Source organism: Falco punctatus (assembly GCF_963210335.1).
Source record: "Falco punctatus genome assembly, chromosome: Z".
Taxonomy (NCBI): Eukaryota; Metazoa; Chordata; class Aves; order Falconiformes; family Falconidae; genus Falco; species Falco punctatus.
In genome coordinates this window covers 17,980,165-18,052,253 of record NC_137586.1, presented here as the reverse complement: position 1 = coordinate 18,052,253, position 72,089 = coordinate 17,980,165, and the positions used below count along the sequence as shown (strand labels likewise).

General features: G+C 42.6%; 1 protein-coding gene across 2 annotated transcripts; it reads right to left on the bottom strand.

Annotated features, from left to right (window-relative positions):
* Positions 1–20,793: 20,793 nt before the first annotated feature.
* On the bottom strand, positions 20,794–52,475 carry ISL1 (ISL LIM homeobox 1). Of its 2 annotated transcripts, none has more exons than XM_080373088.1 (6): positions 42,746–52,475; positions 41,689–41,878; positions 38,236–38,495; positions 35,957–36,243; positions 34,350–34,517; positions 20,794–32,134 (listed from the first exon to the last, which is right to left on the bottom strand). In XM_080373088.1, exons 1-6 carry the CDS (start codon positions 42,771–42,773, stop codon positions 32,018–32,020), a joined length of 1,050 nt encoding a protein of 349 aa, XP_080229214.1. In that variant the 5' UTR covers positions 42,774–52,475; the 3' UTR covers positions 20,794–32,017. The 2 variants fall into 2 exon arrangements, with proteins under 2 accessions (XP_080229214.1, XP_080229215.1); XM_080373089.1 differs by having other exon boundaries at positions 35,957–36,240.
* Positions 52,476–72,089: the final 19,614 nt, after the last annotated feature.

Genomic DNA, 72,089 nt, shown 5'->3' with positions numbered 1-72,089 from the left:
TCCAAGTTGTGGCCCCTACATCAGTTCGGACCTTCTCTACAACATCTCAGCTCTGCATACTCCATCTAACCAACATGCACAAGGACTCAGTGCCAACTGCCAGTTTGTTATTTATATACCTTCATTTAAAATTCACCTGTGCCTTTGCCCCACTGGGTCTAGAAAAGTAAAGGAGAGTCTGAGCAAGCTCAAGAAAACTTAGCTTACATGGATGTACACATCACTTGCACGTTTGGCACCATCTCCTCACAAGCTGTCAGAAAATGAGCCAAAAAATTCATGTCACTCTTCTGATGTTACAGGACATTTACAGGTGTTACTTTTAATATTGTATCTAAAACAATCAGAAGGCATGGAGAATCCAGGATATTCTCCTGCCAACAGGTCTTTAAAAATTCTTAAAGTGCTGTTCAGTTCTGAAAAGGGGTGACATAAAAATGGCACCTTCTTATTCTGTACATCTGTTCTTTGTGCACACTCAGAGGTGGAGTCATACCTGCAATTTTAGGCCTTACTGTGTTTTCCTTCTTTTAGTCTTGCAGAGCATGCAGTGCTGAGGACAAGCTGGATCACCCTTTTCCAATTTCTAACTATAAGCAAATTTGCTATGAGTCTGCATACATGTCACCAAATATAGAATCCAAGGAGTAAAAGACTGATGTGATTGAGACCATAATTTTACCACCAAAAGTGGGAGTATTTCTAATGAAATGTAAGGCAAAACGTATAGCTTAGCTTAAGAACTACACATACTGTTCTACATAACAGTGGAAAACACTGTACAGAAAATATAGATTTTGGGGGATAATTCATAATCACCCATTCAAAAATTAGTCTTAATCCTGACTGATATGAGAGGAACAGAGTTATAGTTCAGGACAGCTGCGTGCATCTGAAAGTGTTCTGCCCATAAAAGAAATCAATGCTAGGTGTAGATTCAAAAATGCAAACAACTAATTGGTCTTGTTAACTTTTTGGTTTTCTCTTTCTTTCTGTGTTCCATTAAGGAGCTTATTAACAGAAACAAGTACCTTTTCTACATGCCAGGCAAGTCACTGAAAAGTGTTTTCATTAATTACACAAACATACACACAAAATCTGCAGTTAAGTCTAATTAGTTCATGTTCTGTTACAGGCTTAGTAATTATTAGCTCCTTTCCTGATTGATATTTTCAAGATCATTGCAATAATCATTATACAAAGCTTTTAAGGTAGTATTTTAGCATACAAATCCAACACAATGTATTCCCACTGGTATTTAGGCTTGTTGCCAATTTGCATCCCTTCTACAATGCTGGCTTTGCACCAACAGAAAAGAAAAAAAAAGGAAAAAAAAAGTTTATGTTTCAAAACCAAAACTATAAGTAATATCCAGTATTTTATGCAAAAGTCATTGAAATAAAATTAGTAGTAACTAGTGGGTTTTGAAATTCAAGGTTTTCAAGTCCCCACAGGTGATATTTGATATTAAATATCTTTCATCTTTTTAATAATACATTTTAAATATACAGTTCAGAGTCAGATAAAATTCTCTTAACATAATATTGGTACTCTGAACTGTGATTAAGACAAGAAAAATCCTGAGCAAGGACTTAGTGTGAAAAATTCTTAAAAACTAGTTTTAACAATGTCAAGACTATGTGGACTTTGGAAAGTCTTTTGGTCTGCTATCCTTGCTTCCTTACCTGCAACCCACCATTACCACAGGGAGATTCATACAAGGTAAGCTTTTATTGAAGAGCAAGTGTTTTAAATAAAATCAATGCAACTTGGACTAAAGCCTACAGCCATGAACTTGAGCCGCAGCCCTGCCTCCTTTGTTCCCCAGAGGGAAGAGCCTGCGCTGCCCAGCACGGCGCGGAGACACCTGGTGGCTGAGGGACACACTGCAGAGGGGGCTTCCCGCCGGGAAAGCCGGAGAAGTCCCGCTGTGGCTCCCCTGGAAGCACACCTTCCAGACTCTCCCGTAAGGTGTTTACCTGCCTGCACGTGGAGGCTACCAGCTTCGTGTCACTGCCCGGGAGTCGGTGGTTTTCCTTGGGTCCCCTTTGCCTGACCACCATCAGTAAAATTGGCTGTGGTCGCTCCTCGTTTCCTGTAAAGCTCATTAACTAGAAAGAGAGTCAAGCCTCACCCTAAACCAGCACCCAGCAGGACCAATTTGAAGGCATGACAGTTTACTCCACACCCACATGTCTTCCAGTAGTAAAAGTCCTTTTCTTAAAACACCTTGGGATAGCAGGTCCTTCATGGCTGATCTCCACAGGCTCCTTCATCTCCAGAGTCGGTGGCTATGAATTAGGCCAAAGGCATCAAGCATCAAATGTTCACAGAGGCAGGAAAGAAGCCAGACTTCAAGTTAAAATATGCATCTTCCCTCTCTCTCTGAATACGCTCCTAGACCAACTCTGGTCCATCACACTTTAATACGTTGGTTCAGCCAATACATTCATACTTGCCAGAAAGGTAAGCATGCTAAAAGAGGTAACACCAGAATCTTCAGGGAGGCAAAATAGCTTTTTTTTAATTTACGCAATGTTAAATTTATTTTGGTTTAAAGCAAAATAATTTAAGAATATGTTTACACCAAATGAAATATAAACAGTGCTGTTCTTACTGTAGATATGTAAGGTAGAGATTCTTAATGCAATCCCATACTTCACTAAACATAAAATCCATAGAGGTCTGTGTTCTGGCAGGCAGACCTTTTCTTTTGAAAATCTGTATAAATGAACCATCAGTGCCAGCAGCCACAGCAGTGCAGCACAAGGAGCTGCATTCTAACCTGTTTTTAGTAAAGTATAGGGTCATCCTTCTTTGAAACTTAACAAAACAAGACAAAACCCAAATGACCAGATTCCCCCATCAAACTAATTGTGGCCTCTCATGGGTTGTAAAGCTCTTTGGGGTTTTTTTAGTTCTCTGTGTAGAGTAAATGGGTTGTAAAAACATCATTATCTTCTGTGAAACTAAGTAAGAGACCTTTACTATGAAGGACTGCTTATCTCCATCCATTTTCTCAACAGCCATAATATTCATGGTTCCTCTTTTTCTGAATTCAGACTTGTATGACTGCTTTACACAGCATCAGGGTGAGGATAGTAAAGCTGAAACTCACTTAGTGAGGGGCCGCTAAAACAATACTGAGCAACCCTTCCCAAGATCCCCATGGAAATGTTAGCAATGGTTTCCCCACCAGCTTCTCATAGGGCCTGGGCAGACTTCACCCAGCACTGTGGGAAACGCTGTATTTCATAGTATTGTCCTGCAGAAGATGAATAGTGAAACTCCAATGCTTTCAGACAGCGATGCCTGGATCCCAAGCAATGCCTGGGAGGGCAGGTGTTCCATGGGGAGCTGCCAGAGTGCAGCGCTCACCTCACCTCTAACCACAAACACAGAGAGGTGTTCTCATACTGTGTTGAACAGAAATGGAACCACTCAAACTCTTCGTTACTATTTTTCAAGTCTGAAACATTGATTTGATGAACCAAGGTTTCATCAGAAGGTACTCATCAATTTGATGAGTGCTGAATGTGGAATCTTCCAGGCTCCAGGAAGGAAACATGCCTGACAAAACCACATTCAGCCTAGCACTGGAATAATCTTAGTAAAAGCATAAAAATACAGTAATGGTGCTAAGAACCTTGTTTTTCATACAAAATTTATTATTTCTTCCCTTTTTTATTAAGTCCTGGTTTTAAGCCTTTAAGCTGTCTCCTGCGTATTAGCCAATTCTCATTACTTTATATTTCTGGCATGGCCTCTGTAGGTTATTCAAAGTGATGAAACAAGGTCTGCTTCTTCCTCTTCATCACTCTATTCCCCAGCCAGTTCTCACCAGTGCAGGCAGATGTCAGGACAAGGTAATAGGTGCAGTATGCACGCAGCCTTTCGCAATGGCTATCAGCTTCATACCCTGACTGTGTGAAAATAAAAGGCTGCAAACACAGACATTTCATAGGTGACAGTAATTTAGTTGTAAGAAACAGAGCCTACGGGTAGGAACTTTAAGATTATTTATGCTCAGGACAGGCTGTTCATTTCTAATCTACATATTAATATTTTATAATAACTTTCTGCTGTTTCCTGGATATTTCTTAATTTATCAATATAATTGCCAATGATTCGCTTGTGCTGTGGATCTGGTAAACGTCTTCATTTCTTCATTGAGCTCAAGCATCTGGGACTCCGTAGAAGAAAGCTTAACAGACAACACAGAAAGTTTGTGCCTGAAGATCTGCATTTACACTTCATTTGGAAGCTAGTTTGGCCTTGTAAGTATAGCGTTATAGTATAGTAGTGCAGGACTTGATTTTCACTCTCCAAAATTTTGCATATCAATGCCTCTTCAATATCTGAGTTTGTCTTATCTTTAGAGGACTGCCTAGATATAAAAGGCAGCTTTACAGGTAGAAGAGTTTGTAGGAACAGGAAAGTTTGGTTCTTTCTATATGACCATCTGTAACAGAATAAGGTAGAGACAGTCTGGAGTCATTAGTCTTATGCTACTGCAGGTCCTTCTTATGCGGGCAGCTCTTAGAGATCTGGGCCAGATTGCTTTTGATTTTTTTCTTTGCTTTTTCCTGTGATCAAGAAGACCTGATCACAAGTCTTACTTGTACATGTTCCTTCCTGTGGTTACAAGTATGTTTCTTTCACTATGAAAGAAAAATTCAAGCTAAATTGCTCCTGAAGCAGATGTTCTCCAGTGTAACTGTTATTCAGCAGAGAGGATCTTAGCAGGAGCAACTTGTTCAGAAAAAATTTTCTCATGCAGGAGTAAAACCAGGTGCAGAGTCACAAGTCAGAGTCAGAGTGTAAGATACTGGAACAGGTTACCCAGAAAAATTGGGGATGCACTACCACTGCACATGTTCACAGTCAGGTTGAACGGGGCTTTCAGCAACCCAGTCTAAGCGGAAGATGTTCCTCCCAGGGCAGGGGGGTCGGACATGATGACCTTTGAAGATCCCTTCCAACACAAACCATTCTGTGGTCTTATGATTCTATGGCTCCTGAGTTTTTCAGTATCAATAGCTTTTCATGGTTTTCCTTTTATTTTCTCTTAAACAGAGTAATCCAGACCAGTTCACTAAGAACTAGTTCGACTGTTATAATTTACTATATGTTTATTACATACAGGCAAGCTGGCATGGTGTTTAATAAAATATGAACCAAGGTGTGTCTTCATCCTGCCACAGGACTGATGGATACAAGGGGTCTTTCCTCTGAGCCTCTAAACCTACACATATCTCCAAAAGACAAAAACAGCATACCAACCTCTTCTAGTAACTAGGATCATTATTATCAACCAGCAGTCATTGCACATTTCTACCTCCCCTCGATCTTCTAATTTTGTTCTGAAACTGTGGCCATATCCAGCTGTGAACCTTGTTTTGAGAATTGCTTAATTTATATTTCGACGAGATCAGCTTGATGAAAATTGCTTCAGGTTTAGAAACGTTTTTGTTAATCGCAGAAGTTGTAAGTTCCTACTGTAGCTATATCAACATCATTAATTGTGGGTTTGCATTCTTTTAAAGTCGACCTAATTACTTCCTACTTTCACTGCAAATTTTTGAAGTATCATAACAAAAAAAAAGGTGCTACTGTGGGCTCCAGGAGCCTTTGGTATGAATGGAAATTTCAAACACCTGAATTCACTATCTTCCACATCAGTTTTGATACCCTGAAGTATTACAGTCTTCTAGGCTTTTTGTATTTGTGTGTGAACCACAGACCTCTGTAAGCTCTTAAACAATAAACTCTGTCTAATGTGAATACGCTGCAGCTGACCCACATCATGTATTTCTGTGGTTTTTTCCAACTTTCTGACTCACTAAAATCTAAAGACCTCTAGATTTCTTGAGTGCAGAAGCAAGCCACTCTTTGTTGGAAGTGATGCCCACCTGAGTGTGAAGATAGCCCAGTATGCTCCTTTATGAGCTTTGAGGCACAACTACACTTTGGTGTCCCCAGAATTGTTGAATCACTGTTCATTTTGTGCCTAGACTGGCCTGGGAGTAGATTCTGGGTTGGAGAATTAAAAATGTTTACATGGAGGGATTTTTTTTTTAAAAGGAGATTCACAAAATCATGGAAGGAAAAGAAGGAGAGGATTGCAAACAAAAAAGAAGCTGCTTCTTTCTTTTTTTGGAAATTTCTTGAATTTTCTGATTTAATAAAATAAAACTGCATATTGAATTAAAGTATCAAGGTGGTGAAACTTCTGACTTGTGGATTGAATCCAACCAATTTATCTAGGCTGTGGTTCTTCCCTTGGTGCCTTCTTCCACAGCATGTCCTGGATGCCCACCCTCTGTTGGTTTGCTCCCAATGGTTTACTACTCTTCTTCTGTCAAATGACTGAAATTACATCCATCACATAACCAAATGCAGGTATCCCTCACTATTATCACAAAATAGGCATGCCTCTAGTCACAGGCTAGGGGCAATATGTCCATATAAGAGGGCAGAGCCAAACCAAAATATTGCCTTTGTACTATAAAAAGAGGATAGTTATTTCCCCACGTGGGTATTACCCTAAGCACCATGGCAGCTATAGAGCCCTGCATTTCTGCCATAACCAAAGAATAAGCATTAGGTGTAGAATCTGACAGTTTCTTCTAAATTAATCTAGCCTTCCTCTGTTTTAAAATTCAGACATCATGAGACAGTAATAGGCAGTTCATTTCACTTGCTATGCTGATAATTTATACATAATATAGCTGTTAATTTGGCCAGCCAAAGCATCAGCCATGCTGATATTGTGCACACACCTTTTCATCTTCTTTGGTTATTTTGTGTTCCATCATCACTGAAGATTTATTTCCATCTCCGTGTTTCATAATAGGAAGGAAGGGAGCTGAAGAGCTACAATGATTTCCATCTAAACTGTTCTTTTTGTCTGCACTACAGAAACTTACATCCCTTTGCCAACATTTGCTTAGACATTTTTCAAATCATAAGAAAGGAAATTATGGGAGTGAGAATACAAAAATGGAGCAAAATCCTCTTTTTACCATAAAGTGTGCATTGGAAATGAGTGAGTTTCCTACTGTTAAGAACATACATGTGAACAGTGGGTGACAATGAATGCTCTAAGGACTGTCTCCTGCCTGCTGACACAGTAGAGCAATCAGAAGGGAGAAGGCTGTTTTCCTTCTCAAAAAAAAAAAAAAGAAAATAATCAGTCTTTTTTGAGAGCCAGTGGCAGAATTCTTATTTTCATCTCTCCTGTGATGTTTCATAGCTTCATTGAACTTCTAAAGTTACATACAGGTACCTTTCCTCTGTGCTTTCTGATCCTGGGATTTTCACTGGAATACATAAGATTCCCAAAGCTGAAGTCTTTAATGATGTCATTACTTGCACAAAGAAACATGCAAATACTTCTGTTTAAAACTTAGTTTAAGATTTTTTGCAGATTTGCTTTTTTTAACTACACACAGTATTTGCCAATAACAGTTTTGTGAAGAACAAAATAAAGAGGAAGAGAGGTAGGCATACAGGAGAGAACACTCATACAACCTGCTCACAACAGAACAAGTAGGGTATTCTATATAAGTTAACATTACTTAAGAACTCATATATGCAAAATAACGAGTTCTGGAGTGCATTTATCTGAGGTTTAATCAAGGCTACAATTAATGTTTAACTTAATTCAACTCCAAACTTTCAGAAAGCATGAGTCTAAGCATCTCAAGTCTTGACTTACCATGAAAAATCACCAGCTATTTTTTAATACAGTTTTTCTGTGTTCACGTTCTGGTTTCTAAATCATTAGGCAATGTCCATATGATATGTTGTTTTGGTTTGTTTTGTCTAGAGCCATAAGTACTAGAAACTGAAAGCTTCTATGACTATTTGCTCAACTGATTGACTGGCTGAATGACAAATACTCTAGGGAAACTGTACAAAGCAGCTGGAGGTTTAAGAAAAAACTGAATCTTGCAAGGCATGATATCACTGTTGTAAGATATCAAGCCTAAAGTTCCTAAAACTTCCATTCAGTTAAGTGCTGCATTTTATTGTCTTCACAGCATTTCAAACTAACAAGATACTAAAAGTGGGCTGATAGTCCTTTGATAATCAAGTAATAGTAAACACGCCAGTCTTAAAATTAGCACATTCTGCAGAGAGAATGAAAAGAGCCTCAGTGGCATAGCTGGGTCAGAGCTAATCTAATACAAAAAGTGGATTCTCCAGCCCAGGGCTCAGGTCATTTTGCAGACTCTGTCTATGCCACCACTGAGGTACTCTCCTGTCGCGACGGAGGGAAGACACAGTCACTCAATATGAGTGATCAGCAGACTTCGTTTATTGTCCCTTACAGTCACCTTTTATGCCTTGTTATAATTAGCTCATACATATTACAAAAGTTAAGCTCATTATTGGTTAGTTGCCTAAATACCAAGCCTGCTCCTAGTTTCTCTTCTGTAGTTATCTGTTCCCACCTGCAACATTCTTTTCCCACCAGATCTTCCTGTTATTGTGTAACAAGAACAGCCAAGGACAGTGTATTTTGCTTTACTTCAGATAAGCTGAGAGCGATGTGCATTTTTGTCCAGCCAGCTGGACTATGTCTATGAGACCTTTTTCAGCTAGCCAGTTATCCACACTCTCCTTCATACATAGTTCCTGAAGCCTTGAGTGAAATTGCATTCCAAGCCAAGGGATGTCACAAGGCTTACCTGGATTTGGCCTAGTGCAAGGGTTAAACGTAACACCTTGAGCAAATCCCCCAGAGAGATACATTCCTCCTTGAAAAAATCAGTCAGGTAAGATAGACAAGGAGTCCTTTAAAACAAAACAAAACAAAACACAAAAAAAAACAGAGGAACCAAAGAAACCAAAGCAAGAAACACCTCCAAGTTTATTCAAATATGGAAGGTCCTTTTCTTTCACAGCTTGATTCTTTACTAAGATAACTTGTCATAACCTCATCTTTACACAAGCCCTTTATGGTGATTTCTGTAATGAAGTAAATGCTTTCTTCAAAAAAAAAAGGGGGGTGGAGAAAGACAATAATTATTTAATCCAATAAAATTAAAATCTTAAAAAGCTACCTTCTACAGTACAAAAGTGAAACCAGGAAATAATATTGGCATACTTTTTCTAAAAGGGATGGTTGGTTCGTTAACTTTTCTCACATTCATTAGTTCTTCTTTAATTCACCTTAGACTCAGGAAGAAAAAAGCATGACTAAAGTATAGCCAGGGTTCCACGATTCTCCACTCTCTCCTTGTTCAGAAATGGATTCAGCAGGATTTAGTAAAAGAAAAAAAAGAAGAAAAAGGGGTCAAAAGTTCTCCCCTGAGCCTAAACAGCTTGGTGGGCCACAGCAGGTAAGGTCAATTTCTGAAGCAAATGGAAGAGAAATAAATGAAATAACTGGTATCATGCCAAATTACCTTTGATTCACCAACACAACTGTTCTTTATAAGGGGGTCAAATGAGAAAAGCAAGAGGAAAGAAGGTACGGTCAGATCTGAATTCCTGCCTCTGAACTACACAGGTCCTGTTCTCCATCATGCCCTCTCACCACAAGGGAATATTTAAAATTTTTTGCAATCTTACGCATATTCATAATTTTATGTTGATACCTATTTGATTCATTGGTGCATTCAACCCTAATTATGGGGTTAGTGCCACTTTAAAAAGATTTTCCAGTCTTTTGCTCAGGTGTAGTTTGCCTTCAGTATTCCATCAAATTATTTGCTTGTAAACAATCTGTATAGAAAAATAAATGCAGAAATTGAATGTTCAGTTGCAAAAAAGCAGGTGCATAAGAAAACCAACTCATCATAATGCTATTTTCATTATGCTTTCATAGCCAGAAGCAGCCAGTATGAACTCATATTCACTCATCTTGTTGTAATTCTGGTTGTCCTTCAGTACTGAAATGACTAAGATACGTAAATCACATGAAAACTAAATCCCTTACAAGTTATTTAAACAGTCTTTTTATCTATCTTTTTCAATAATGTTCATTCAAGCAAGGTTGAACAAAAGAAATTCATTTTCTCTATCAGACTCGAACACCAATTAGGCATAAATCTCAACTGAATTAAAGTCTGGTGTCATGGTTAGTATGGACCACACAGCTTATATGTTTCATATTTTTGCAAAAAAAGTAGAAAAAAGGACTTGAAAACTAGTACATCTAATAGCTGGGTGACAGCAATTTGCTCTGGAGCCAACTGTGGGCTTGGCAGCAGTGAAGACCAACAGCATCCTGTGGTGCACCAGCAAGGGAATCACCAAATCAAGGGATATGATTATTCCATTCCACTTCACACTTGTTAAGCCACACCTGGAAGAGTGTTCAGCTTGCACTCCCAAATTCAGGAGGGGCACTGAAAAAATTGAGAGGACCCACTGGAGGGCCACCAAGATAGTTACAGAACTGGAGAACTTGACGAAGAAATATTAGGAATTTAATTTGCCCAACCTAGGGGAAGAAGGTTCAGGGGAAACTTATTACATTCCATCAATACCTTAAGTATGTTAATAGAGAAGATGGAGGTACTCTCTTTACAAGGGGGCATGGTGACAAGACAATGGGAACAAGTTGCTTCACCAGAAATTCTCTCTGTATATAAGAAAAATATTCCTCTTTGTGAGAACAATTAAACATTGAAGTATGCTGCCCAAAGAAGTGGTGGAAACTCCCTTGCCAGAAGTATTGAAGACATGGCTTAGCAGGGCCCTGGAAAACCTACCTAAAGCTCTGCTTTCAACAGAAGGTTGGACCAGATGATCTCCAGAGGTCCCTTACAAGCTTTTAATGACTTCTGAGTTATTCAGTTTTTCTTTCTTTCCTTTGGTACTCTTGCTCCACTTCTGAAGATCTAACCTTTTTCCTAAAATTACATTTACTGTCTAAAATCCAAAAAAGTATTTACAGTACATGAGAAATAAAATTTACATGGTGTATTAATGGTTGGTCTCTCTGCTGGATTTGCAAGAGCATGAATGGGATATGTGAAAGCAAAATGAGAATCTGCTCTTTATCTGACTCAACCATTCATGTAATTTCCACAGGAGATAATGAGGATCTGAATTTAAGATACACTGCCTCTGGGCTCCCCCCTCCAGTTATCAGGCTGCAACTCAAGTCATATTACAGTTATACAAGAGTGGGATTACATTCCCCTAATGGGGCAGAATTAAACCAAAGGAGGTGGAACAGCTTTCATAGGAGCAACTTCAACACAGGGACCAAATTCTACTCTCAATTACACACATGTGACTGTCACAGTGATTTCAATGGGGATACTCAGGTGTAACCAGGGTTAGACTGCCTTTGTAACATGGAGCAGATGTGAAAATCCAAACGTACACTAACCATGAGCATCTAATTTTTAAACAGCTACTTTATTGTTGATGGCAAGCAATGGAACTTTAAATAGGACCATGACCTACTGCACCGCATTGAGAAGTAAATCTGCCTTCCGCAGTGGATACACTTTTACCTTCTTGCAACTGCTACAAAATACAGCAGATCTACAGTAAGAGACACTGACAAGTGACGGTGAGATTCTGGAAGGTGAGATTCTCTTCTCAAAGAGCTTACAATTTCTCTGCTTCTAGAAGCTTGTTGTCTTGCTTCCATCACTACAGCACCTGCAGTGTCAGGCAGTGTTCAGAGCTACTTTATATCCTTCTATTTTAATTCCTGCAGCTTTAAAAGTCAGTGTCTCTCATTTTTCTCTTAGAGGATTTTTTTACTTATCTATGCATTTCTGTTACATATAAGTTAGCAAGTGTAATAAAACTATAATGAAGTTTTGTGTAAGTAAAAGGAGACTTTAAAGCTTTAAAGTTTTTGAAGTTTTATGTAAGAAAAGGAGATTTTCACAGGACTTACAATATGGATCCCTCATTTGGCATAGACCAGACAGACTTTGCAGTAGATTTCATCAATGTTTGTACAAGAATGTAAGTTCAACAATATTAAGTCACACCAGCAATTTGCCAGTGCTAATAAACTGTACCATGAGTGGCTGAGGTACAGTCACATACAAAGGAGGGGAAAAATATCAGTAGAAAATCAAACAGCTGACTGGAACACTTCTGTCCAAGCAAGCTTCTGTCCAGGATGAGCTCATCTAAAAGACACCATCACATGCAGAGGTTCTTAGTGTATTTTTCATGTTACTTGACTATACGAGCAATGCTGACAGAATGAATCAAGCAATGGGCAGTGCAGCTGTTTGTCACCCAAGAGTGGGGAGCTTTGCCTGTGCCTCCAGGAGCCCGCCAGCCCCCAGAGACAGCACACACTGCAGCCTCACTCATGGCCATGCTGCAGATCACTGTGTCATGGAAATAAAAGAGATAATTGGAAAAGGAAGGGGGTGAGGCATTAATCTGGCAATGAAGTAGGGGGTTTGCTCTAAATGAAAAATGTAAAAGCAAGTAACCCATGTAAACTTGGATTAAAGCTATTAGACACTACAGAAATTATTCCCATTACATGTTTTTTCCTAAGTAACATTCCTGTAGCTGTTTAATCAAGTGATTTCACTATCACCTTTTGAGTGATAACTGCCTCTACATCCTCGGCCTAGTGCTACAACTTGGGAAGGTGAGAATGGAATCCAAAGCCAGGAATAAAACATATATCAGTGACACATCGAAAAGTTATTAGGGTAAGCTATGATCAAGCAATACTTGGACCATATTCTTAAATAGCTAGAAGCCAGACAGTTGCCTTTGGTAATATTGGGGCTCCATAATTTTCATGAGCCTGCAAAGGCAAGCTTCATCTCTCACTGTTCATTAGCCACCCAAAAGTTGCATATCTTATCAAAACTATCAAGGAGAGGAGTCAGTTAAAACTGGAACGTTAGGAGACGACAAAAGAAGAGTCCTAGGTTTATGCTAAAGTGAGGTAGTATCTTTTGAGAGGGGCCAGTCTAGGACCTATTAGCTGTCCAGTGCAGGTCAACTTATACCATAAAGTGTAGGATAAATTATTTATTAAAAAAAAAAAAAAAAGACAGCCTCTTCACTGTATTTTGCAGAACACAAGAGGAACCATGCAGCTACTTAAGGAAAACCAGGACTAAGCTGTATCCCTCCCAGGCACAGTTGGTGTCAGCGCTCCTGAATCTCACTAGCATTTGGTGAAGCCATCTGAAACTGCTTCTCCAGTAGCATATGGAGGAAGCATCACATCCTTTCTCTGTAGCATATGATGAATTCATATTTGGATTTTCATACAAAAAAAGACAGAACACACTAAGTAACAGCAGAAAATTAATACTGAATAATCAATCTATTTGATACGAAAACCAGCACAAGTAGGAAAGAGGAATATTAACTAATCATCTCTCTAGGGGAACCAGACAATGCATTTACAAATAATGTATTCATTACAAGGCAGAGAAAAAGCATTGAAAAAATAATGTTTGAATAGCACTCAACCCAGCTTCACACGGCTGTCACTAAAATTTACCATACCTGACTGCCCTTTACCATTGTGATTAACAGTAATAAAAAAAATCTAGTGGTGTTTTATAACCTTGTCAAAAAAAAAACCAACTGCACAGGGCAAGTGGGTGAATAAAAATTTGCAGCACTGACTTAAGAGTCATAAATATTACTGATTAATAAAGTGTGGTTCCTGTGATATACCTTTAATTACTCTTCCCACTGTTTTATTCACTTGGGGCCTAATTGTGTGTGACTGGAGTTAGTGGTATTGTACCATAGGCAGACAGATGCATTCAGGTCTTTTTGGGAAATACTGAGTAAACAAATCTCAGTGACATTCTTAACGTATAAGAACCACCAATGCCGGAACAGATTTAAAAACAAGACATAGAAGTTTTCCTTGTACTTTTCTCTGAAAATTATTTTATTCATTCCATGTCCTGGCATTCTCTACAAATTTTCTAAGAAATGTGTCATTTCATCCACAGTATTATTAGGAAAACTGCCTAAGACATGTTTTCATTAGAATAGTACAATACTATTCTCAGCAGAGGACAAGAAAAAGCATATATTCCAGGTTCATGAAGGAGTCCAGTAACGAGAGCACTTGAAAAGTAAAATATTGAGCAATGAAGAAGAAAGAAAACAATTCACGGAGATAGCATTTCTAACCACCTGTTCATTTTACATCTTTGAGACAGATTCATAGTTTGGAGTAGTTGTGTTCTTCAGAATGTGTTTGGATGGCTTCTGTTACTCACTAGGACTCCACAGTAAGGGGCAGATATTAGCCTATAGTGCTTTTTTTCACATTATAATTATATTTGAAGGTAGCAAGCCTATAATAATTCATCAAGAATATATGTCAATTAGGTCACCAGGTTATTTGTTCTGTGATCATACTGGCTTACGAGTTCTTATTAAACTAAAGATTTACAGAACAGTAAAGGAAGCAGTTTCATCAGATGAGCTATTATATGAAACAAATTTAAGGACAGTTAAAAGGCAACATCTAAACTACTAGTTTGGGATATTTTACATTTTCTCCAGATACCTACAAAATAATTCCAGAGGTGTCAAAGCCCAGAAGAGCAAAAAAGGAGAATCTCTTTTTTGAGGCAATAAGTAATAGCTTGAAAAAATCATAATGAGACATAACATGGCTTGGGGTCATTTGAGGAAATTGTCTGCTATAGAGATATTTTATTAGGTAAAATGTCATATTTAAAGAGTGTTGTGTATACCATAATCCCTTTCCTGTACTGCTTTCATCCTGCTGCAGAAGAAATGCTTGAGAGGGCTGACCAGTGGTTGCAAAGGCATGGAGAGAATAATGTAAGTCCTGAGCCAGGTTACTTAGAGAAATTTTGATCAACAGCTGATATAGAAATGGGACACCTAAGGAATTTCATCCCTGCTCCTAGGTCAGTTGCCCTCTCTCATTATCACAACATCAGAAAGGACATCTGTGTTGATACTGCACCTTTGCCAAGCTTCCTCATGTGAACTGAGACCACATCCAACTCCAGCAGAGGAGCAAGCCAAAATGAGGAGAAAATGCCATTATCCTGGTAACTGTGAGAGCTATTAAAATCTGATCTAGTCAAAAGCCTGAGTTCTGTAACAAACAAGAACTCACATAAATGCCACAGAATTGTTCTTGGTATATCTGTAAAGAGACAAGGCAGTTTGGAGTGATAGTGGCCTCCTGTCAAGATTTTACTAGTTGAGTTGCAAATGCCATAATTCAATATATTTTCTTTTTTCTTAGGTGGAAAAAGAAGGGAAAAGGCAGTTTTCATCTGAAACTCTCTTGTCCTAGTTTTTTATTGCTGCTGTGTATGACAGCATATTGTTGTAGTTAGTGCAGAAAAATTCCAGGCTAGAGGTAGCATTATATGTACCATGATGGTGAAGAGATCAGATCCCACATCCTAGGTTTCATTCTTCTCTGAATTACTTTTGATCCAGTCATTTGCTTGACTTGGAGGAATCCAGTTAATTTGTTTTGGTGACAAAACCCATCCAAACTCTTCTATTTGCAGAATCCTATCAGCTTATGCCAATTCAGCTCACACTGAAGTACATACATTTGGACAAAATCCTGAATGATAAGAAGGAGGCGTTGCCCTTATCACAGTTTTTGAAATATGGTTTCCTTAGGAATGACCTTCACTGAGGGTACAGTCTGTGCATACAAAGAACAGAGTCATTAATAAATTATATACAATGTAGGACTTGAAAAATATGTAGAAGTTAGACAAAGCTTTGTAGTTTGAAAGAGCTGCATGGAACTGTTAATATATGATGTGACATGAATGAAAAGTAACTGACCATAAAGAAGTATTTTTAGAAAATCCAGTACCATTTGATTGGAAATAAAAATCAAAGAGAGAAGTCAACAAAATAATGTTACCTGCTGTTTTTATGGACTGCTAGAAATAAGAGTAGCAAAGTTGTTCGAAGTTTGCAAAAGAGGGTTTTATATCAAATTTTGACCCCTACATCCTTTTTGATTTGGAAAGTTCAAACAAAAAATTCAGGGATAATTAAATGAGAATGATACTTCATTCATATATATATATATATATATATGGAAATATTAAAATAATGATTAAGATTATCTTTTATAATGTTACAATACTATCCTCATTTGAAATGATTTAGACATATTTGACTACACAGAAATATTACATTTAATTTCAAACAGAATGTTTAATCTCTGTTAACAGTTGCATAGCTTACTAGGAACAAATAAACTGGAATTTGGGCTGAAAAAAATGTAGGTCCCAGTACTTCAAGGAGGACAACTTTGAGAAAATGTCAAGAGCTGTCACCTCCAGTGATTCATTCCATAGGAATGAATGTCTGAATTTATTTTAATAAAGATGTTGAAGCCTACAAATAGCAAGAACTCAATGATCCTCACAGTGAACTCATTGAAATTCTATGCCTTTAAGTGAGACAAGACTGAGTCCTGACCATGTTAAGTACTACAGCACCCTATCAGACAAGGTCCTTCTATCCTGTCTCTGGCAAAACCATAAGAAAACAAGATACACACAGAGTGACCCATCCCTGACAGAGCCTTCTAGAGGCCAAAATTTGTCTGCATTAATTGATTTTGTGCCTTTTTGAATCTATTTACTACTCAACACCTGTAAAATCATGTGACAGTAAGCAGAGCGTAGTTATTACATGTTTCCTGAAAAAATGTTACATCTTGTTTGCTTTGATACTTGCTGCCTGATAAACTGGAGTAGCTCAAGTGGTAAACAGGCTTTTTATTCTTTATCTTTGACTTATCATATATCACAATATAAGCCCATCAGTTTATGCTGGAAGAGCTTGCATTACTTCCCTATGAATATTTTAGGAAGTATTGCTTTTATTAAGGTAAATGTAGTTTCCCTCTAAAAATATTCTGATGCTTTACAACAGACCTTTCACACTTTACTATTTATTTTACACAGAGTAGTGTAGCACAGTATTATTTTCTTTCAAAGAAAAAAGATTATTAAGGCAAAGTGGGTTTGTCACTAAAACTTCAGCATACTGAGACATAGGCACAGACCTGTATATCTGCTTAGAATGCAAATGTATTCTACTTTTACAGGTATTTCCAACAAGAAACAAAGTAAATGCTATGTTCAGTTTTGTGACAGACCTCAGTGTAGCACACGTGTCTGCGCTCAGTTACCTCTTCCTCAGGAGCATCCATTGGGTCACATTTCCAGTGAGGCATTGGATCACCGTTGGATCCACATTTATAACTGATCATCTAATGCAGAACAGGAATGGTGGAGTCAGTGCTCTGTGAACCTGGCTTAGAGCAACAGCGTATGCTGGGCCTCACTGCCCATGCAGAAGGCAGCGGTTTACTGAGGATGCATGCAGGGCAACGGTGACTTGTCATGCCAGTGTGTGGCTGCTCTCTTTCAGTGACTTTCTTACTGTTTCTCTGGGACTCACCAAATATAGGATTTATTGTGCTGCTGTACAGAGCCTGTATGATTGTTGACTGCTCCAAGCCAAAGCAGAGGCAGAGAAATGCTGCTTTTAAGGGAAACCGTGTTCTGGTTTGCTTAATGAAATAAAAGTCTCCTTGGATATTTGTTTTACATTATATATTCTTACAAACACGACTGCATCAGACAACATACTTCAGGGTCAAATTCTGATTCACACTCATCAAACTGTATTCAAGCAAGTGAAATTGAGCAGTATGAATGTGAGAATAGTTAAGTCACCATCTGCGTCTGGTAGATCCCCACTGAAACTAGAATATATTTGATTGTGTGGTTTTATTTAGAATACATCATGTTTGTCTACACATTTGAGTAAACTTGCAGTCTAAGGTATCACAACAAAGAATTATAGTGTCATAACACTGACAAATGATAGAAACACTGTAAATATTTTTTTAAAGCAAACATTGTGTTCAAATGAGAGCACACAAGCTATCTGAAAGAAGAAATGGCTATGAATTTATTTAATATTAAAGAGCAGGGAAAACACAGTCAAGCCCACAACAGCCTTGCAGCTTGGGTGGGTTTCACTTGATGCTTAAAAAAGTATACAAAGCCTCATGCTCTGCTATTCTGCTGTATAATGCTATACTGGGTAGAATCTCTAAACCTCAGACAGTCTTCCTGTGGAAGAATCCCTAACTTTTTCTTTATGACCTTGGATCTTGCTAGGGGCAAGCAGAAAGAATGTTTTGGTGATTAAGTGTAGGATAAATTATTTCAAAATGTCTTTGGAGAGGGTTAGCTTAGTCATTAGACATACAGTATTTTTAAACATCCTGGATCGGATCTCCAAACCGTGCCCCAACCTCTTTGTGTTGTGGGTGTGGTACAAAAGACATAGAGCTGCCCTTTAGGGCTCAGTGGCACTTCCATGAGCCTGTGCTGTGTATGTTGTGAATCAGGACAGAGCAGTGTACCTAATCAAGGTAGAATGAGAAGAAGGAAAACTGCTATGGTTGCCTCATTTGTATTTAAAACTCTGGTTTAGATGGCACTGAACTATTTTGTAGCACATCTAGTACATGCTGATAAAAAACATTATCCGAATGAACTCACAATCCTTAAAACCTCATTATTCTGGAAAAGGACATGAAGTTGCTCTTCTGTTCTGTCCACCGCAATCTTCATTTTTGTTGCTTTAGTTCTGAATGAATAACCATAAAAATAAAGCATTTCTTTCCACATGCAGCTGAATCTTTGTATTGACCATGCAGCCACACACGCACTACTGTCCATCAAATTTTAGATTATAATTTTAAACGATCCAAGCAACAGTTTCCATTAAAAATCCTGGTGAGATTCTTTTGCACTCTCTGATACAGCCTTCCACTGCCAAGAGATCTCTCCTAATATTAATGGAGTCGGTTGCATTACAAATTGCAATTATTATCCAAATTATACTTACAATGTGCTTTTAGACAAGTCTGCTTGTCTAAAGCTGCTGGTATTTGACTCACTCTGTAGAACTGAATAAAGCAAGGATTACCAAACTTAATTTGAAGAGGTAAGAGTACCTTAGAGCTCTGTGCAAGGGCAAGTTCTTGCACAGGAACTGCTCAGTTGTTCACAAATTGCACTGAATAGTTGCACAGCAAGTACAACAACTTGGGAACTTCTCAATAGAAAAGTTCTATCCCTGATATAAATATGACAGGGAGTTTCTGATGAGCTGAGAAAGAGGAGACTGTGTCTACTAGTACTCTAGGAAGAAACACAATGGTTACAGTCTTCTGGGATTACAGCTATTACACATACAAATACAGATCTTTAAAAACCATATAAAGACCCACCCCTAACTTAGAAAGTAACTTCCTAAAGATGGGCTCAAAACCTTATCCATGCCCATCTTTCTCAAATATATGCCTTTTCCTCTGCAATCTCCTTTTCCTCACCCTCTTAAAAAACTTGGTCATGTCCTGCAGGTCAGTGTTACTCTGGCTGCATTGACAACAGGCAGGACCAAGGAACAAGCTCAGAAGCAGAAACCTGGAGAAACTCACTAGGAGGTAGCTCTTTTCTATTTGCATACTGTGGCTGCTCCAACTTCGCACCAGCTGGCACGGGCTGCGGCTGTGGACAGATGCCCATGTTCTCATATATGCAGGCTATATATGCTCCACAGGTCAAAATTATACTTGAAAACCACCCGGAGACCAACTAGTGGCTAGCAGAGCTCTGGGAACACTTGTCTCATGTTCCCAGCAAGACATGTTCCTTAGTGAGCGGAGGTAGCACTGCGAGTTGTAGCACAGGCTGATGTATTTGCTGAAACAGAGACCATTGCAAGAACCTAGGTGCCCGGGCACGGATCACGAGAGCAAGGTCTTCATCCAAAAATGTTAGTAACAAATGACTCACCAGAAAATGATGGGGGAGTGCTGTGGGAAAGCTTGCCTTCCACCTGCTGGGGTGGGAACACCTAGCAGCAGCCAAAGCCTCAGTAATGCTTCCAGCTTGACAGCTGTGACAGAAGACACACACACAGAGACACAAACACACGCAGACACACCGGTAAGCACAGCAGGTATGAGCTCTACCCTACCTGCTGGCAGCTTCCTCCAGTCTGTGGCATTGCCTTAAGCCCTACGCAGACCAAGCCACGGCCAGCATGCTGTCAGCTGTCTCTCTGTCTCACCCACATACTGGGCAAGGCATTCGACAGCAGTGAGCAAGTTAAATGAGGCAGAGATTGAGGATCTCCATTTTCCCTCGCATAACCCCTGGCGCTCTGCTCTGACGCTGCTAGGAAGATGGAAGCTGTCCAGATCTTTCCTCCTGCGGAGGCTCTGGGCTCCTTGTGGGTGTTTGTCAGTGTGCTGCAAGCGCCCCCCACAGTGGCAGCCTTCCAAGGAGGGGCTGAGGTGCCTAGCGTGAGGCTTGAAGGGTGTGATTTAAGCACTTAAGCCCAAGACTGGGATCCTGAAAACTTCGCTCAGCTGATGATGATCCCCAGAGACATCTGACCCCTGAGAAGCCTCCGTTTTCTGCACTGGAGTTTCTTACACACTCACACCTCTGCCTGCATGTATTCCCAGGCCTGCCGGTACCTCACAGGCCACACAGCAGACAAAATCCATCCTCCAAATGGACTCAGACTTGCTTCCCATGACACAGGTTTCAACCGTCATACTCTCATTTCTTCTCTCCAGTCTTCCCTGCCCTGTAGAACAGCTTCAGTGGACAAGATGGAAACACCTACACACACCCTAACACACACACACTCACCCACCCGCGCACTCAGGCACACACATACACACACACACAATCACAGACACCCCCCCCCCACACACACACACACACACACACACACCCCACACACACACCCCGCAGCCTTATACATACACAGGGCTACCTTGGCTGGGGGAGGGATGCGTGGCTGCATGCCCTCAGGCATGGAGGAATCTAAAACCCAGCCTGTCATGTCCTAAGTAAACCCTGAAACCACCCATCACTTAGAGTAGGGGGAGCTACCGCCCCAGGCACTTCTGAAAGCTAAAAACTATACCCGGTATCCCTCCATAAAATACAACAAAATAAAATACAACAAAATAAAATAAGAAAGAGCATAACTGCCTGCTATTAACAAAGAGCCTGGACTGTAAATTTTGAGGGAAGAAAGTAATGACCTCTAGCACCACAGGGGAGTGCACCCTGAAGAGGGGTAGCATTTGCGGTATACCCCTCTGCTCAGTAAGAAGCAGCTGTTTTCCTGTGAACCCCACTCAGCTCTCCCCATCCACCTGCCACAGCACAAGATACCACTCCACAGCCTGTACTCCACTACAGAGCCAGGTGTCCAAAAGTAGCTGTTGCAGCACATGCTCTGCCACACTGAAGCTCACCCCCACAGGGATGGGCAGCCCTTGCTATATCCCAAGCTCTGACTGTGGTGCAGGCTCTCAGGTACACCAAGCATGGCTCTGGTGCAGAGCTGCAGCTCCTCGCCAAGCAGCGCCCAGCCGAGGCACATTACAGCCCCTGCCTGCACTTCCTCACAAGCCCCATGCTCAGGCAGGTGCCATGTGCTAAGTCTCATCTCATAGCTTTTTGGACAAAAGCCTGCATCCCATCACAAAGCATGTGTATGGATCCTGTGCCAGCTGAGGAGATGGAGGAGGCCCAGGTGAAACCTCTGCCAAGCCAGCTGCAGCATCCTGCATGTAGCTGGGGCCCCACCGCTGGAGCAAGAACAGCGCATGCTGGAGGCAGGACCGAGGAGTGTGGGAACTTGGGGTGAGAAGCCAGCCAGGGACAGGCTCTCCCACATTTGTAAACTTCCAGGCCTCTGCCTGAGTGGTGCAGTGGGAGGAAGAGCAATGATGCTTTAAGGTGAGGGCAGGCAGCCACACTCCTGAGAGCAGGCAAGTTTCAGCTCCCTGTCCCAACCTCCCTGCAACAGTTCTGGAGGGGCTTTCATAGAAAGGGAGAAAGCCTTGACTGAAACACAAGCTCAGGTCTCCCCCATAAGTGCTGCAGACTGACTACCAATACTTCATTTCAGCTGTAACAAAGGCACGAGGAAGTTCATCAGGGACGCCTGATCTCTATCCATCATCAAGAGATCAGCTCTCATTGTGGTCAGTGCCTCTTCCTGTGCAGATGTGAATTTCAGGCAGCTCTATGCTTTGGGAACTATTCTGCCACAACCTTTTTCAGCATCCCTCCTAGGAAGAGAGTACCTGTCTAACCATCCCTGCCAAGGACAACTCAGCCTCTGTCAAGGAGGCAGGAAACAGTCCTCCCCCAGAGGAGCCCTGCTGCCTCCCACCAGCAGAGCCCCTCCACAAGCCCACAAGAGGCTGGGCTGTGCCATGAAACAAAGGCTTCAATACCAGAAAGTGTTATCAGTGTGTCGCAGGCTCTGTGTCATGTCGCAGGTAGACATGAACAACCTCCATCCTCCCTTTTCTCTTTCACATTGCCCTCACAATTGCATTTACCACTCTACTGCCCTTGGGAGTTTCACTGACCTAACTGGAAGCACTAATTATTTGTTCCTTTTGGACTCCATATTCACAAAAGTCTGTACCTCCTCCAACTCTGTTCACCTTTATCCCCAAATCATAAATATCTTATGATATTTAAAAAAAAAGTATAAAACAATCATCAACTAAAGGGCAAGTCAGATTAACACCACCTGACTAAAAGACATAGTTAAGAACTGGAGCAGATAACTCACCATATTTAATTGATTAACTGGTTTAATTTTTACATTCCTTGCTTGATCAACAGCTGTTTTAATCTGCTTTTAGTGCAGGAGTATATTCAAATGTATATCAAAACTAAAAATACTTTCTGAAATATAAGGTTTAGCGTTATCTTGCTAAATAGTTGAAGGCAGATAAAACTGTAAAGAATGACATATTCTTTTAGCAACTATAACAGCCACACATTTGATCCTGCAGTAGAAAACTTTCAGTTTTCAGGGTTTTTTTCCATGCAGCATAACATTTGTAGTGCTAATTGCCATGACACTACTTGTCATGCTAGTTCATTCTTAATTCTTATTTTTTCTTTGAGGCACTTACTGAATGAAGAGACCAAATTCTCCTGTGGAAGTTAGCAACAATTTTACCATAGAAACAGGAGTAAGTGCAGTGTTGAAAATTATTTTGCAGGAATTTAGCATCTATAAGACACAAGGCTTTATGCCTATATTAGCCAGTTGTTACTGTTGAGTTCTATTAACATCATCATGCTCTTTTGTTTACTATTATTGACCATACTGGTTACAGCATTGCTCTAAGAACCTGTGAGGAACATGGCCCATTGTATCAGGCACTGCGCAACCACGGAACAGCCCTAAGCACCCTCAAATGAATCCCTGTTTGAATGACCTAATGACTTCAGAAATAAATGACTTTTTATTAACAAAATATTCACCAGGAAATATGGCAAACTGACAAAGAATAATTTTAATTTGATAGTTGTAAGAAGTGATATCTGCCTTTCTTAATCTTCTGGGGGGTTTTATTTATATTTTTTTTCCCTGTGATAATGATGTAGTAAGTTAAACTAAAACTACAAAGACATTTCCCTAATGTATTCAATTTTGAAGACCCAATACACTGCAGAACCAAGATCCCAAATGGTGAAATTTCACTTCCAGTACTACTTTAATGACCAATTCTTCTGCTCTGAAGTACCTCATAATAGTATTGTTAATACAAAGAAATATGGTAAGTGGCAGTCATTGCAAAAATCGAAATTTCTTCCCTTTGCCACTATATAATTGGCAGAGATTGCTGGCTTTGAGATGGGATGGTCTCAACTGAATTGAGAAAACATGACTCTCTTGAAGTCCATTGGGGCTTTACTCAGAAAAAAAATTAAGATAGGGAATAAAACTGTGCCTACTGGAATAACAGGCAAAGATGCCTTGAAAACTAAGTAACTGGAAGAAAAACAGTGAACCACGAGAGCAAGGATTTTATAACCTAGCATTTCAAAAGTGTGACTAAGAAGATCAATTTAATGTCTTGAATATACTGCTCCCATATGAACACTGGGAGTTATTTTTTTCCCTAGTTTACACTATAGTAAGGTCTGAAATGAATGCTGGGTGACACCACTTTCATTTAAAGTGATAGAACAATTTGAAGTCTCTGACCACAAAGCCTCCGTCCTGCTCATCCTGATTTTCAGAGAGAAAGGACCCAGCCCTGAATAAGGTTACTTGACTAACTAAAAAAGCTCTAGCCTTTCAAATGCTAAAATCATTAAATTCTTGCTGCAGAAAAAGGATCTGAGTAAAGTAAAAAAAAATAAATCTACTATCAATTCATTTTCACTAAATGGATCCCTGCATCTTTAGCACACCTCAAATCCCACTGACTGTGCTGTCTGTGAATTCTGGGATCTTTCTGCAACAGCCAACCGGGCAGCTGCCAGCGCAGAACCAGCCTGAATTTGAGTAACACTGGTGGAGTCAAATCCTGCAAAACCTTCCTATCATGAAGGTGAAATACACGTAAATTAGAACTTCTGAGCTGCTGTGGGCCTATTTTTGTAAAGTTTTGCTAAGAGTTCTCACCTGTAAAATACAATTTAAGTAATCAGTAGGTAGTCTCCTACCCCAGAATTCACAGGGTATGGTATTTCCCTTAGGTGGCAGTAATTGAGACAGGGAGTGGCTGTTTTATTTTGCAATGTTCTGTATGTTTAGATGAGTTTTTGGCTCCTGTTTCTGACTAGCAAGGTACTTTTACTGATGCACAGATAGCTTAAGAGGGTTTTTGTCATATAATACATAATTACGCAGTCATTGAAAGTAAAACATGGAGAAACATGAGGGTGGTGGAAAGAAAATCACTTTTTTTCCCTGCAGAATCACAGCACTGATATTAAACCCACAGGTCTAGAGGATTTTTGCCACTAGCATCTGTGAGAGCTGGACTTGAACCTTCTGAGGTATGCATTCCTGCTTCACTAGAGGTTAGCTGAAATCTTTCACTACCTTCACAGAAGGCCCTATGTAAACTAGAAAGTTCGCTCCTGCAATTTCTGGTTTACTAGAGTGGTCTAACATTAATTACTTCAGATTACTTACAGTAAGCTCTTTGAGGACTAAGACCTCAGTTTGTGTCTTCAAGTTGGGGAAAAAAATGTTTAGGCTCCAAATATTGGAGTGTATTTGTAAGCATTATATATATTGTAAGATCTTCTACATATCATCGTATCTTTGTAAAAAACGTTAATTTATGGGCTGTAGTTAAAATCTTCATAAACTTTTCAAGTTAATTCCCACCATATTTTACTTTATCATGCACAGTGACACGTCAGTATTATCTCTATATACCTGCTAAGTTTAACACTTTTCAAACAACACCTTGTATTCATGACAGTTAAAAATAAACACAAAGTTTTACCCATGAGAAAAAAAAAAAAAAAAAAGAAAAAAAAAAGGAGTACCAGGATCATGGTTAAGATTCCCTTTCTAGAAAATGTTGCTCTCTTGATCCTGAAATCCCTGAGTTATTGGGAGTTTAAAATGGTTTAAATGTGTTTGATGGAAAATTATTACAAAAGCCTTGCAATATAATTTGCTCTGTACATGGGGAAATTTGCAGCTACTAAATCTAGAAAACGCCACTTACCCACAGCCCTTCTAAACTGTACAAAGAGTCCTACCCACTGGCAAATTTCATAATTCCACATTAGCAGACTCAATTACTATACCTGCTGCAAATGGCATATCAGTGCATCATCGTTACAGCAATCAGCTTGCCTACTTGCAAAATGGAATATCATGGCCCTGAACTCAACTGCACTGAGAAACATCACAATCGTAGATTCACAGAAAACCGTTTTGCATTACAGTAGAGAAACCGGTATCAGAGACAGCAGATGGGCTCATGTACCGTTCAGAAACCTGGAAACCCATCCACCCACCAATATGACAGACGTTTGAAAGCTCAGGAAAACAAATGACTAAACAGAAAGACTGACATCCAACCAAAAGATGCCTCTTCCTCCCTACTTTCCAAAATGCTGCTTGCTATTGAGTTAAATGCTTTTATTGATCCCAACCGTCTCAAACAAGCTTTACAGCTTGCAATATCCACAAACCCTCCAAGAAGGGACTAATACAGAAGGCAATTTTCTACTCTCAAAGAAGGTCTTGTATCTAAACTGACTTCCTCTCTCTTAATTGATTTGCTTCGATCACTCCTTAATGTTGGTTGAACCAGACTCATTTTGGGCGTATTTTTTACGTTCTCTGCAAAACTTCGGAAGGAAAAAAAAAAATTCCAGTAACGACCAACACACACACGGGGGTTGGGGAGGTGGGGGTAAGAAAAAACAGCAGATCTGTACCCCAGCCGGGCCCGAGTGCCCACTGCCTCGTCCTGCCGCGGAGGTGGTCCTTCGGTGCCCGGGGCGCAACAGGGGCAGCGGCAGCGGCAAGCGGCGGGGGGTGCGAGCAGCGCTCCGGTCACCCTGCCCGGTGGCCGGGGGCGGGGGGAGGCAGGGCCGCAGCCGCGGCGGCCCCGGGAACAACAAAGCGGGCTGTAAAGCCTCCAGGTGGTGGGTGTATTTGTTGTCCTGTCTGCGAGGTGCGGTGGCTCCCCGGCCCCAGCAGATCCCACTGCTGCTGTGGACATTAAGAAAAGTCTCTTTCGGCTGATTCCAAAACCAGATAAGAAGCCGCCGAGCCACCAGCTCTGTCTAGACTCCGGACCTCACAAGTCAAACGGGTTGTTTGGATTAGCCTTGGAGATCTACCGACCTGAACAGCCCTTCTGAAGAAAAGCCACAGTAACACCCTACTTTCCTCTTTCCATTGCTGCCCGAGGTCTACCCCGAGATAGGAGCCGAGCTCTGCTTTGGCCCGTGTCACTTATTTCTGTAAAACTTACACACACACACCGCTCTGTCTCCCCACAAACACACCTTGCCCTGTTTTGTCTACCAGGAGAAAACACAACAAAAAAAAAAAGCTAAGAGACACTCCAGCAAAAATCCTGTTTTGCAACCTTCCTCCTTCCTTCTCTCCCCCCGCCACACACCCCAGGAGAAAGCCAGAGCTGCAGGGAATGAATCCAGCTGCAACGGCGGCGGAGAGCACCCGGGCCGGGCTGCTGCCGTCCCCGGGGTCTCGGCCCGGCGGGGGGTGAGCGCCGGTCGCGCCCAGGCTGCGCCCCCCCCTGCCCCCGCGCCTTCCCGCCCCGGCCCCGGACAAGCCCAGAGCGCTTCTTCAGTGGCGCTTCGCCGCCGCATGAAAATGCAACGAAATTCAAAGGGAACAGCAGAATGATGGAAAAGCCACAGCACTCGGCTGCAGAGCTGCGAAGAGCGGCGCCCAGGACCTGCACGACCCCCGCACGGGCAGGAGGCTCCGGGAAAGGCACCGATTAATTTTACGCCCTCTCCCCCTGGCTAACGAGGGCAGATACCGTGCAATACGGAAAGTTCAGTCACACAGGCGAGCCTCACCCGCCGCCGCCACCCCACCCCACCCCCAGCGCCTGCCTCCTTGGGAGCTGCCTTCTCCGCCTGCACTTCACAAGTCCCGGGAGGTGAGGAGTGATCCTCCAGCAGGGCTGGCACACAGGGAGCTGTTAAGTTTATGTTTGTGGCGCCTGAGCTCAAACAGTCTTTCAGTGGCTTGCTCTGTTATCAAGAAAACAACAATCAGGAACAATCAGTAAACAGGATCTCTTTCCAGCCCCTCTATTAACTACTCATAGTTCCGCTGAAGCACGCAAAGCGCCCAGCTGCGGCACCTCGCACCGTAAAACGTTGTCGGTGTTCCGGGCGTGCAGAGGGGGCGAGGGCGGTTCGGTACCCGTGAAACCCGCCCGGCGCCGGGGCCCAGAACCCGCTCCGGCTCCGCCCCGGGTGCTGCGCTGCGGAGGCCTTCGTTCCTTCCCCGCTACCCGCTTCTGGGTGACTTAACGTGGATCTGTTGAGATATGTATCTATGCATAGATATATATATAAAGGCAGACACTTACTGTTGAGATGTTCGACTGATCTCAACGCTGGAATTCACGTTCCCGGCTTCTGCGTCTCACTGCTATGTTGGCTGGAGATGCTGAGGGCTAGTTAACCTGGTACAAATATTGAAATGAGAAGAGTTTGAATGTTGGTCTCTGTGTGTGTGCAAACAAAATTCTCAGAGAAATTACAGTAGTCTTTAACAGACCTTATCTGACGGAATTAAGAGAGGCTGCAGCAAGAAGAAAGCCGGCAGACCTGGAAAATTGCTGCCCTCGCCAGTATCGGAAAGAGGAACCAGGGCAGGAACCTGCACAAAGCACCATGAGGCTGTGCATTTCATGAAGAGGATGTTTTCTCTCGCTTGCACAAATACTGCTGCTCGAGCTCAGGAAGGGTGTTCTCCTGAAGGCGCTAGGAGGGACTGCTCAAAAGTTTGTCTCTATGTGCTCCATGGAGGATAACACTCAAAGGTTTGGGGGAGGGAAGAAATATGTCACAAATATATGAAATGGAAAAGGGAACTCAAGGCCATGGAAGAACCCCCTCCATCCAGCAACAGAAGTAATGTTGAAATAAGACGAGTTTTGTTCAAATGAAGTTTCGAAGGGAGAGGCTCCGGGGTGGCCCCGTGGCTGCAGGTCTGCGCAGCGGGACGGGCCGCAGCGGGGTGGCGGTGGCCAGGGGTCGCGGAGACCCCCCGATTGGCCACCGCAGAAGCGACCACAGTCGTGCCCCCCCACACCACCACCACCCGAAAGCTCAGAGGGGCTTAGACCCTCCGCTGGGGTGCTGGCAGGACCCGGCGGTAGGTGTGGGTGCGGGCACATCCCGGGTGGAGCTCCCTCCCGCAGCCCGCCGCTGAGCCGAGCAGTCGGAGCCGGCTGACGCCCTCCGAGGACACGCTGCCCTGTGCCTTTTGCGGAGCCTGGCCCTTGGCAGCCCCAACGCAAACCCCTGCCCCCGGCGGGCCACCTATCTCGGCAGCAGCCCTGGCCGCCGGGCGGGCGCGCCGGGACCGCGGGGCGCAGCGCGGCGCGGGGGGGGGGGACACTTTCCCCGCGCAAGGGGCGACAGGAGGGACAGCCAAAATTCGCCTTTCCCTCCTGCGTGGCCCTCGGAGACGGCAGACCTTCACTGGCCCAAAGGCCCTGCCCTGGGTGGAGGGAACTCTCAGCAACCCCCTGGCGCGCAAGTTACTCCTCTCCTGCGGGGTCACCCCCGCCCCGGCGTAACCCTGCGTCGCTGACCGCGGGGCGGCCGCGCTTCCCACCTACGCGTCAGCCTCCGGGCGGTCAAAGCCGAACGCAAGGCCCCCGTGTTGCCCTGACCTTACAGCTTTTCAGCGCCAGTTAAAGACAACACCCACCCACCCCGGAGTCGGAGGCTTGGTCTCCAAACTTCTTCCCCCTTCCCTACCCCCCCCCCCCCCCCGCCCCCACTCCCGCTCCCGTCGGTAAGCGCGACCCAACAACTTACACGTCAGACCACCGGGCAGTAATGACACCCCTTCTCCCTCCCGCCCCCCGAAGCGTCGTACTAAGTCTCTGATCCTGCATGAAAACACAAGGGTTACTAATCACACAGTTTAAGGTAGATTTCATATTTATTTAAATATTTATCAAGTACTCAAAAATGTATTACACTTGAGCATACAAAATGAATCCAGTTTCTAATCAGAATGATTTAAATCCTTGTATTAGACTTTTAACTTTTTTTTTTTTTTTAATGTTCTCTGTACTGTCGAAATGGTTTGTCTCTATAGCTGAGCTTGCTCAGGGTGGGCTGAGATGGTGAGGAGGGAGGAAAAAGAAGGTTATGTTAAGAAAACATTAGGGTTTGGAGTGACTGTCATGCAAACCAACTTGTCTTTGTCAGACTAAAAATCTCTGTATATTCCAGTTAAGGGTTTCTTAAAGCAAGCCCTTGTCTTGTGCTGGCCAGGAGCACTAGGGAGCACTTGGATGGGAGCAAAAACAACCCTTTCCTATGTTTGTGGGGGTTTGTGGTTTTTTGTGGGTTTTGGTTTTTTTTTTGCTTCTCCTCCTCCTCCTTCTTCTTTCTACTTATCCCCAAAAAATCGCCCACATTTCTAGCTTTCACCACCCTCTCCCCCACGAATTAAAAAAGGAAGAAAAGAGGGAGTGAAGAGAGGGAAGTCGACAGAAAATAAGGAACACCATTCGTGCAATTTCATAGCAATATCCCCTCAATATATTCCTCCTGCAGCATTTTTCAATCGTTTTGACAGCAGACACTGATAAATAATGGTCATACTTGACTTGTTAAGCAAAAAGCGTCCCTTTTATCAGGAGCTTATACTTAAAGTACAGGTCACTTCAACAATCTCAACAACGAGGCTTTGGTATACAGCACTTTCTTTCTTTTTATTATTATTTTAAAAATAATGGAACTCAGCAAAAAGCCTGAGCTCACAGTTCTTTAGATGTCTTAACGTTAAGTCAGATCATGCCTAGAGTAATATCATTTTTAAGGGCAAGGGATGGGGTGGGGGAAACACTAACAAGAGAGTTTCTAACGTTATCGATTGAAAGCTAAGGCATCCAACTAGCCCTGATATAGTTGTTGAAACGGAATTTACAAGCTGGTCGTGAATACTTGCAATAAAATATCACACTCCTTTTATTCACTAACGACCTGCTTTGCATGCAATATTTTATTTCAGGTATTTTAGCTGCTAACTTGTAAATATTTAGAAGAGGGAACTTTGTTCATTATTTAATATTAATATTATTATTATTTTCTCTATTCCAAACGCTTATTTAGTGAAATAGTCCTGAAGATATAATAATTCTACATATGGCGCTTTTATTTCACATAATATTTAAGAAAAAAAAGGACAAAAACCACATAGAATTAGACATATAATTCAAAGACCACGGTACAACCTTTTCTTTTTTTTTTCTTTTTTTCTTTTTCTTTTTTTTTTCTTCAGCAAACAAAAAAATAGTCAAATGACATGAAAAGTGGCAAGTCTTCCGATAATAAATAATAAATTACTTTATAATTTTGCAATGCAAGAGCAAACAAAAAGGATGGGTTTTTTTCTTTTTCTTTTCTCTTTTTCTTTTTTTTCTTTTTTTTTTTTTTTTTTTTTTTTACTTTTTCCTCTTTATTTCTAGAGAGTGAGAGAGAAAGAGTAAGAGAGAAAAACAGTCGTTTTAACCAATGACTATACACATCTTTGGGGGAGGGGAAGGTTCTTGGACGGACACATTTCAAACACAATCCCGAGACGCTTTGTGGCAAAATAGAGGTATACCTTGTTGCAATGCTTTTACAAATTGGTTTTTAAAGAATAATTCAAAAACCTATTTTTAATCGCTTTAACTTGATAGAGAGTGGATCTCAACTAAACAAAATCAAATCCCCACTACAGTACATGCTAGAAGAGACCCAGGAAACAACCCCTTGTTAAGAGTCAACTAAAAACAACATTGCAAACCAATGCAGCTCCACCTTCCTGCAATGAATCTTTCAACAATGCAAGGCTAAATAGTCTCTTTCCTGATGATGAAAAACCTACTGGAGCTCCTTTTGGCAAGGCAATCACCAATATAGAAACAGCACCATTCGGATTGGGAGGGACTGGATAGGAAGTCCCTCTACCTTGCTCTCTAAGATGTGCAGTCAAATGAAATTTTTTTTTCTTTTTTTTTTTTTTTTTGAGATCCACGAGTACAAATGCTTTACGTTTTGAAAACGTCTTTTCGATCCCCTTAAGATAATTGAATAGCACAGTTTGTTTTACTTTGTTGTTTTTTGTTGTTGTTGGTTTTTGTGTGTTTTTTTGTTTTTTCTTTTTTTTTGTTTTTTTTTTTGGTTTTTTGGGTTTTTTTTAGTATTTATTCTAGTAAGATCCCATGATTGTCTTCACAGTGTTGCTACCATATTACCTTGTCTTTTCAAACATGACTCCGTTCATTTCATGAAGCAGTTCCTTGCTAGGTTCATTACAGGGTTGTTAAATACTTTCCCCCCTAAATTTCGGAGTCTCAACACGATCACTTTCCCATTCTTTCCAACAGGGGTGAGGGTAAGGGCAGAAACAACACAACAGAAAACTGAATGCATGTTCCTCATGCCTCAATAGGACTGGCTACCATACTGTTGGGCGTATCTGGCAGCTGAGAGGACATTGATGCTACTTCACTTCCAGTAGAATTGGAACCGGGTCCTCCTTCTGAAAAATTAACCTGCCAAAAAAAAAAAAAAAAAAAAAAAAAGAAAAAAAAAAAGAAAAATAAGAAAAATAGGTGTTGTTACAACTGTAACAAGCAAAGAAAACTAGCAGGCAAAGGCGAAGAACACAAAAGCAAATACACAGGCACGCAGCCGAACAGCCTGCTATATCTCCGTGGGAGGCTGTGTCACTTTGTTGCTTTGTTTAGCTTCCCCATTGACTTCACTGAAACCTTCTTCAGGCCTTCGGCGAAATCGCCGAAAAAAAACAGGTTAAAAAACCCAAAACCAAAAACAACCAACAACCACTTAACAAAAAAAGCCTGAAAAACCAAGCAAATAAACAAACTTATTAATGAGGCCTTCTTCCCTGTGTTGCAAGAGCGGCAATCCCAACAGGATGTTCTAGTCAATTATTTAAGAGTGCATATGTTTTTTTGACACGAAACTGCAAGATTACTTTTTCCCTGCTTTGTGCACGTACTAAAATAAACCTGGAAGGAGCATCCAGGAGCAGAAGGCATTTGAAACAAACCATTCTCTTTCATTTGTGATTTGAAGTGGGTGCTATCTCTTTTTAACGAGAGTCAGTTTGATAAAAAAGGTCACACTTCTCCATCCTAATGTGCCCCGCAGCTCCCGTTAGTTTAGGAGCAGCGTTGGGAAAAGGCATGATTTGAAGGGTGGAGCTTTGCTAATCCAAAAGCATTTCTTTGGCACCTATTTAGTTGGCCGATCCTGTGATAAAGTCCCTTTCCAGATTAGAGACGTGCCTCGAACCGTGGATGAACTGTCTGTTCCATGCGCTATTCTTTAACTCTTTTCAGCGTCAGACATGTCCAATATATAAATAGTCACCTATTTATCTAATGTTCTATCTACCTATATGTGTAGGTAGGGCTATCCATCTTTCATCCTGCGCGCCCCCACCCCCCTCCCCGCCCACGAACTACTCCATACAAAAACTCACTGTATCAAAGGTTTTTAAAGTCTCCTATCCTGCTAAGGCACAATAAGTAAGGCAGCCGAAGGAGATCAATTTTTCTTGTGTCTGCTTGACAGCTTGATTAAAGCAGGAAAACCGGTGGTTGCTCTAGAGGTACGATGATGCAAACAGCCCTGCTGCTGTTCTACAGCTTCCTGAGCAAGCACAGTGTGCACGCTGCAGCCTGCCACCGGGCAAAAGAAAATCGATTCTGCAAGAGAGTGATACTGATCTGAAAAAGTCTAGAAACAATTCTAGACATAGCTACAAACCTTCGTCTTCCATTGCTTCATGTAAAAAAAGAATGCCTACGAGCTCAAAAAAGGGTCTATATGTTAATTTTTCATCATTAAGTATTATTTTGAATCACTGAAAAACCACACGCCATGTACCTGATTATTTATAAAGATCTGGTTTTAACACACTTAGGTCAGAAAATTCAGTTAAGGCTGAACTTCTGTCCTTAATTCACCTTGTAGAGCCTAAGTATTGCAGATTATATGGTCCCGTATGAGCTGCCAAATGACGTAGGCATAAGGAAGTGAGTTAAAAACTGTATTTATTCTAAAAGGTCTGTTTTCTTTTGGCTTAAGGCAGTTTACTATTTTGTTTGAATTTTTCACGTGAATAAATACTAACAATTCCCTTTCCAAAACACAACATTTAATGTAATCTATATGTATGTGTATATAGATATATAAAGTGATATCTAGAGGTACAGGTTTAAAACAAGGACTTCAAAAATGTAATCGAGCTATTCGTGTGTTTGTGACAAATCAAGGGCACAGGCTGACATTGCAATCATATATTTAAAATCCACCCTACTGCATTAAGGCAAAATTGGTCCGAAGGGGGGAGGGGCAGATTTTAGAAACTGCTTTCACAAATGTACATGAAATTAAGTGACACATGAAGAATGTTTTTAATTTTCTGGATAAGGGTGCTTTCAGTTTTCAAGAGTGTGCGAGCTCAGTTAGTCTCAGACCCCGGTCGGGCCTTATCTAGTCCCCACTCCACCCGGAAAGAGCTCTGCTGTGCACTAAGGTAGATGTTGCACCAAGTCCTATTAAATCATATAGTTCGCTGCATTTACAGGGTGCCATCATGCCCACCTCTCAATTTCAGGAAAACCTGTCTAGTCCGGGTTGCTCATCTCACTGAGGGCATCCGGCACGTTTAGGGAATCCCCCATTGCCCTGCCTCGAGTACAGGCTGGTCTGCTTTGGCTGGGAACCGACACTTACTAGTTGCTGAAAAGCAGGTTGGTCTATGTCACTCTGCAATGCGAAGTCACTCAGTACTTTCCAGGGCGGCTGGTAACTCTGCACCTCCACTGGGTTCGCCTGTAAACCGCCGTCATGTCTCTCCGGACTAGCAGCCACCATCGGAGTTCCTGTCATCCCCTGGATATTCTGTAAATAGCCGGGGAAAGATGTTAATGATCTTGGTTAACTATATTGTATATAAGCGCAGAGTCAATAAACTGCTTTCTATCTTATCTATACAGTCGCTTGTATTTGCTTTGTTAATCTGCTGTGAATGTCTTACTCTATTCTACTCCAGGTCAGCCTATTTCTACCCGCTGCATTTATCACGGTGGAAGTTTACTTTCTTTCCCTTTAATCCTCCTATTTCTCTCAAGGCATACCCCCTCCGCCCCAAGCTTTCTCAAACACGAGCAGCCTGTACCTTGGCTGCCGATCGGCACAAGAAACGGTTAATCATGCTGCTTTTCCATTTCGCATCCAGGCTGGTTTTTTTTCTGAGCGACTTTAACTGGATCGTATATCCACTGTACGGCAAACCTGGGGTACGCCAATACCGCGATCTTCCCCCCGCATCCCCTCACCCCCACCTCAAAAAAAAAAAAAAAAAAAAAAAAAAAAAAAAAAAAAAAAAAGGAACCCTCAGCCCTCCCAGTGGAGCAGGCACTGCGTACAAAATAACTCCGAGCCTCGACGAATAGATTGTTCAGGCGAGTTAATAACATCGTGTTTTATTGCATTCCAACAGGGTAAAATGAAACTCCTTAAATTCCACTTAACTAGGCAGCCTTATGAATTAATAGTCATTCTTAGGTCAGTCAATATACACAGGGAGAATAACAGACTCTTCTTCAAGTGGATTAATAACAGCAGGGGAAAAAAGGGGGATAAAAAAAAGGAAAAAAGTTAACTTGAAATGGAGACAGCCAGTCTGCTCTGCTGAACCCAGTGCTTTCCACTTGTTTGCATCACACGTGCATATATCTGCCTGCAGACAAGTACTTAATATTATATCTGAGTGGAAACTATATATATTTTGAGTAACTTGTAAACAGGAAGGTAATTAAAAAAAATTGCACCGCATTTGTCTTATTCTACAGTAAGAGCACTTAGACACACACACACATTGTAGTGCATGAAGTGCTAAGAAAATACATCAAATTTCCCTTTGGTTTTACTTGTGGGTTTACTCCTGTGTAAAACCATTGAAGAGGGCAAAAGCGTCATTTTCCCCTTCAGAAGTTCTTTGCATTTGCAATACAAATATTTCACAAGGCTGGGCTTTTTATGTCCCATAAGCTCTGCAGGTCGCTATTCATGCTGCAGAGAAGTGTGTCCTCAACCCCACCAAAAGACATACTCGCTTGAGCAGCCTATATCGGCTCCTCGCTGTGGTCTGTTTTAATTGCACTTACAGCAGAAACAAGCGGCTAATAGTGAAATGGTACCCTTTTCTTTGTTTTAAGGGAGCTCCCACAAAACCAAAAGCGTCAAACCGACCCCAGAAACTGGCCGGGCTGGCCATAGCCCAGGCGTTTCTCCTTGGAAAGGAAGGCAGCACACAGTCAGAGGCAGAAACCACTTACAGTTTTGTCATTGGGTTGCTGCTGCTGAAGCTGCTTCATCATAATGCTCCTTTTTTTGTCCTTGCACCTCTTGTTTTGAAACCAAACCCTGATGACCCTCGGGCTGAGGCCAGTCATTTCTACCAGTTGCTCTTTCATGAGGGCGTCAGGTCTGGGGTTGGCAGCATAGCAGGTCCTCAAGGTGTGAAGCTGTTTTTCATTAAGGACAGTCCGGACTCGGGTGGTCTTCTCGGGCTGCTTGTGGACATGGGGTCGCAAAGCTGGCTGTCTGGCAGAGATAGGTTCTGCTGTAAGGAAAGGGGAAGAAAGGAACAGGATCCCCATAAGTAGGAAGCAGGGAGTCTGCAGAGGCTATGAATCTAAGCTGGTGGGACAAGGGGAGGCGGGGGTGGGGGGCGGGTGGGTGATGAACCCTCTTTCAGAGGCCATTCAAGCAGTCAGATCTATTGGTGCTCCTGCAGCCTCCTCTGCTTTATGCGCTGGTGGAGTGACAGGACTGACATTTCTGACTCCACAGATAATTAATTTGCAAAAACAAACCACCCCCCTAAAACCTTTAATGACAGAAGCTTGAACCTGCGTGAGACTTGACAGGGGAGGGCGAGTTCTCTAAGGTGTGCGTGCTCTAGGAAAGGAGGGGGAGGGTTTTACGTATTTATTTCCTGACAGATCACCAAAACAGATTTTTGGCCCGAAAATTACTGAAGAAATCCTTCTTAAATTAATCACAATTCGGGACTGCTACTTGTATACTGAATCTAGCTCAGTTTAGCCAGAGGCTGTGATAAAGTGCAACAGCTCCCTGCATTTTGATGCTTCCAAATCCAAGTAAACCAAGCCATATCCGCTGCACCGTGACAGTGGAGGAAAGTCCTCTGAGAGCCCCGTATCCCAGAGCTCGGAAGACGGGTGTCTATCTTAGAAAGCAGAGGTGCTAGGCGAATTTATGTCGGCTTTTGTTGAATACTTAGAAAGAATGAATGTTTCGTCAATTCTTTACAAGGGGAACAAGCCTAGCAACTCGTTTGCCAAGAAATGCAAACCTACGGGTAGCGTCACATCAAGAGCTAGAAGTGTTCGTGTGATTGTGCTATTCTGCTGTATATTGTGTAGCTGTAGCTATCTACTTGTAATCTGAGCCAGTCAAATAAAAAATAAAAACACTACTTTCCTCCCCCCCCCCCCCAAAACCCTTGTTAGCTAATACTCAGAAGTGCTTGGGTTTGTACCATCGGGTTCCGACTTTTCTGATTATAGCAATAAATCAGCAAATGCGATGAAGATAATACAAAGGTTTCAAATTTTAGCAGCATTGTACCTGCCGACACAATACACTTTTCGGAGACAAGGACAAATAGGCTATAGGGAGCACGCACAATCTCTTTAAAAATTTGCCGTGATCAGCTGTGGGATTATTTCTCCCTATGTATAGATATGTCACCTGAAAGAGGCTCAGAAGCGGGAAGCAAGCCCGTTTGAACATAGCTGTGTTTGTAAGTAACCTTTCGAGTTACACTTACTTGCACAGCAATAACGCCGGCTAACTTTGTAGGCTAACCAGCCTAGTTTGCCTCAGAGACGTGTCCCTTCCTAAAGCTAAGCGTCCCCGGGTGTCTGATGTACCCGTCGAGAACTAAAAGTGTAAGTAAAGTTGTAAGGCGGAGACTCTGAAGTTACAATACTGAGTTTTAAGATGAAATTCTCATCAAATCACATAAAACGTTTCAAGAGGCAGAGTCACTTTAAAAGGCAATTACCGAAGATTAGCTTGTTGACAGTTTTAAATTACAGCCTAAGTGCTCGCCTGTAGTTATGAAGTCTATCTTTTCGGCCCCTGCTTCCACCAGTGCTTAGAACAGCTTTTCCACATGCGCCTGAGGCAGAGAGGTCTGCGCTTTGCCGGAGACCTGCTCCCTGCAGCGGCTCGTCTCTCTCCGACATCGGCTCCCGGCTGCCGCGGGCTCGGGCGGGGGGATGGGACGGGACGGGACGGGACGGGACACGGCTTCCGCGCCCTGTGCATGGCCGGAGCGGGAGGGGCGCAGGCTGGCGGGGGTGCGGCCCCCCGCGCAGGTGTCTCCGCCTCACGCGTACCGCCTGCGCGGGCGCTTCTGACAGCAGCGGGACCCGCGGCAGCCCCGGGCGAGGGGCGCGCACGCTCGGGGCCGCCTCTCCGCGGGTGCGCGTGTCCCGCTGCCAGCGGCGGGCCGCCTCGCCAGGCGCCGGGCCGGGTGGCGCCGAACCCCGCGGGCTCCCGCGGCGCCGGGTGCGGGCGGTACCTGCCATCTGCAGCGGCCGGGCGGGGTGCAGGGGGCTGAGCGGGTCCCCGGCGCCCAGGCTGGCCCGCTCCACCACGTCGTGGTCCGCCCGGCAGAAGAGGCCGTCCTCCCGCAGCGCGAATTCATCGCCGGGGATGAGCTGGCGGCTGCAGGCCACGCAGCGGAAACACTCGATGTGGTACACCTTGGCGCGGGCGCGCATCACGAAGTCATTCTTGCTGAAGCCGATGCTGCACTTGGCGCACTTGATGCCGTATAACCTGAGCGGGGCCCAGTCCAGAAAGAAGGAGAAGGGAGGAAGGAGGGAGAGCACGGAAGGGGGAAGGGGGAGGGCAGGGAAGGGCGGAGGGGGGAGAAAGGAAGGGGAAAAAGAAAGAGAGGTTTTCACTCCCGCTCGTGGGCAGCCCCGTGGCCCCGCGCCACACGCACTCCACTAGTTAAACAGGCCTTGAAAATACAGAAGCCAGAAGAGGAAACAAAACAGATTCGCTTGCTGCCGGTGCCCTGATCCCCACGCCGTAAAAAGGCGGTGGGGACCAGGAGACACCGGTGGGCAAGGAGAGGGAGGAGGGAAGGCGCGACGGAGGTGGAAGGAGAAACAGGGGAGGAAACAAAAAAAGCGACCCCCTTCCTTCCCGAGTAGACGCCGACCTTTCCCTCCTGCCCCAGCGCCCGGGCTGCAGCAGGCGAGGGGCCGTCCCTGCCCTCTCCCTCCCTCCCCACGGCAGGGGGACTTGACCTAGCCTGGCCCGGGGCTGAACCGGACCTCCCGGGTACGCCGGGGAAAGGCAAGGATGGAGAAACTGCCATCCGCTCCCCACGCACAAACCCTCCAGCCTCACCAAACGGTGCTGTTTCTGGAGGAGCCCACTCGGGGCTTGTGCCACTTAATGCGTGCCCGGGCCGCCGGCAGCTGCACCTCTGGGCCGCGGCAGGGGCGGCTCTGCCAGCCGCCGGGGCTCTTTCCCTTATCCCCTCTCAACGGGTTCATTTTATACCGCAATACAGGCGTTCACACGCACCTCCTTACATATATACACGCTCACATATACAGAAGTGCGACTACCCTCCCCCGCCCCTTACTAAAAGCCATTTTGGGTGCTTTGGCTCTGCTGCCTGACTCTGCCCCAGCCTCCCTGCCCCGTCTCTCCTCCGGCTGACACCCCCACTTTGGGCCGGGGCTCAAGCCTTCCGGCAGGAGTGAGAGGGCAACTTCTCGCTGACAGCCCCACGCGGCAACTAATGGGTCTCTGGGATGGGTGGCAGGTTCCCTGTCTCCCGTGGAGGAGAGGAGGACAGCTCACCCATCAGTAGGTGAACAGGAGAAAACGCTCCAACCCGGGTGTCTGGAACTACATCAGTCTCTCGGCTCCCACCAAGCGCTCCTTAGCCATCCTTCTTGGTATTAAGTAAAATTAACATATTTCCGCAAATGTACGCACGCGTATATACGCACACGATCCACGGAACTGTAAAAGCTCTTCCTAAAACATCCCCACACGTTTCCTTACTAGTACACTTCCTTAGACATACAGTCTGTAATGTATGCTTGTGGGTACAGATGTTTATTTACACACATCTTCAGCTGCTCTGTCTGTGGAGGTGTGCTAATCCTATATTCAGAGCTACATGTTTCCGAACTGTAAGGTTTTGAGAAGAAAAAAACCCAAACAGCTAAACAGCAAAAGAACAGGGCGATCGCACAGTGTATGCATTAATCGGTACAATAGGTACAAAAGTTGGGGGTGGGGTGTGTGTGCCCACATGTCTTACAATTATAGATTGGCTCACGGTCTAATTCGAAGTCGGCTTGCACATGAAATGTATTCCGTATTAACTTAAAAGAGATGCATTTTTTTTTTCCTTATTAATTTTCGACCACTGAGTTCTAGCAGGAGACAAGTGAGCACATCTAAGTCCAAACTTTCCTTTCAACTGAAATAACTGAAAGGACAACATTTAAAAGCACGGCTCCACAGTGCGTTTCAAAGGAAAGAAAGAAAGAAAGAAGGAAAGAAAGAAAGAAAGAAAGAAAGAAAGAAAGAAAGAAAGAAAGAAAAAGAAAGAAAGAAAAAGAAAGAAAGAAAGAAATAAAGAAAGAGAAAGAAAGAAAGAAAAAAGAAAGAGAAGGAATGAAAAAGAAAGAGAAAGAAAGAAAGAAGAAAGAAAGAAAGAGAAAAAGAAAGAGAAAAAGAAAGTGAGAAAGAAAGAAAGAGAGAAAGAAAGAAAGAAAGAAAGAAAGAAAGGAAGAAAGAAGAAAGAAGGTTGGCTGTTTTTTGGTTTTTGCCATGGTAAAACTTTGAAAATAATCTCACAATGACTTGAAGAAATGATCTGCTTATGAATTGTGCACTGGAGAAAGAAAGACTCAAGTGTTTTATTTCAATTCAGAATTGCGAAGAAACTAGAAAAGATATGTTAGGTGGCTAGGGAGGTACTTGCTTCCAAAACTTTCTGTAAAAAACTATATTGTCTGTACCGCAGTGTCATGCAAAGTTCTGGTTTGGCAAACCCAGTAAGCGACACTGAAATGGATCAGCATGACCCAGGAGCACAAAAAATAAACACATTCGAAATTCCTGCTTTGGTTTCTCTATAGTGTCAGGATTGGCAACTCTCACATTTTATCTGTTACCAGATTTTAATGTGAGGAAGGAAGCGGTTCCATTATCTAAATATACCCAATTGTTCGCGAACAGATGATGGGCAATTTGATCTGCTCTGTCTAATTCATCAGTACAGATAAGATAAGAAAGAAAAGGCAGTCAGATATCACCAAAGGGGTTAATATTTAAAAAGATTAAATGTCAGTTATTTTAGCGAAGAAACATTTTGGTCTAGGTTTTAACCTAGGATCCACAGTAAAGGATCCTTCATTCTGAAGGAAACTTAGGTTTTGCTTTTCTCCCCCCCCCCCCCCCCCCTTTTTTTTTTCTTTCCCCCGATAGGCCTACTTTAAATAGGTTGTGTTTTGGGTTCTTCCCCCCCCCCCCCCTCCCGCCGTGTATTTATTTTTAAGGCATACATGCCTGAAGTGCCTTTCTTATGAATGCCATTATGCTTTTGCAAAAACAGAGAGGTGCATTTCTCAGGTTGTGTTAGAAAGCGATCAGTTCCGTCTTGCCCGCAATATCTACACTGTTGAAAATATTCTCCATTACCTACGATTACCCACTTTTTTAGAATCACAGAATGCATTGCCAAAGTCCTCAGGAGGGTCCCACACAGTCGCTAGCCGTTCCCGAATGCGGTTTTGTTTATACAGAAATTTGCATTTGAATCTGTGGAACAAAAAACTTGACTCTAACTTTTTTACTCGCCTGTCTATCTATAGAGAAATCACAATTGTCTTTTCACCCTCTTTCTCACCATTTTTCTTCTTCCTGCCTCTGTCAGATTTATAAAGTTAAAAAAAAAATCTCACCGAAGAATTAAACAACGTAAATGGCGTACCTGATATAATCTCTTTTACAGTAGGTTTTGCCATCCCTAACAAAGCACGTACAGGTCTCGTCCAAATACTGATTACACTCTGCACACTTCAAACACGCCGCATGCCATTCCAAATCCGGAGAAACCCTCAGAATATACTGATCGTGAATCTGATTGCCGCAACCAACACATAGGGAAATCAGGCGTTTTTCTGAAATAAAAATAAATACATGATTGACTAACCGTTTACTCTCCTACAGCGATAAACACACTTTCAGTGTCGTTCTCTTATAGAGCGTACTTTAGGAGTGTTGTTGGTTTGTTGTTGTTGGGTTGTTTGGGGTTTTTTGTTGGGTTTTTTTGTTTGTTTGTTTGTTTTAAAGAGTATAACACTTTTGGATGGTAATTGAAGTGTGCCACCAAAACCTTGCCTTGTTTAGAAAGGAGGCGGAACATATGTTAAAATGCAGATGTGAACAGTCTTCAGGGTGAAGGTCTTCATTTCCCAAGCCTTTCACGGAATCAAAACTCCAAACTCCCTCGTTGTTTTATTTTTATTTTATTGTTTGCATGTTTGAATTCCTTGCCTCACGGGGACAGCACCTATCTGTTTGATTTCATTTTTTAAGAGACTGTGACTGGAAACGATGAATGCGTGGCAGGGTGCTCTTCACATTCAGCCCCTTGCCACAGAAAGGGGACTTGAGGCTGTTAGCAAGAACAAGCATCATTACTGTTGTCACTTGCTCCATTTTGCAAGTCTAATGCTAATTCCCCTAGACAAACTAGGTGCTGGATAGGCAGACAGCCTCACCGCAGTCTAGCACGAGAATTTAAGGCTCCATGTTTGGAGATCCCATTAAAATCACGTCTACTCCCCAAACTTTAAAAGAGAGCAGGACCCCAGGCTATTAACATACAAAGCTACGAGGTTAAAACACAGCAAGCATGCAGGTACGGCAACAAAGGCACCTTCTCTACTATTCAAATGAAGTTCAGCTCTTTAGCAGTTCGCCTGCCTGAGACGATTACAATAGACAGCACATTTATTCCGACAACGGTAAAAATTCCGCCTTACTTTTTGGTGGGTCTCCCATGTCTCCCATATCTGTAAGAGGGTGTAATGTCCACAGTGAAATGGTGTACGGTTTCGTTTTAAGACCCCAAAGTAGGTTTGAGAGCTGTCGCTAAAAAAAAAAAAAACCAAACCAAACCAAAACAAAAAAAAAACCAACACAAAAAAGCAATAACAAAAGGGAAAAAAACAGAGACTCGAAAAGAAAAAAAAAGGCAAAACAAAACACCACTGGCGTGGGAGAGTTACTGTCAGGGCTGCGGAGAGAGAAGGGGGCGCGCAGTGAGGCGCGGCGCAGTGCCGTGCGGGGCGCGGCGCCGGGGGCGCAGCGAAGTCCGGCCGCGCGGTGCGGTGCGGTGCGGAAACGGCGCGGTGCGGGAACGGCGCGGCGCGGTGCGGTGCGGTGCGGCGGTGCCGAGCTGGGCGCTGGCGGCTCGGGCACTCGCCTCGCCCTTATCTCTTACTCAAACTTCTCTGCTCCAACTCAGCCCGCTCGCCATTGGCTGACGTCATGCGCGGGGACGTCACGCCTGCGCGGAGCCCATTGGCTGCGGGCGGCGCGGCGCAGCTGTTCTGATTATCATATTTCAGCGTCTGGCGGCGCGGCGGCCCCGGCTCGGGTTCTCGGAGGCAACTTTTCCTCGCTCCTCATTTGTATTTCCTTTTATACTTTCTTCTTGTCGCTCTACTCCATCCCTGCCGCTTATCTCCCGTCACACCTTTCATTCTCCTTCCCGGCCCCGCTCGGGCTCCTCCACCCCTTCCACCTCTCCGTCTTGCCGTGCCATATTTACCATTTCCATACATATATATATATATGTGCTTGTGTATATATATATTTTTTTTTTCGGTGGTGGTGTTAATCCAACTGTTTCCTTTCCGAGCGTTTATCTTTCCTAGCTGGCAGCCGCTGCTCCGGCTGGGCGGGCGAAGCTGCGCTGAGCGGGGAGGGCAGGGCGGGCTCCTGGGCATGGCCCCAACCACGGGCTGGGGCTGTTCGTGCTTGTCCTGCAGCCTCCTTCTGCCTTCAAATAGCGGATAAAAGCTTCGTGCATTTTTGTCAAATACAAAATCGAAGAAGGTACAAATATTTGCCTTAAATTATCTTTGAACACTCCCTCCATTCTATTTATGTTTTCTAATCCTTTTAGATCCTTTTCCTTTCTTTCTCCAACCGCCTTCCCCCCCCCCCCCCCCCCCCCCCCCCCCCCCGCCATCTGTAAATAGAAACGCACCCTGTAGGTTGGCCATGAATGGAGATTTACGGATAAAAGTCAAGAACTTCTGTCTTTCTCTGTGGAGAATGCCGTAACATTCTTATTTAAAAAAAAAAAAAAAAAAGGGGGGGGGGAGTGGAGAATACGCGGACTCCGCTGCCGGCGCGGCTGTGCGGCGCTGCTCCCTGGAGGAAACGTGGGAAGCCCGGAGCCGAGAGCCGCGGCCGGGCGCCGTGCGGTGCGGTGCCTGGCCCTTCCGCTGCGCACCGGCGCACTGCGCCCCGCAGCCCGCCTCGCCGGGCACCGGCCTCGAGGGGCTGCGGGCTCCAGCGGGCGGTTATCTGAAAGCTTCCCAAAGCAGGCAAAATGCAACTCTCCTATGGGCACGGATTTCTTTGTGCATGTTTTTCAAAGGGCAGGCTCCGCTTAGGCTCCGCTGTACTTTTCGTTTAGTCTGTGCGCGCAATTGTACCCGCTCCAGCGAGTGTCCACTCCAAACCCTTCTACCACCCCACCCCCCTTTCCACCCCCAACTTAAACGTCCCCTTTCAGTTAGATCCCGATTTTGTGTTCTGTTACACCGCCCTCATGAACGTAGTGTATAAGTGCCCTCCAATCACTTCTTCTCAGGAGAATGTATTTTTTTCAAAGTCCTATTTTTTTTAAAAGGCAATCGAGTTTGGGTGAAAGAGAGGCAAAGTCTTATTCACTCGGGATATCTTCCCGCGGAGAAATCTAATTGAAATGAAACAGCCAAGAAAAAGTTATGCAATTCGCATTTGCTGATAAGACAGCTACTGAACAACGGACCTCCTCGGAGTCCTAACTTAGTTTGCAAGATATTTTTCTTTCCGAAGCTGACGGAACAAACACACCTTCCAGCAGTATTTCAAACAAGAAGTGGGACCCACTTGTAGAGATAACCAAGCTGTCTCGAAATGATCTCAAGATAGTGTCAGGCGGTAAAGATATGGTTGTAAACACACACAGTAACTTTATATGTTCGACGTTCAAATTAACATTGAAATGCAAATCTGCTAGGTGATCACTTCTACGCTCAAGAAACTGACGATATACATATATATACATAGGATTGTTTATGTACATGTATATATATGTAAGAGACTAGGTATACGTATACTTTATAATTCTGTGTGTTAGCTGAGTAAACCAAAAAGCAATTATCAGGAACGATTGCTGATGCTGGCAGCTTGGGACAGCCTGGCACGTGATGGGGCAAAGCTTTAGCAGTGGGCAATCTCACCCAAATCTACTCAGAGGGCGGTGTCACCCCTGCGCCGCTTGGCCGGGCGGGGGCAGCGCTGTCGTGCCCCCCTCCCCCCCGCTCCCCCAGAGCCCGCCGCAGCCGCCTTCCCGTGGGGGCACGGTGCGCGGTGTTTAGCGTGCGCAGCGGCTGCACCATCGTGGTGGGGGACCGTCCTCCAGCGGGGCACCGTCCCTGCCCGGTTGCCCGGTCCCCGGCCGGCCTCTCCCCGCGCCGAGGCGCGCCGAGGCGCGCAGGCAGCGCGCAGGCAGCGCGGCGACCTCTGCTGGCCGAGGGGCGATCGGCCGCGGCCCCGCACCGTGGGCACGTTTCGGACCTTTTGTGCCTTTCCGCCTGTTACTCTGCGAATATCATCCTCCCCGCCTCCGCACGGGCCACGGTGAGACACCCCCCCTCGCCCCCTCGGGTGACCTCGAAGGCTGCAAGCTGGCAAAAGATCCGAGTAATTAAAAAAAAAAAAAACAAAACCCACGACAAAACAACACAACAAAAAAAGAGTCGTCCCAATGCCTGAGAAAAAAAATGCGCGGATTTAATGACAGAGACGGAAACAGGGAAGGTGTTTTCCTGTACTTCGTCCTATGCATTTCCCCCATGGACGCTTGTATTTCTTTTAAAAATTTGGCCTGATTAAAATCCATCCCCTCAGCTCTGAAATAACGCATCTTATTTTCCACCGTTACACCTTTATTTGAAAGCAAGTCAATCTGTTTTTAATCCTATTAACCCCCATCTCCTGACTTTTAGGGTTTTAACTACTACTTCTGGAGAGGTGATTGCATTTTAAGCTTGATCTTTGCAAATGATGTGCAATAAGCGAGAAACCTGTCTCCGCCCCAATAAACCAGGATTAGGAAGAAAAGGAGGGTTTTGATCACGGTTTTTTCCCCCCTCCTGTGCTACTGATCTGCTTACTGTGTATTCGATTCGCGTTCCCAGGAAGGCGAATCTCTGTATTTAGCCAGCATCAGAATCGGGTTTAAGGGAGTGGAATAATGAGTGGAACTGCCAGTTTCAATGAATAAGGTATTCAGAGAAAAACCCTCCTGAAGGATTTCTCTTTTATGGTATCAATATACATGGGAATGGAAAGACATAAAATGGGATTTGTACATATTAGAGACACTTCCGAAAATATATGTTAATTTCATTCCCCCTCCCCCCCCTTTTTCTTATTTATTTACTTTTGGGGAGGGGACTGGGGGAGCCTGCTAAAAGTCGGCGGCTCTACACAGCAATCAATAGCTTTCATCACGTTGAGGGGCTCAAATGAGATTATATGCATTCTAGGGAAGGAAACGGGTGAAAAAAACCAACACAACAAATAAACCCCCAGCAAACCAAACCCCAAATTCACAGCGGCGATTAACCCCTTCTGTCCCGTAAAAAACAGCTATAAATTCGGTTCTGACTTTGCTCAGCGGCGAAAACTAGGGCTGTTTCCCAGGGGAGAAAAAAAGTGAGAAAAAAGATCAGCTTTGGGAAATATTTGAAGAGGTAGTGCTGGCTTCGGAAGAGAGGCAGCACTAGGGTCTGGGTGAGATGCCGTTGCCGGCCAGGGCTGGGGCACTACCAAGCTGCGACGGCCGAGCCCCGGGCGCTCCCCCGGCAGCGGGGGCTCCCACCCGTCCCGCCGGGGCCCGCCGCTGTAACCGTCCCGCGGCTCAGACCGAGGGTCCTGCCCGCGGGGAGCAGCGAGGTGTCGTCCCGTCCCGTCCCGACCCGTCCCGTCCCCCAACGACCCCGACTCCCGTTGCGAGGGCCGTTTTTTGTCCCACTGCATGGCAGTGGCTCGGCGCAGCCTCGCCACTCGGCACGCAGAAAGGCTCCTTTAGTTGGCTTCGGTTTACAACTTTTCTTGAGGAGCTTTGGCCGGAAAGATGCTTTGCAAGAAGAGTCGGTTTGGGCTCCCAGAGGTTCAGATTCCCCCTCGCTGCCTGGTGGGATGCGGCGAGGAGATCAGGGCTGAGCCCGTGCAATGTGCCGAGAAGAGGAAGGAGTTTCGCACAAGGCTGGAACTGGAAACAACGCAGCGGGGAATCAATCACGAAATGTATTAGCTGCTCCAGGGTGTGTCTTTGACTCATCTAGAGGTGTGCGATCTTTAATCTTCAAATCTTAGCTACTGCATATGAGTGAGAAGTGTACCGTAACAGCACTAAATCTATCAAAACACAAGAAAACCTGTCAGTGGGCTTCTGCGCGCCCAGGAAACCTTTGTGACTTTGGTAATACAATTTGGCTTATTGAATCGCTCTACCGCTTAAAAAAAAAAAAAAAAAAAAAAAAAAAGGAAAGAAAAAAAAAAAGCCATCCTTTTCCTCCTCGGAGTGTGCTAGCTCTGTCACAGAACCGGCCAGCGTCACCAGCCCCACTTTAATCCGGTCAGAAATGGGCACACTAACGGGGAGTGCAGACAGGGGAGCAAGGTCTTTGGCATTTGGGGGAAAATAAACCCCCAAAAATTCTGGGGGGAGGAAAATCCGCGAAGATGTTAAGATTCGGGCAGAGCGCGAGTCGGGCCGGGCGGTCCGAGGCAGGACTGGAACAGCCTGGTCTCTCCTCAGCCGAACACCGCCCGGCCTCGGCAGCGGGCGCACACGGGGGGCGAGGCGGATCGGGGATATTTATTGCTTTAAACTTTCCCCTTTGTTATCTTCCCCGTGTCAGGAAGTGTTCGAGGACAGGAAATACAGCCTCAATTTTGTCTCTGGGGCGAACAGCAATCTCTGGGTAGCGAGGGAGTTTAAGGCACGCTTTCCAGTCCCTCTCTGCCGGGGGTCCCGCCGGGAGGGGATCGGGCCCTTTTCGTTCTTTCCGCGGTCCGTGGGGGCCGTGGGGGGCCGAGAGGGGAGGCAGCGAGCCCACGTCGGGGGACAAACTGCCGGTAGAGGAGGGAGGCGGAGCAGCGGGATAACCCTGTCCCCCTGGGTAGGCGCGGGGGACACACCACTTCTACCCGCTCGTGAACAGGCTCGTTCCCACTGGAGGTTTTCCTCGCCAGAATAACCTCAGCTAGCGTTCCGGCTCAGTGCTGCTACAGTGGTCACTTCTTCAGTTCCCGGGAAAACAGCCCAGACCCTCAGCTCTGGAGCATGGCTTTGGAAAGAAAAAGAACCAAACCAAGAAAGCACGTAAATAATTAACAACATCCTCATCACCACCACTAGCAACGATAACGCCACAGCACACACAGCCGCCGGGGCGGGCCCAGCGGTGCTGTCGAGGCCCGCGGCCGCTGCACAAGCCTGCCCGCTCCCTGCCCACCTCGCCCGACTGGAGCGCACCGGGGTGCCCCAAGGCCGCCCTCGCTGGGCGGCGGGGGCGGGCGGCTTCGCTCCACTCCGGTCAGCTCCGCTCCGCTCCGCAGCCTTCGCGACGGCACTGCCAGCTCCGCGCAGCGCCACGGGGCTCCCGGCACCGCGGGTCGCCCGACCCAGGGCCGAGGCGAGGAGCCAGGGGCGGCGGGGAGAGCTGCACAGCCTCCCGGTGCGGGCGGCACCGGCTGCCCTACGAAGGGCTCTTCCTCGATGAGCGAAGGCGCCTTCCCTCGGAGACAATTAGGCATTCATTACTGCCTCCCTCGCCCCTGCCCCTGCTCTCAGCCACGTCTTTGATGTCTCACCAGCTTGGAACATGGCTGTGCGGCGGGCACTGCCCGGTTGTCCTTCTGAGAGGCTCGCTGTCTTCGGCGCCTTACAGACCTTTGCAACAGGGTTTCCAGCAATGCATAAGCAGTAAGACCCAACAACAGCAGCAAAGTGGAAACAGCACCAAATAAATGAAGGAGTGTAGCAACTAGAAGAAACTAAGTTTGACGATGGGTAGTGGATTACTAGTCCGACGGGCAGTGATCTGCTTTAGACCTAGCAGTGGATATTCCACCTGTCTTTGATCATTCTAAGGTATATTTATTGCATCCCAAAAGAGCACAATAAAATTGACAGGCTCAACCTGAAGAAAAAAAACCAAGAAACAAACCAAACACACAGAGTTATCTGCATGGAGGCTAGACAGGTCGAGTTAATTAGCCCAAGTATGGATGTGTGTAAACACAAAATGATGCCCTGTTACATTAGCTATTATTGCTTAGGTCTTGAAAACAAACCTTGCAAAATTAATGACCACAGAAGCAGTAGGGAGACCCAAAAAGTAGATGAAGTCTGAACAGGGAACAGTTAGAACCCTATATCCATAAATACTGTTCGGTGTGCTCATGTGAATATCCCTGCAGTGCTCACAGTTTATTATACCTGTTCTGAGGACAAGATTCCTCACTACAACAGAAAAAAATAAAATAAAACCCCAAAACTAAAAAAGCCTAACAAGATTTGCACAATACTAACCCTGCAAGTTTCAAAACTGCAGACACAAATTTGTTAAAGTAGCTACATACAAAACAGGAGAATCCTGAGTGAAAGTAGTGCAATCAGCATGTTAGGGGGATGAATTAAAGACAGACCATGACCCTTTGTACCATCATTTCTCATGCATGAAAGCAGAAGAATGGAGGGGGGGATTGTTATGTATTGTCCACTGTTCAGTGGTCTCTGTTTTGAACAGGGGCAAATAAAAGCCATCAATAAATCATAAATCTTACATTAAGAACAAACACTCACAACATACTTATGGCTTAGCACTTTTTCCTGCTAGTGGAACATGTGCCATCCATTACATACGAAGATGAAAGGTATATCACACAATACAATGGTATTGAGTTATATATGTATATAGATAGAAAAACAATCAGAGTATTAATGCAATAGATACCACCAATACATGTGTTACACATTTGTAACATTCGTCTGGAGCATAGAATGATTATTAAAGCTACTTGTGGTTTCCTTTGTATTGCTCAGAATCCTGGATTCAGCCCCAGCTCTTGAAACGAGCTGTATCATGAGTAAGTGAAGCAAGAGCTGCCAGTCATTGTTTGTTCTTTCTCTTTCTCTTTCTTTTTCTGTTTCTCTTTCTCTTTTTCTCTTTCTCTTTCGTTGGATGTGTATTTCTGCCTGCATGGTTATTTGCATCCACATATTGTGACTTTTCCAACTCTGTTGTATACAGCTTTTGTGTTCCTGTGTAAAAAAACCCACTTGTACAGGGTGAACTCAGCATCTGAAGACCCTGCAAGTAAGGTGTGTACTTTAACAGTTTCGCTGCCAAATATATGTTTTGCAGATCAGGAATTTTAAAATGATATCAGCTTCCTATCTGCACATGTATTATATTTGAACTGCAGATTAGAGGAAATTTGATGTCTTTACAATGATTTTCCAGTTTGCCTGTAGATTGTCTGCTATGCACTAGTTCATTGGTTCCATGAGAGGTTGGAAAGAAAATAAAATCTCTTAGAAGGAGGCAGACCAGTAAATGCGTTCTAGCCCCAGGACTGTACTTGATGACATGTACTCTGGGCAGCACTGCAAGTGCAATCAGTAAAGAGGCTGTGTCATTCCCACTGTTGTCAAGAGAACCAAAATGAATGGAGGGCCTTAGAAAAAGGCTAGATATGATCTGATCTGAAGACCATATGCATTTTTGCCATGTTGCAGGACAAAGTGTGTGTGCAAGGAGTGAACGCCATACAGAGAACGAAGGCTAGGGGAAAGGTAAAAAATGGATGAACCTGGTGGTAGGAGTAGGAGAAGCCTAAGCTAAAATGTGTTAAGGAATAAGTAGAACCACAGAGGCACAGAGGGGAGAGAAATGTTTAAGGAATTGAATGCTGTGCCATAGGAAACTGAGAAAATAAGGAAGAAGGAAAGAAACTGGTGGTGAAAAGGATAGAAAAGAAAGAGCATGGCAGAATAAGGAAGGAAGCCAGGGAAGATGGTGACAGGGCAGGAAAACAGAAAGAAGAGATCTTCTGTCTTGGAGATGCTATGTGTATTTGTGTTTGATGCTGAGGCTGTGACAAATCAAATGCTGCCACTGATGACGAGAATTTGGCACTCAAAAGTCTTCCAATCTCTCTCACAAAAATATTTTTCTGTTAGGGCTGCTGTCAGTCTTAATATATTTAACAAAACATGGTTATGTTATATTCATTTTAAAAATCTAATTTTTAAATTTTTTTTTTTTACTCTTGGATCTGCATAAGATTTCTTTTTCCTAAAAAATAAAATGCTTTTGTTTGTTTTGTTTGTAAGAAAGCTTTGCTCTTCCAAAAGAAAGTACCCCCCACCAAACCTCCCTCCCCCAAAATCTCCCTCTCTCTCTGTAACTCCTGTAGGTCAAAGAGAACCCTTGCTCTGCGTATGTGCAGAAACTAGCAGGCCTATAAAAACTTGATGTGAGTCAGCACTGCTCCATAAAAGGTCAACTACAGCTGAATCAGGCTACTCTTAAAAGGCATCTACCACAGAGAAGAAATATGAGACAGACATGAACAGTTTAGAAAGGGATAGGTATTAATCAGAGCAAAAGACAGAAGGCAAAGAACAAAAAATTCTGCCAAGCCTTAATACTTTTCTACTAATATGTTCAACAATGCCCATATAACCTGCACATGCTGACTGTCTAAGGTCAGGTTGATCTTAGCTATGCAAAAGGAAGCAGCTGTCAACTGTGGAACATGGCAGATGGAGAACTCTTATCAGATTTTTTAAAACCTGAAATTACTTTTTTTGTTTTTAATTTAGAAATTGATTTGCTGTGTGACATTAGAAACGGTAATACTGGCACCACATGTTGCAATGAACCATCTTCCACCTCTGTGTGACAAGATAAGAATGTTTTTATGGTGGGTGTATATTTTGGCATACTTGGATTTTCAAAGGTAATTGGGGTCAGCCTTATTTGTTTCAACCTCTTGCCTCTTTATCTAGGCTGTGCTATAAATATTACTCTGTTGATACTGAAACTATTGGGTTTGACAACATTTGTGTATGTGTTGGAAAGGAAAAACTGGTTTTATTGCAGGAATTATGACAGTAGGTCAGAATAGATAAGCAGAATAGTCCTTCCTTTCTCTCAAATCTCTGTTAGGTAATTGGCAGTGTTTCTTGGTGGAACTTCACTGACATGAAAAGTTAGAGCACTCATGACTCAAAAGCTGAGCAAATGATTAACATGTTAAGACAAAAATAAGGTATGCCAGATGCATGAAGCACCTCTTTAGACACACCACAAAAAATTATTTAGAATATACTGTGTAACAAGGCTGTAATTGTTGGTTTTAATGATAATGATAATAATATGCCCATCTGTGATTTCTTAGGGTCTCAGAAAGTCAGGGACTCAGTCCTTAATAATAGGATTGGAGTTGTGGGTATATGGGCACAGGGGGGGATTTGCAGGACTCAGTCAGAAGTTTTTAGTCAAACAATATGGTGAGGCAGGCAATAATTATGATACCCATTTTACAGATACACAGAACTGTCCTTCCAAGTGAAAAAGAGTGAAATTCTACTGCCAATATTATCAGTGGGAAGCTTGTTGTTGACTTATGGTGCAGTATCCTGACATATTTCTCAGCCTTAAGAGTCAAAGTTACACTGTCTCTGCATTTTTATGTTCCAGCAAATAAATGTGTATGTTGCAAAGGTAGCTGAGTGTGCAATATTATACTGGTGCATCAGCTTTAATACTTAAGCAGACATAAACCCAAATGTTTTTACATACATTTTCATCTGTGATCCACCTAGATCTGCAAATCTTACAGATGATCCTGCCTGCTAGCAAGCAGTTTTAAAGTGGAAAAAAGCCACAGTATTTCGGGTAGTATTTTGTTCCTTATGCACTTTACAGTACACATAAATGACCTTTGACTCTAAGGTTATTTATTATGCAAGTGGACTCCTTACAGGCTTAAGGGTTCTGTTTATAAAGTGCTTAAGAATTTGCCTATTTTTAAGGATGCAAGTCACTCCACTGTCATAAATGGCCTCACAAATAGGTTTGAAGGCAGGCACATAGAATATGTGGCTTCCTAAACCTCTGTCACCTTCCATTCATTTATAATATTTCTCACACACTGTCATCATCACAAAGGACCAATTTCAGTTGTTTTGGGTGAAATCTTGCCTCTATTCTTAAGAACTCTTATGGAAGAGGAAGGAAGGATTTTCTGAAAGTTACCATCTTGAACTGTTAGTTGACTTCCTGTCTTTTCCTCTTTTGGAAGAAGTGTTTCAGTTTATACAAGTTGGTTGCACCTAAACTCACCACATCTTGATTCTTCTATAAATTTAAGAGCTCAAAAAGAAACACAGCCATGTGCTCCAGAAGGGCTGCTCTTCAGTTTAAGAAAATAACAAGTAATGGTTTCATGGGCTTTGTAGAAAGTCAAGCAGATACTAAGTAAAGGTTCTTACAACTTGCTTCTATCTTAGGAACATATTTCAGCTTCTTTTCTTCTTATCTTTTCTTCCTGTGAATTAATCCCATTCAGTACATTCATATATTCATTGGAAGAAATATTAATGATTGAAGGTACATGAACACAGCTTAGATTACTAGCACCACCTGGAATAGTTAGGTATCACAGTCCAGAACTGTAGAAACATGCATTTTTGGACCAAAACATACAAATACTTAGTTGGATGATTAATTACATTGATGCACTTAAGTCAGGACCTCTATTATAAAAGTTTCAATACAGAGTTCTGTGACAGAAACCTTAGCCAAAGGTGCTCTTTTGTTCAGGTCAGTGCAATTTTCATGTGAGAAAAGCCCCCCACGTGCTCAAACATTTTTTCTGTCCAATATGTACACTACAGATGAGATTTTTTTTTCTTTTTCCCCAGAAAGTTACAAGATTGAGTATATCACAGTCATTAGAATACTTTTCCTCAGAAGCTGGAAGTATCTGTAAGTATGTCCAGTTACAGAAACAAAATTTATATAGGCTTCATAAAATTGTACCTAAGACAAACTCAGTTTATTTAAACCAATCAACAAAAGTGCTTTTACTGAAAAGAAAATGTGCACTGGAAATTACTTATAGACAGCCAAAATACTGTTGGAAATTGAATCCTTAGGCTTAAATATATTCAAAATTAAACATAATTTTAGGAATCTTTTAATGTTCTGATGACATAGAAACAAAATGGGAAAGAAATGAGGAGGGAGCGAGAAGTGAAGTGGAATTAAGTGGAGTAATATGCAAACTATAGTCTTTTTCATAGAAGGAATATCTTGTGGTTAGTTAGTGGTAGTAGAATCATATATAATTAGGAGTCAAACTGATAGAGTAGTACATTTACTTCAGTAGTAGAATCCTAGACAGTGAGTATAGTTCAGTTGTGCTTCCTTTTTTTAGGTTTGGTCTGTCCTTTTTAAACATTTTCAGTCAAACATGCAATTAATCTGCCAATTTAAACAAGATCTTTAGAAAACTTCCAACACAGAATGAGCATGTTTTCCCATGTACTGTAAATGTTTACCTTTTATGCTAATCCCATCACCTCATATTATTCTTAAGGAAGTTTTGGATTGCTAAATAAATATCTTGATGCAATTATATTCAGACACTTACAGGGACAAAATGTGTCTAGTGCTTGTGAATAGAACACATATAATTTCTATGAGTCTACCAACTCGCTAATACTACCATTTCAGTATCCTGTGTGCAACCATCAATAAATTATGACTTTGCAGCTATATCTTTAACTGATTAACTGCAGGCTTCCAAAATAAGTTGTTCCCCCCCACCCAACATGTCAGTAATAAGGCTATTTTAAATATTTACAGACAAAAGAGTGTGCTGATACAACATTAAGCTTGTGAAACTAACTTAAAACCATGGCAAGCTTTCGTTGGGTATGAAATGCTGATATCTGAGACAATATTCACTTTGCTTTGCTTAGGTGATGCAGGGATATGGAGACAAACTCTGAAGCAGAAACATGCACACTGATTGCTATGACTATTAATTTCCTTGTTATCAATTCAATCAGTTAAGAAAAAGAGAAATAACCTCAGCTCCTGATTCCTGTGACTAAGCTATGGCAAAAAAAGTGTAGGGGATGTGTCACAGAATTGTGGTTTTGGGACCTACTTTTATAAGCACTGAATACCAGGGTCAGTTCTACAACATAGCTTAAATTACTATTGACTGATAGCTATTGATTATATTGCAAAGGTGAACTGAACCCTGATGTGAATGTGGTGGAGGTAATTTTCTTGGTGAAGTAGTGCCTGAATGTTGACTATATATGACCTGTAGCCTACTGAAATAGACATTTTTCTATCCATTTAAAAGTAGATATAAAAAGACTTCCAAAAAAAGAAGAAATTGGCAGATACTGCTGTATGCAGATGTGTGTGAAGAATGTCTGCTCAGTGCATCCATTGGGAGTGGTTTATGGCTTTAAGACCATCCTTCAAGGTCCTATATCTTGGGGTCCTAAAAGCTGATGTGAGAATGCACAGCCCTTTTTACATGACTGTTGCATAGTGCGTACTCCACTGGAGTACAGCAATGCTCTGGTGACGGAACACTTTTCCAACATGTCTTATAGCCAGCTGCTACTCTATTTTCTGTGCATCTGGCTGAATAAAAAGCTTAAAGGCTTCTGTACACACTGACATGAACAGGGCCAGAGTGGCCTTCAGGGTATGCCGTGGTACATTCATGATGGATACAGAAAGGTACTAAGGCAATATTAATTGTCCCTTCTTTAAAGCTGTAGTTCTGGTTGCCTTGAACATCACCAGAGATACTATGAGCATTACAGTCCCCAGTGGAAATCAAGGCGTAGCATGTTTGCCACCATAAAACCATGATAATAAAAAATGTCTGCCTCAAACCTTTTAGAATCTATAGTACTGGTGAAGGGAAGGAGAGGAAAAGGAAATGGCACAAAAAGCAAGTTTTTGAAGATTAAACAGCATGCATGAAAACAACATGGAATGAAATGCAGGTTTCCTGAGTTAGTGTTTTTGAATATACTATATACTCTGTGCTGAATATCCATGACCGTAAGTACAGTGAGGGCTAGATCCAAGAAAAGTGGTGTAATTACAGTAGATTTACATCTTGTGCTCCAAAACTCTTTGATGTTTTTGTAGGAAAATCTGGAACCCTGGTCTTGGATGTCTCAGCTTGCAGGGGTGTGAGGTGAGGTACGTGATCCCAAATGCGTGTCCACTGCAATAATGTTTGCCTGCAGTCAGCATGCTGATCAAGGAGATGTGTAGAGTTCCTAAGTGGGAAGCACCTGAAAACTATTAGGTTTCCAGTCCTCTCCCTGTTCGTGGCTTTGACTACTTAGCTATGGCTGCGAAAAAGCACTTTAATCTGGCTGAGAGTAAAAGCTTAGTGATTGCACAGATCTTTTATGAAAAAGCAGGACAGAAGACCCCATTAAAAACAAACAAAACCAAGAGAAAACAAAGCTAACCACAACACGCTGCTGTCAGGCACCTGTTAGACAATAACTTACAGATTACAGGACTCACTCCAGAGGTACCTGAGAAGACTCAAGGTGACACCTTCCATGTTCCATCAGAGTTCCTGTCACCTTGCTATTATTACCCTGGTGGGAGCAGGGGACTGGGAAAAGGATAGGCATCTTCCGACCATTCTGCTGAAGATGTACAACTGTGAAGAAGAGATCTGCTGAACCAGAAAGCAAGAACAGTAGGAAGCATGTTTGTGAAGCTCAGTGACGGGTCACTGAACTGGATGAAAAAAAATCCAGGCTGTGATCTCTGTCTCAAGGCTTATAACCACATTTTGTTCATAGATAGTTCATATAGTGGTTGGACAAGGAGCTACAAATATGAACTTTTCTGCTCTTCAATGAGCAGATTAAAGATCATGTTCCTTGGGTTCTCATCTTTTGGTCCTATAAATCTTAAATTCTTTTCTGATCTCTGCAGAAGCCAGTTAAAGTATTAGAAACACTGTGCACATATTAGTACAGCTCTGTATCCAGTCAGAAGGAGTTTGGGTGATACCACGTGGAGCTGAGGTGGACATACTTCAGTCTCATCATCTGGGTGCTTAGTTAAGTATTTGTAAGAGTGCCATATACTGACTCCCAGTAATAACACAACAGAGAATTAAAAGAATACTTTAAAATGGAAAGGTTCCTATTACATGTTCACTTATTGACTGTTAGATATTTCCAATAAATAATTGTCAGTGACACATAGCATTGTTTCTTATTGTTTGTAAGCCAAAAGAACACAAAAGCATAGTGAACAGTCAACAGTATTTTCAATGTGACTTTTGGAACAAATAAGGGTCTGTGCTGTTAGTATATGCAGATTTTTTCATGAGTATCTGTTTTACATGAATGAATGCTTGGAAACTGTAGCAAGAAATTAATAGACAGTGCAGAAATCCCATGATTGCATCTCTTTCCATTCTCCACCAAGCCCTCAAATGCAGCAGAAATGTTGACCGTGGATGGTGTTAGTATCACTCCACAGGTCTTGTGCTGATGGAGGGATCCAGCTAATGGACATTTTTATAAGACAGATCATTATTTCCTGTCCTTATTCTTCTTTCTGAAAAGTGTTCTTTTCCTCCCTCCTGGTCTTTTTCTGCCATTCACACATTCCTGGTCTGTTCACCTCTTCTGTCATCATGTATAAACCATTACCAATTCCTTTTTCTTTCCATTCTTTTTCTCTGCACTCTGCAATCTCTCAATGTCTCTTCAGAACATTCCTAAATTTTGTTCTGCTTTCTGTCCTTCTGGCAATGGAGGAAAGGTAGTGAATTTCTAGAAAGGAGTGAGAGAACTACAGAGTTGCCACCTTTACTCCCAGTCTGCACTTCTCTCAGAATGAAACTTTCCCCTTCATATTAGAGACAGGGAAAGGTGTTGATCAGCTGCAGGCTGCTGAAGGAGAGGAAGTGCATTGGCCTTAAAATTATTAATGGCTTCCCAGGTGTCTCAGTTCCATTACAAACACCAATTAGTCTGGTCTGCTCCTTAGCTTTTCTTTCTGTCTCTCCCAGCCTTCTCTTTTCCTTCAGATAATAGAGGAGCTGATAGGAGTTTCACAGCCTCACAGAGACAAGTCTTACAACCCATGAATTTCAGGGGGGAAAAAAAGTGACAATTTTAATTAGACTATCAGTCTACACTGATTTGTATTGGTTCACATTTTCAAGGATGCCTCTGTAAAGAAAAAAGATCCTCCTACTTGCCACGGTTGCTAAGATTAACTTTGACATTTAGAACATTTCACAACCAGTACTGACTTTGTAGATCATCAGAGCCATCTGTGGCCTGATTCTGTGACTGCTGTTATTAGCAGTTTATGGTTTCTGTCCGAATGTGTTATAAGCAGTGAATGGAAGTAGATTCACGCCTAACATTAGATGTGTATCAACTAAATACATCTAGAAGACCTTGTAATTTTTTTTTCTTTCTTTTGAAGGCACATGACCACCCTTAATTTCAGAATTAGCAAAGCACAGCTGCTCCTGGATTGCAGAGTAGCAAAGATTTCCAGTCACTTCAATTTGCTTAAGAGGCTGTAGCCTTTATTCTCATTGCTCTGATACAGAGCTTGTGCAGCCTTCTTGACATTATAAATTCTGCTGGATGATTTCAGAGCTTTCTTTCTGAGACTGCTTTGAAGTCCACTAACAGTATGCGAGTATTTCAGAGCACTAATTCTTTTCTAATTGGCACTGCTTCTATAAGGAATACATCATATCTTTTCCCATAGATATCCAGTTTGCTTGTAAGTCAGTTGATGAGGCCAACTTTAATCCATAAATTCCTATATGGTTTGAGTCAGTTGTACCTCAGAAACAAGTTCTGCCCCTACTGCAAGTTCAACAGCTCTGAGCTTGTTAGCTCTCTTGCCACTGTGTGTGGCATAGCTCTCCTCTTACAGTATGTGGTGGGACTCCCTATTCCCCTGGTCATGGTACAGGCTCTGCTCAAAGCAGGTCCACACAATAAGGTGTTATGGCCTTGAAATCTCTTTCCTGCTGCTGCAGAGTTTGTGATATAGAACTCTGTGCCGTCACCTGACTCTGTTCTGTTTCCATGGGTTTTATGTTTAACTCCCTTCTTGAAAGTAAGTGCATGCATGCATGTATGTGTGTGTCTGTGTGTAATTCGGAGTATCCAAACCCCTTCCTATTCCTGTCTTTCATCCATTACAATGAGCAGCTGGAGACAGGAGACCACAATCCCATTGAGATGAACCCAAACAAACTCTCCACTCTGATTCTCAAGGGAAAAACAACTGATCTATGTAACAGGGACTCCCACTCGTATTCTGCGACACTTTACAGCCTGAACTTGTAAGTTTTGGAGGTAAATCCAGACCTGTACATTTAATTTTAAACTTAACATGCCAGGCTTATTCTCTAATCCCAGAAATACTTTTGTGTAGCCCAGGCTAAATCAGCATTGGCACATTAACCAGCTCTGTTCCTTGTGTTTCCTGGTACAAACTGTCCAGATTGTTTGACACTGTTCATTTTCTATATTTGCTGAAGCTGACAAACCTTAACAGCAACTTAACAATTTCTGCATGTCTGTTCTGGAACGTGAGTGTTTGGACCACAATCCTGGTGAGACTCCTTGCGGAGGTCATGGCTGTGCCACATTTGGCCCATTGTGCTGCTCTAGTTATCACCCAAGCTGAATAGGATGGCAGACTGTTGTAAACTTCCACTGCTAGAGTTACTCAGTGAGACAAATTTTCTAAACACAGATCCCTAGGTTCCTGTGTGTTTGTGCACATGCTAGATGAAGTAGAAACTATCTGGAATACATGAAACAACAAATGAATTTTAAGCAGCAAACTTTGTAGATTTTATATTAATTTCAAAATAATAGTGCGGGTTACAGGGCAGATGACATGCTACTCAGTACACAAATATTTTCCAGAATAAACTTAAATAACATAGGTGGCTCTATTTACCCTGAATCTTCCAGAAAAATGATGATGAAACTGCAATCCATAACTGAAACAGAAAGTAATACTATTCTGAACAATATGTGAACAACGGCCAAATAGTCCAAGTCAGCAGCAACTGGAGATGATTGGAGGGGTCTGGAGGCAGCAGCTGGAAGTAGATAGTAATACTGCCTTATGCCTCAAAGAAGGGTTACCTCAGAAGAGTAAAAAAAAAATCAAATTCAAGTGTGATTAAAAAAATATTGTGTGTATTATTGTATATTACTGTGTATAGAAATGTGAAAAGTGATATATCAAATTACTAACACTGGTGTGTTCAGATTATTTATTGGTTTCTTAATAACCTGTTGCTGAATCAATAAACAATGTAGGATCTTAAACAGGTTTTGTTGAAGCCTGTAATATAAAGAAGGAAAGTGGGACTGGTGAAGTAACAAGTAAGCAACAAGAAGGTAACCCATGAAGTAATAAATTATTAGAGTACTTCAGTTGCAGCAGCAATGAGCTGAGAAACATCAGGGCTATGTTCAAATTTACCTCCTAGGTTTTTTTAGCTTTATTTAGCCTGATTCCATTTCTTTAGCCAAATGGTATGAATCTAGGATTTGCGTAGGACAGCCTTAGTAAGATTCATCCTTTCTGCAGCACCTAGAGCTTGGATTTATGCTTTTTACCTAAAAGTCTGCCATTCTTTCCTGAAGTTCCTTCTCAGTTCAGTAAGTCAGGAAAAAGGGAAAAGACTAATTTTCTTTTGGTATCTATCACAGGTGAATTATTAAGAGGAGTCATCATTGTGGTGTTAACTAAAAGGATCTTACTAACAATAATCCAATTATAATTAATTGATGACTGAATGATAATCAAATGGTGATTAAGCAATAAATGAATAGTAATCAAACAGTGATTTAATGATGAGAATATGGTTTAACAATGATTTGACAATAAATCAGATGATGATTTAAACAGTAATTTGGAACAATCATTTAGATGGTGATTAGATGGCAGTTGAACACTCTACTACTTACTACACTTCTAATAATTGACCTATAGCTGGATATGTAAATGTTGCTAGCATATAATATAGTCTTAGGCCTAGATAGACATCAGATACTGGATAAGGGGTCTCTCAGCCTTGAGGAGTAACCTTGAGAGACATCCTTACCCAAGGAAAGGTCACTGTGTAGCCTGCTGCTGTACAGGAGAACACAATGGGCTCTGGGGGCTACAGATATCTATAGCATAAAGCATAAAATCACTCCCCCTGCCTCTTTGGTGTATGTGCATGTTTGCAGCTGTAGCAGGTTTAGTTTTGTCTAGTCCCAGCTCAGGCTGGTACAGCTAGCTCCTGACAAGACATAGCTCAGACTCCCTGGTTCCTGAGAAGGTCTTGTCTAGCACAGTTCTCAAGATTTGCACAGCAGGGTTGATTTCAGCCAGGCCTTCTTGTCAGTGATGCCTGAATCAAAGTACTGCTCAGTCAGAGTGGGGGCATCTGTCACAGCATCCTGTGTAAAACAGATGAACCTTCCCACCCCCTTCCCCTCCCTTTCCTTTCTCCACAAAGTCAGCCTGATATGCTGATAAACATTTGGAGTCTACTCTGACTTTAAATGAAGGCAGCATCACCAGGTGCGGGTTATATATTGCATATAGTACAGCATGTTGCATAAGTTTACATTTAGTTTTGATGTTGCTTTTGACCAACTACCAAGGAGCGCAATTGTAAAATGGGGTACCAACAATTAGATTTTAACAGATACAGTTTTGTTCTTTCTGCTCACATTAGGTATTTCAGATTTGAAGAGCTTGTGCTTTAACCTTCTGTCTACAACTGAGAAAATTAAAAATCTCTCTGCATGTGCAAGCAAAGATCTTTCTCTAACACTGATTCCAGAAGTCAGTGCCTAGGTGAAATATTGTGAGTGTGTCAGTAAAATCCTGAGACCTGGCAATAAGGTTCACCCAGAAATTCTGTACTGCAGCCAAAATCAGCATAGCTTAATTATTCCTAATTCTCACTGCATCTCATTACCAATAGTTTGCATTAGTGGCTTTCCACCATCAGGTGCCTAAAATACTGGAGTTTTCAGTGTGTTATGAAAACCTGAAGAGTCAAATAGCAGAGCGCACACTGAAAAGTGGATGTCTGAGCCATGCTTTCTGATTTACAGAGGCTGAGCCCCATGTGAACATGGGCTTTTCACTCCTCCTTCACATAGAAACAGAACAAGGAGACTTCACTTTGTGCCTAACAAATCTGCTGGCCTTCTACCACGGGGTTACAGTGCTGGTGGGTAAGGGAAGAGGGACTGACACCATCTACCTGGGCTTGTGCAAGGCGTTTGACACTTTCTCACACAACATCCTTGTCTCTAAACTGGAGATAGTTGGGGTACAGTTAATTTTCTTCTCAGTAGCTGGTGCAATGCTGTGTTTTGGATTTAGTATAAGAACAATATTGATAACACACTGATGTTTTCAGTTGTTGCCCAGTAGTGTCTATACTAAGTCAACGACTTCTCAGTTCCTCAGGCCCTGCCAGCCGAAGGGCTGGAGGAGCACAAGAAACTGGGAGGGGACACAGCCAGGACAGGTGACCCAAACCAGCCAAAGAGGTATTCCATACCGTACGATGTTATGCTCAGTATATAAACCAGAAGGAGTTGGCTAAGGCTTCTCAGGGAGTGGCTGGATACTGGTGAGAGCGTGGTGAGCAGCTGTATTGTGCATCACTTGGGTTTTGCTCCCTTCCCTTCAGATTTTATTCCTTTTCCCTTCTCTCTCCTTCTCATTACAACTGTTACTTATTTTAAATGATTGTATTTTATTTCAATTATTAAATTGCTCTTATTTTAACACTTGAGTTTTACCTTTCTCCCAGCTCTCATCCCCGGACTGCTGAGGCAGGGGGCAGTGAGTGAGTAGCTGTGTGGTACTTAGCTGCCAGCTGGGGTTAAACCACAACAGGCCCCCAGCATAAGAAGGACATGGACCCATTGGAGCGAGTTCAGAGGAGGGCCACAAAGATGATCAGGGGGCTGCAGCACACCTCTTATAAGGACAGGCTGAAAGAGTTCGGATTGTTCAGCCTGGGGAAAAGAAGGCTCCAGGGAGACCCTATTGCAGCCTTCCAGTGCCTAAAGGGGGCCTGTAAGAAAACTGGAGAGGGACTTTTTACAAGGGCATGTAGTGATAGGACAAGTGGCAAGGGCTTTAAGATGAAAGAAGGTGGATTTAGATTAGGTATTAGGAAGAAAAACTTCACTATGAGAGTGGTGAGGTTGCCCAGAGCAGCTGTGGATGCCCCATCCCTGGCAGTGTTCAAGACCAGGCTGGATGGGGCTTTGAGCAGCCCGGTCTAGAGGAAGGTGTCCCTGTCTATGGCAGGGGGTTGGAACTAGGTGATCTTTGAGGACCTTTTCAGTTCAAACCATTCTATGATTCTATGATTCTATGATTCAGGCTCCACCCATGTGAATCAGCCCACCAACGTGGTGGCAGGAGCCCCATGTCTGCCTCCAGGTTGAGGAAGACACGAACAAATGTACTAGAAAGGTGAAGACAGTTAAATATGAGTCTGTCCAGCGACTGTATTAGAATTGATTTGGCAAAAGGCCTCAAAATTCCTGTAGAGATATATTTAAAAAGAAAGCTCATAACTTATAACCTTTTTTTTTTTTTTTTTTTTTTTTTTTTTTTTTTTTTTTTTTTTTTTTTTTTTTTACTGCAATAGGGAGAAAACCTATCAGCCATCCAGAAAAATTATAGCTAGATTTGAGAGGACTTTTCCCATGCACTACAGTCTTATTCTCATTTTTGTTTCTGCTGCTGTATATTTTCATTTATGTGCATGCAAGTTCCTTAAGAAAATGTTTACTTACATTTGACAGCTGGCAGCTTTACAGAACTAAATCAACTAACTTCTTCCAGAACAGCACTATTTTTCATGTTCCCTGGTGACTGAATAATGTAAAATACTTTAGTTGAAATTCTAATTAAGTTTAAATTAAAATTCTTTACGGTTTTTACAAGAGATGAAACATTTTGTTGCCTCTTTCATGTCAATGTTATAATTGCCATCCTGCCTGATCAAACCAACATAATTTACACACATTTTGTTGTTATTTTTTGTGCATTTTGGCCTTGAGACCTTAGGAAAATGACACCGTTTCAATAACTCTCACTTTTCTCTGTTTAAAACTGTCTCCTCCTAAGTTTAGGGTCACAAGCTTTCCAAAGAACAAATAAATGCAACAACCTTGTCCTATAAAAGTTTGCACCTTCACAGTGCTGAAATTTTTGTAAAAACATGGCTAGACAGGAAAATTTGTATGCAGATTTAGGTTATTATACTGTAGCCTACATCTAGGTTCTAGTTTCAATTAAATTTCTACAGCGCTGCAGCCGACCATATAGTTAGATAAATCTGGAGGAGCGTGGGCACTCTTCAATGAGTTTGGGTTGCTTATGCAATGACCATGTCCATCAGAGTACCGCAGTGTGGGAAGTGTGACCTGTGGAGACACAGCCCAGAAGTCTGCAGTGAAGTGCTGCCAAAGCTCACAGATTAAGGAGGGAGGCAGTTCAAGGCTATTCTTTTTCTTTCTTTTCCCAGCATATCCTAAGGATAGGGAATGATGTTTTGGTCCCTGTGTATGATCTTCATAAAAATAGACAGCTTTTCAGCCATGCAAATGTGAAAATATGTTTCTCAAGATCTTTGAAAATTAGGCTTTGATTTGGCTCATGTGTAAAACCAAGATGTAGCAATATGTAGAAAAGGTGGTGTGTTTCCAGCAGCTCTATGGAGTAGTGCCATCAGCTTGCCATTTGGAGGTACAGAGTGCTGGCAGAGAGCTCTCCATAGAAAACTCTTTCCACGTCCTCATGCTTATTCCAAGTTTCTCATGGCTTCTGCGGGTAGTTCTGGGGTTCTTTTTAATTTGGCATCATGGATGAGATAACTAGTTATTCCTAACTAGATGATGCTGTACTACCTGCCCAAATGGTTACAGGTTTGATGTCTTAAGGACCACATCTTAAAAGAACGACATTATTAACAGCATGACTTCAATATATGCAAGACCAAATGTAAATGTGTAGGACCATGTATTATTTCAGTGGAATATATCCACATTTTTATATGGGAGAGTAATATGAATTTATTTACAATGTTATAATGTTCTGCATTGCTATAACTCAGAGGAAGTCCATTTCAGTTATAAGGGATACACTTTAGATCTGTCACTTTAAATGTTATGCCTGTAGGCATACGGAACCAAACATCATTTGGGTGGGTTTGTCTAGCTTGTTTTATATCAGCGGAGCTGCTGCAGCTGTAAGAATTGGAACTAGCTAAAAAGTCCTAAAATTTAAATTCTCAGCATTTTGCTTCTTCAAATAATCTATTCAGTTACTTTATTTAACAATCTGCAGCATTTGCACAATGATAATATGTAGTGAACATGCCTTTTGATACTTGCAGATATTTTTTTCACCTTGTCTTGACTGTAACTCATGGTTTTGTCTTAGCTTCTTGAAGTAAAAACATCAGACATGCTAGTGTTTTTTAGGACAGGTCAAAAATGAGTTTTAAAAAAATAGCTTTTAGTCTCCTTTCTTTTTCTTTCCATTTGCTTTTGTGGCTGCCACTGAGTTGTTTTGTTGTCCAAAAGTGTCTCCTGTCTCATGTTTCAGGAGGGTTATGACTGACTATAGTCACCAGGACACTATGCCCCCTCTGTGAAACTGCTTCAGATCTACTCCAGTAAATCTAATTGGTTTTATCCTTGATTATTGCCTCTGCCTTTCTCAACGTTTCTGGAATGCAAAATGTTCCTGCCCATTATCTTGCATATACCAAAAAATATATTCTGAGGTCTAAACCATCCCATTGAGTTCTTATGTAGATTTCAAGAGGTCCTCTCCAGACACATCCATACAGTGATTTCTGCTACCTGTAGACAACGTTTTATTTTAGGACATGCTGATGTTGCTTAATGCCACCAGAAATAGAAGGTTAAAGTTGAGGCAGGAGAGCAAAAAGTGATATTGCCCAGGGCATGTTACTTGCAATACTTCATTTTCCATGGTACAGTAAAGGTTGAAGTGAGTTTTACAGTTTGCATCAAAGTTTCTGGTCATCTGTTTATCATTTTGCTCTTCTGTCCTTCCTACTGCGGAATTATTTGAGTAAGTATTTTGCTTTATCCATTTTACTACAGCTGGCGAATCTCTTGTTTTTCTCCCGTGCAACTGTAGAAATGGTCAAATTGTGTTTTTTCCTGCTTTGAAGTTGCTTCAAAACTGGCATTAATTCCTACATGCCAAACTGCTTCTATCTCCACATATGTGTTTTGGAGGAAGTGTATCACCTGATCAGGAAAGAGATAGTGAGTTTCATGAGTCATGTTTGCTGTGGAAAAAGGACATCTCTAGCAGGCCTGGGTCCTAATGGTCCAGGTCAAGGAGGCTGTTAAAACACGCCACAGTGTCTTTCTGCCTTGTGTAACAGTTCTGCTTTGTGTGGAATTAAAGTTTGGTATATAGACAGTTAATGTCTGAGCCTTGTCACTCAGCATGGAGTCAGAAGGAGCCTGGGATGATCCTGGATCTCACCCCATATCCATAATTAAGTATAATGAGAATCTTCAGGAGAGAGAGTCCTGTTGCTGCAGGGAAGTGACTATTTTGTGATGTTTTTCTGGATTCTTCCTGTGAAATGTGACTCCTGCTCATCTTTTGATGAGGAAATAGCTCTTTGTTTTTGCTCTTGTATTTCCAGATGGAAATTCCACAGCTTCAGTGTCATCAAAAGTGAGGGGACAGACAGGTTCTTTTAGGGATCCTTGGCAGAATGATGACAGCAATAAATCATAGGTACAATTAAAGCTTTATTTTCTTAACAGTACTTTTTGATTAGTATAGCACAGAATTTGAGTGGAATGGAGGATTTCTACAAGCAGAATCAACGTAGCACTATCTTTAAGTAGCATAACACAGAACTTACAATACAATTTAACTATGGTTTCTAATCCCCTAGACCTTCTACATATCATGCCAGATCTTAGTACATGGTTTACCATATCAATATAACAATAAAAACTTAGACTCAAAAATCATATGAAAGAGTAAGAGTCACTCACTCAGACCTTGGAGGAAGCAGCAGACTGCAGAGGCATTCCTGCCTGCTGGTGGGTCATGGGTCTCACTGCCCAGCAGTGGTTCTGATCCAAGTTCCCACTTAGGACTTGTAACTGATTTTATGGATGGTGCTGTTACACTTGTCTGTTCTATGAGGGGGTCATCACCACCACCTAGCTAGCTGGGTGCCCACAACCTTCAAGGCCAGCGAGGAAGTGAGTAATCAACCTGGTGCCCAGGTGTCTTGAGGTTGGTGAGGAGGAGAAAAAGTATGTTTGGTTTGTCTGCTTGGTTCACAAGAACTTCAGGACCTGATAATGAAAGAAAGGGAATGAGTACATGACACATGTCATCACAGAACGTGTCTGCTTGCCTCATAAAATGGCATTAGTTGTGCTAACCACATTACCATGGGTTGGGAGCAAGAGGTACTGGCCACATTTAGTCATCAGGAAGCTCCTGAGAATGGAGTAATTTGCTTTCTAGAAGCTCTGTGTTATTTATCTTTTGTTTGTTTGTTTGATTTGTATAAAAGCTGTCCTGTAAGTGTGATTCCTTTCATTTTATGAGAGTATATGGCATAATTTGACCTCATATAGTCCATTTACCTTAAAGTGTCCCAAACATGGATTTTATCACAGACTGTGGAGACAAAAGGGAACCAAGTGGTCTCTGTGCAATCTTTGTTACTTCAGTCTTCTGCAGAAAACACATCTGGGTTGGAAAGTCGAGCTAGAAAGATATGAGGGTATACATTTGCCAAATCCTTACTGTTCCACAAAAATCAGTTTGTGGCTTCAGATTTGCAGAGAGCATAGGAATAGTTGGGCCTTGATGACAGTTTTTACATCTACTTACAGTTGTTGCTTTATTATTCTGAATTGCTTTGGACGCCCTGCAATGATCACTGTGCTAGATTTCACTGTGCAGATGAAAGAGGGGAGTTGTCTGGTGAAGCAGAACCCAAGAACCCACTGGTCGCATTCTTAAGCACACTCTTTATTCCTGGCTGACAGTTGTTTGCTGATTTAGGTCTCCAAAGCCTGCCATCTGTTCGCAGCTTAGCCAAAATCAAGGGTTTTTTAAAATTTGTGAAGCAGCCAAATTTCTAACAGAGACCCACTTTATACTACCTGATTCATTCACTGCTTGACCTTGATTAATTCTGAACTTTCTTTAGCTATTTAATTTAGGAAATTTAGTTGAGATTTATGCTAATAGAGCAAAGCCTGGTATTTAATCCCTGTGGCCATTCTGCTTACAGCTATGTATTTCTAGCTACATTGTGTCCATAACCAACAGAGCTAAGCTCTTACCAAATACTGTGGAACTCCCTTTGACATCAGACATAGTGTGGGCACTATATGTCATTCAAAACAATGTGAACTTATCTGCTTGCGTAGAGATTGGAAGACAGAAAAGTGAATGGAGTAACAGAGTTATTCTATTTAACATGCTTCATATTTAGGATCCTTTCAGAACTGATGACATTTTAGTTTAAAGTGAAACTTTTTGAACAATCTTGTCCTAAAATCAATTCCCAGGAAGCTACCTGCTTCAAATGCTGCCAAAGGGGAATGACTTCTATAACATCTCTATTGCCACTGTATGTAATGTCAGAAAGAAGGGTTTGGGGACTCTGGTTGCAAATTATTCCATTATCTTCACAGACCTTCACAGAGGTTGACAGCATTATCTGTGAGTTCAGAATCTATCCTTAGGTGGTAATGTGTGCCTAAAGGATCATGGGCTCATGGTGTTAGGCTGTTCAGTGATCTATCTGAATACCTTCACTGGATCTATCACTCCTTTTCCAAGTGAACAGGCACCCTCAAACAAATTCCTTGCAGACCTAAAATCAACATTAATGTGTAGCATTTTGAGGACCCTGAGCTCTATTCTTCAGGCTTTTCAGACTGTCTTAGAAATAGGTTCCTTGTTTCTGAAAACAGGCTTGTTTTCTGAAAGCAATCATCACTGAGAAGCAGATGTGGTGCTCCAGTGGCCACTGGACCCAGTCCAAGGCAGCCAGCATTGCTGCCAGTCCCTAAACACACCAGGTGGAAACAAAAGGCTTCAGGCTCCAGGACTATATATCTTGCACATGACATGGATCAGACATTACCTTTGCCCCATCCCAATATGTAACCATATATGCTGGTTTTCACTGAGATAACTTTTTTCATAGTAGCTAGTATGGGGTTATGTTCTGAGGCAACAGTGGCTGTGGATGAGGTCATCCTGGAGCACCTCAAAGGATGTGCCCATGGATAATACCATGACAGAGCAGGTGCACCCCTGGAGGGACTGCAGCCATGGGTAAGGCCATGCTAGAGCTGGTTTACTTCTGAAGGGACTGTGGCTGTGATTATGCTGAAGGAGGTATATCTCTGAAGGCATTGTGTCCATGGAGAAGCCCAGGCTGGAACAGGTAAACCTCAAAACAGCTGTGGCTGCAATAAATCTATGCCACAGCAGTCATACCCCTGGAGAGACTGTGGTTCATAGATGAGGCTCCACTTGGAGCTGCTATAACCCTGAGGGACTGCAGTCTGTGGAAAAGTCAAAGCCAGAGCAGGGGCAAGGGGATGACTTCATTGCGACGTTAAACCCTATGGGCTGGTCCAAATGGTACAAGGGGGGAGAATGTAATGAAAATACCTTTAAGTTGTTGTAACCCATGAAATAAGTAGCATGTTATAGGAATTACTATAGCAGGAACCACCTGAACTGATGGAGGACAAACCTTACAAGAAGCTGTGCAAGTGCAGCAGTGGCTCAACCTGGTCTGGCTTTGGTGTCCAGTCACTCCATGCAACACAGCACTTCTGTTGTCCTGAGTGACCACCGTAACAAATGGTGCCCAAAGTCATGGACTAAAATGAACTCGGTGGACATTTTGTGGACATTTGTGGACATTCTGTAAACAGTGGCTCATAGACGACTAGGGGAATGATATCTGTGTATGATATCAAAGGATGGGAAGGGTGGTGGTGGTTAATGAGGTTGTGTTGGAAAGTGTGGCATAATGTAAATGGTATGGAATAAGGGATGGACAATGTCCTGGTTTCATCTGTGATAGAGTTAATTTTCTTACTAGCTGGTGCAGTGCTGTGTTTTGGATAATATACTGATGTTTTCAGTTGTTGCTAAGTAAGGTTTATACTAAGCCAAGGACTTTTCAGTTTTTCATGCCCTGCCAGCAAGAAGGCTGGAGTGGCACAGGAAACTGGGAGGGTACGCAGCCAGGAGAGCTGATGTGAACTAGCCAGAGCAGTATTCCATACAATGGGATGCCATGCTGAGTATATAAGCTGGGGAAAGAAGAAAGACAGTAAGTTTGGAGTGATGGTGTTTAGTCTTCCCAAGTCACCGTTACCTGTGATGGAGCCCTGCTTCCCTGGAGATGGCTGAACATCTGCCTGCTGATGGGAAGTGGTGAATGAATTCCTGTTTTGCTTTGCTTGCATGTGCAGCTTTTTCTTTACCCGTTAAATTGTCTTTAGATCAACCCACCAGTTTTCTCACTTTTACTCTTCTGATTGTCTGCCTCATCCCGCCCAGGAGGAGTGAGCAAGCAGCTGTGTGGGGCTTAGCTGCTGGCTGGGGTTAAACCGTGACACCATAACACCTTTAAACATATTACTGTTTATGTTCCAAATTAAATCTTATATGCTGCATTATTCAGCAACAATAATACACAAGCTGGCATTCCAGGGCTACAGATATTGCCACTTAGTCCCCATGGGTACAGCAAGGAGACCAGAAGTACATATAATCCTACTAGTTTCCATGGGTAAAGAAAGGGTGGGAGTACGTACAATACTTTGAATTGCAACAGACCTTCTACTGTAACAGTACGGAAACACATTTTGCATACCTGAAGTTAATTACTTAGTGCAGGCCCAGTGTTCCAAAATGCATCACGTGTGGTTTTAAATTGTTAGAAAGGTTTGTTAGAAAATTTCTCTCATAGACATGTTTGTACATGTCTATGATTAATTATGTCTGTAATTCCAAAAGGAGTGTCAATATGCTGGTTGGAAGCACTCAGGAAAATCAACATCTACATTTCTTCCTCTGTTTAGGAATAAGTTATGCTTTGATGAAAAAGACAATGTGATAGAGCCAGCTCACTCACTTTTCAAGGACAAAATATTTGGGAACTGGCAATATTTTCACAGAACTTTTTTTCTTTCTTTTTTTTTTTTTTTTTAAAGGTGTGTGTTCAGCTGGAAAGCATCCTGTTCAGATGCTGCTACTGGATACTATACAGAAACTGAAATGACATTTTCAATATATTTACTGAAATGACATTTTCAATATATTTACTGAATTCAAGCACTCTAGTACTTTTTTTTTTAGTGCAGTAACATTTTTTCAGATAGTAAAAATGTAACAAAGAAAATAATTTTCATTTGTTAAAATTCCCAAATCAGTTTCACAGCCTTTAATCCATGCAAACTCTCATTTTATCTTCATGTAAATATGCATTTAATACATTTTGTATATAATGTGTGGCCTTTAGTACTGTATTTCAAGTTGCCAGTGTTTCAATAAACCAGTGGAAAATAGAGCCATCTGCAATCTGTAGGCTGAGCATAGAAATAAAATTATGCTTTAATACAACCGTGAAACTGTGGCATTCCAAAAATGGCATATTGCAATGTGTCCTAAAGCATTAGATATCCGTTAATCTTTTAGCAGCTTTTTGAGCAGGACATCTCTTTGAGCATGAATGCTTGTTTCCAGAGAGACCATGCCCTTGTCTTAGGGGGTAGGTTATGAAGACTACTGAAGAAATTTGTCAGGACACCAGATTTATTATCCTTCTCTTTTTGAAAATGTACCATGT

What these genes read in the sequence shown, in the direction of transcription:
- ISL1 (XM_080373088.1), bottom strand. Translation starts at nt 42,773, where the DNA reads ATGGGAGACATGGGAGACCCACCAAAAA. An exon ending in CATGGGAGACCCACCAAAAA is followed by an intron (nt 41,879 to 42,745) that starts GTAAGGCGGAAT and finishes TTTTTATTTCAG; the next exon opens with AAAAACGCCTGATTTCCCTA. An exon ending in AACCTGCTTTTCAGCAACTA is followed by an intron (nt 32,135 to 34,349) that starts GTAAGTGTCGGT and finishes TTTTTTTGGCAG; the next exon opens with GTTAATTTTTCAGAAGGAGG.